Source organism: Peromyscus leucopus, chromosome 1 (genome assembly GCF_004664715.2).
Source record: "Peromyscus leucopus breed LL Stock chromosome 1, UCI_PerLeu_2.1, whole genome shotgun sequence".
Taxonomy (NCBI): Eukaryota; Metazoa; Chordata; class Mammalia; order Rodentia; family Cricetidae; genus Peromyscus; species Peromyscus leucopus.
The window spans coordinates 134,489,510-134,561,058 of NC_051063.1; the positions used below are offsets into that span (position 1 = coordinate 134,489,510).

Here is a 71,549-nt window from a genome sequence, read left to right on the forward strand (position 1 = left end):
AGGGTCACAAGAGACACCTCACTGAAGCAGAGATCCGTAAAGTCAATAGGCTTCATACCATAGATTTAGCAAAAATCAATTAAAGCAACAAGATACCACAGTGTGCCTATTTAAGTGACCAACATCTGGAACACTCGTAACACCATGTATTGGTGAGATGTGGAGCAGAAGCAGCCTGTTACTGGTAGAAATGCAGAATGTTACAGTTTGGAAGAAGCGTCGCAGTTTCCTACAAAACTAAACATATTCTTCCAGATTTCTTCTCTCCTTGCTGTGACATGTAACTGAGGAAAGCAACCTAAGGCAAGAAGAGTTGATCTTGGCTTATAGATTGAGGGGACAGTCCCTCATGGTGGCAGGAGTGTGAGGCAGTTGGTCACATTGCTTTTGCGGTCAGGAGACACGTGAGATGGATGTTGCTTATCAGGGAGCTTTCTTGTTTCTCTTCAGCCCAGGATCCCAGCCTGTGGGATAATGTTTTCCACACTCACAGTGGGTCTTCCCTACTCAGACATATCCGGAGGCATGCTTCCATGACGATTCTAAAATCCAGTCAAACTGACAAGCCTATATCCATCACACTTAGTGCATGATCCAGTTGTCATGTCCCCGAGTCCACACAGAGTCTATACACGTGTTTATAGCAGACTTAATACGCTGCTTAGCAAATGCACAAAGATCACAGCCCCAGAGCTTGGAGCAACGAGTCATTTTTTTACAGAAAGAAAATGTTTTTCAGAATGAAGTCCTGGCCAAGGCTATGGGAGTGTGGTGGGACACCACCCTATATAAAGAGAAAGATTCTTGGAGCACTCAGCTAGATTTGCCCCTGGATAGGGGAAAACATTGGTTTTACTGAGATTTTCTACACCCAGGAACCGATTTCTTCCAGACGGGCTGAGGCCACCTGGTGAACACTTAGGACCTAAAGCAATAACGGGGTGTGGGAATGGAAGCCCATGCCCATACCTTCTGAAGGGCAGGCAACACCAAACTACTTAGAGGGGAGTCCTGTGGCCTCCCTGTTTCAGGAAAGTCAACAACTCACCCTCATCCCTTATAGATTGATTTACCTCAGCACAACTCCTACAAGCTGCATTGGGTTGCTGCCTCTGTCAGCTTCTAGGAAAAGGCTGTCATGATGGACAGTACCGTGGGCTGCTGGGACTGATTTACGCTGGCACTCATCCCTGGGCAGGCAGCTTTTATCTGCACTATTGGAACACCCTGGGGAACACAAAGGAAAATTAAGTTCTTTCTTTTCTCTATAATCTAATTCAAAATTAGAATGATTGTGGTTATAAATCTCAGATTGAGTTGTCTGCTCATTATGGTTTTGCCATTTCATTTCATGTGATAACAATAGCATCACGCATTAGGCAGAATTATGGTCTTCCAAGTGTGTGCTGCTCGCTCCCCGCTCCTCCCTCTCTCTGCATATATTTGATTGTCACCAAAGCCCCACTGCACAGAAAGTGAAGGGTCGCCATTCCCTTTAGAGGGAAGAGAACCTATAAGACCAAGGAGAAAGGGCTCCCCAGGACCAAACGCCAGTTTCCACCACCAAACAATCTTGTGTGGAGATTGCGTCTTCCTTTTAAAGATGAGTTATTAGGGCTGGTGAGATGAACCTGCCACCAAGCCTGACGACCTGACCTGAGTTCCATCCCTGGGACCCACGTGGTGGAGGGAGAGAACTGGGAGTCCCACAAGCTGTCTTCTGACCTCTGCATGTATACCATGGCAAGTGCAACACACACACACACACACACACACACACACACACACACACGCGCGCGCGCGCACACACACACACACACACACGTGCGCGCACACACACACGCACACGCACACATAAATAAAAATAAATTGTTAAGCCTTTTGAAGATATTTAAAATACATAAAATAGGTGCTGAGACTGTGGCTCAATTGGAACAGGACTTATCTAGAAAGCATGGACTAGGTAGGGGACTCTAATCTCAGCACTTGAGAGACGCAGACAAGGAGGATCCAAAATCTAAGGTCATTCTTAGCCAGGTAATGAGTTCAGGACAGTCTTAAATAACTGAGACACTGTCTCAAAAGGAAAAAAAAAAGCAGAACCCAGCAAGGCACCTATCTACCATTCTTCTTTCCTTTATTTTCAGGGTCTAATCAAGGTTTGTCCATTTTGCCATCTTCTGGCCTGAGGATACCAGGCACACACATGGTGTGCAGACACGAACTCAGGCAAAAACACCTGGAGAGATAAACTTATATTATATTGCTTTAAATTAAATATTTTTTAAATAAAAAGGATTTGTTATATAAAAAAAAAATCCCCAAACAGCTTTCCAGCAAGCCAGGAAATGGTACGGAGTGGCTCATTCTCTGCCTGTTTTGGTGGACGTGATACGCTGAGGGGCCAGGGTTTGCCTCACATGGACAAGGGAAATTGCATTTGCTCAGGCACTGCTGCTAGTATGAGCATTTCCTTACAGTGAGTCCCACCAGTTACCACGGGGAGAAAACTGATCCCCAACAAGCTTTCAGACTTATTGCTTGCCTGAGGATCATATACATCTAAACATGACTCTGTCATGTTCTGGAATCACCAAGACCTGACTGAACACACGAAGGCAAAGCATGTCAAACAAAGAGAGAGTCATTTTGTTTTCAATACCGAGTGTAAGTACTGTTAGAGTTAATGGGCACCATGTTTTCCTATGAAGTTACATTTTCTTAACATTGAAGGGCATGGGGGAGAGGAACAAAGGCTCTTCCTACTCACTGTATGACTAAAAGCAATATGTTTATAAGAAAACATTTGACATCCTTACTGTTTCGTGTTCTTTTAAGCATACTATAGTGGTGTGTTTGTTTAACATATGTGTATAGGTATTTTTAATAATTATTTTTATAGTTTCCAAACAAATATATGTTTGTATAATTTATTATGATGACTTCTTCATATACATCATTAGGACAAAGTAGGGACATGTATCATGTTAACTGGTTTCTCCTTAAACACTTACCGTAATAATGTGACTTGAGCACAATAAAGTCTCCTGGTCATCCATATCTCAGTACAGAATGCAGCTTAGCTTCACTGATTTGGTTATAAAGCAAATCTTCCTCATAACTGGGAAGTAAAGAGACCCTTCTGAAATAAAATGTTATATTTTGGGGGAAAAAAGTTACAATCATTTATTTGGTTTTTCATTTTTGTTTGCTTGTTTGCTTGCTTTGTTTTCCAGAGACAGGATCTCTCTCTATAGCTCTAGTTGTCCTGGAACTCACTGTGTAGACCAGACTGGGCTCGAACTCACAGAGATCCACCTGCTCCTGCCTCCCAAGTGCTGGGATTAGATGCCACCACACTTGTTGTTACTTTTAAAGACTTGTTGACTGGATTCACACTTAGAAGTAGAAGGTCTCAGTGAAGACAGCCTACGTCTCTTGTTAATCTGTTTCCTCGAGATTTTCTGTGGCTTCCTTAATCCCCTAGGCCAACAGTTCAGCAAGCCCGGCAGCCTCCTTTTCTTATTGCATTATATCTTCAGAGCAATACATCAGTGTTTGTGTTGCAGGACACATGGAGAAGTCGCAAGATGCTGAATTTTGGGTGCTTTGGTCCTGGGCTTCTTAGCTTCTTTGTTTAAGGGTTTTCTGACAACATAGTGGCACACATCATCTTCTTTAGAGAGATTGAAAGGTTTTCAGATTCTGCAGCTCTTCTGGGTCCCAAATGCTGAGGCACAGTAGTATCTGTGAATCCAGGAAGATCCGTCTCTTTTTTTTTTTTTCTTCAATAACCAAGTTGAGAACACTGTGGCATTCACAACACATCCTCAAACAGACTTGCAATTCCTCTCCCCAGTTCTCTTTGGTCTATAACAAGAATCGCCCTTACTCAAAAGCACATGCGCTCTGCCGTGGGTCAAACACTTTGCTTTATGGGAAAACCTTGTTTGTCATTCCCTGCATTGGTTCAGATCGCATAACCCTGCCACTCTTCAGCCAGAGCATCAGCAGCGACTCCCGTGGCTCTTGCACTCCTCATGGAAAAAATCAAGCTGGGACTGGAGATGGCTCAGCCATTAAAGGCCAGGCTCACAACCAAAAATATAAGAAAATGCCAAGTTGGCATTGAACACATCATCCACTTCAGTGAGCTCCTGACAACTGGTGGCTGGGAGGCAGATGATCATTTTGATGCAGCAGATCACCTAGGATGTTCCAGGAAAACAACTCTACCTCTCTGTTCTGATGACTGTTAACACATTTGCTCCAGGTACTTTTAAACGTGAGAAAAAAGTATACAAGTATAGAGGCCTCCATCCCATTTTCTCTTTCTTGTCAGATAAAATGCTATCCTGAAGGTGATCCCTGTCTTGCTGTTCATGTTAGTAAAAAGTTATTACATTGGTACTTACCTAGAGTGGTTCACACTAATATTGTGTGCTTATTTATTTATTTATTTATTTATTTATTTATTTATTTATTTATTTATTTATTTAGAGACAGGATATGACTCTGTTTCCCAAGCTGGCCTGAAACTCTCAATCCTCCTGCCTCTGACTCCCCAGTGCTAGGATCACAGATATGTGCCTTCATACCTGGATTTGGCTTTACTTTTTATTTTAACATTACAGCTTTTGGCTTTCTGTCACTTGTTTTACTCACAGAAATATATCAGTGTGGTATTTCCTGTATGTCTAAATTAACTTCCACAGATCCATAAGTTCATTGATCACTCTATTTTTCCCCACTGAGAATTTTGTTGCCAAAGTAGAAATGTAAGTGTTTTCCATGTCTTATTGTTTATAAGCAGTACCACACTGGACACCTTGCTTCTAGAATGTTCCACAGAGGGAAACATTATTCCAGGTGTCAATGTTCATACATGAGCTTCATTAGTGTATGTACCAATAAGGAGAGCTGCAGGACTGAAGGGTATACACAGCTCCACATTAATTAGATGTTGCCACATGAGTCACCAGAGTAATGGTGAAAATTTATACTTCCAAGAACAACATCTAAAACATCCCACTACGTTTTCACAAACATTTGCAAGATCATTCCTGTTCATTTTTCAAAGTTGATGGGTGTAATTTGTTGTTTTTTATTTTTTATTTTATATACATAGGTGTTTTGCCTGAATGCATGCCTGTGTACCATTTGGTGTCCCTGATGCCCTTGGAGGTCAGAAGAAGTTGGATCACCTAGAGCTGGAGTTACTGACTGTTGTGAGCTGCTGTGTGGATACTGGGAATTGAACACACTGCTCTTAACTTCCCGGAAACACAGCCACAGTGTTGGTGATGGTGGAGTCAGAACCACATAGATCTCAGGTGCCATCACACAATGACTGAGCTCCTAGATGCTGTTGTAAATGTATGTTTGTGAACCAGGCATGGTGGTGCATGCCTGTGATCCCAGCACTTGGGAGATGGAGGCAGGAGGAGCAGGAATTCAAGGTCATCCTCAAGTATGGAGCAAATCTGAGGCCAGCCTGGGCTAATGATTCTCTCTCTCTCTCTCTCTCTTCTCTCTCTCTCTCTCTCTCTCTCTCTCTCTCTCTCTCTCCCTCCTCCTCCCTCCCTCCCTCCCTCCTCCTCCCTCCCTCCCTCCTCTCTCTCTCTCTCTCTCTCTCTCTCTCTCTCTCTCTCTGTGTGTGTGTGTGTCTGTCTGTCTGTCTGTCTCTGTCTCCCTCACACCCACACCCACACCCACAAAAAATCCCCATATGACAGAAAGAAAATGGATATTTATGAACAAAAACTCTTCCAAAGAGATTGGATGTGAAGGTCTAGTTAGCATGCTTTCTTCCTATATACAGCCCCATGTGGTTGTTTAGCAAGTTTTGAGAGAGATCTGTAGCTTTTCTTAGAGAAGTCAGCACCAGGTAGCCTGGACATCTATCTTCTCAATAGGATAAGACTTTTAAGTGGCTGAGTCATTTCCTAGAATGAGGATATTGCTCAGCAAACAAGGGTTTACCCAAGGCACCATCGAAGTTGGCTTTTCTGACTCTACTTGCTTTAAAGTTTTTTGATCAATTTCTCTTCTGCTGACTCTATCTTGGTTCATTCCTCCTTTATTTCAAAACAATTTTATATTTAAAGAATTATTGCAAGAATAGTATAAAGGCTGGGCGGTAGTGGTGCACACCTTTAATTCCAGCACTCGGGAGGCAGAGGCAGGCGGATCTCTGTGAGTTTGAGGCCAGCCTGGTCTACAGAGCGAGATCCAGGACAGGCACCAAAAGTACACAGAGAAACCCTGTCTTGAAAAAACAAACAAACAAACAAACAAAAACAAAAAACCAAAAAAAAACCCCAAAAAACCAAACCAAAACAAAACAAAAAGAATAGTATAAAGAATTAGTGTCTATTTCTCTTCCCAGATTGTCAACATAACCACATGTCAATATTCATGGCCAGAACCCTCTCACCATTTTTCCTCCTGTTCCATCTCTAGCCCATTTATTTATTCCATGATCTCACACTAGTCTCTAATCTATGGCAGTTCTTCCTTTCCTTATCTTCCAGCTGGAGTGCGAAGAAGAAAGGGCTGGTCAGTTATTTGTGCAGCATCTCTTAGTTTGAATTGATGTCCTCTCATTGACGAAGTTGGTGACAAATACTATCAGAAAGAGATGGTGTGTCCTACAGAAGATATCTGGGTCCTTCACAAGAGAAGAAATAGTGTGTCCTCCTCAGCCCATCATTTCAGAGACTCCATCATTTTGATGTCTTCTTAGTCTGGAGGGTGTTCACCTCGAACCCTTGGTTAAGGTGGCCCTTAAATGTTTCTTTGTTAGAAAATCATTGCCACCTTTGTGGTTGATAAATATCTTGGATAGATACTCTTAATTTTTTTGTTTATTTATTTGTTTGTTTGTGTGTGAGGGGTATATGTTTCCATGCTCTGGTGCATGTATGGAGTTCAGGAGACAATTTGCTGGGGTTGGTTCTCTCCTACCATGTGTATCTTGGGGTAGGGAATGGGGAAATGGAAGGAGAGATCAAACTTATGTAGTGGCAAGCACCTTCTAGCTGCTGAGCCATCTCACTGGCCCCTTGGAGAGATACTCTGAGGTTCTACTATCCTGCATTCTCGTCAGACTTCTGTCTCCTGATTTTAGCTACGCTATTGTCTATAAGACACGTCCTATAGGAGACATTTGAGTTCTTAAGGTTTTTTAATTTTTTAATTAATTAGTTTTTAAAATATAGGTACTGTATAAATATAATCTCAGGCTCAGTTTGCAGAGGACAACTGTGAAGTCCTTTTTACTCTTGCCATGCGGGGTCACTTCCAGCGTGGAGGTATCATCTGTTCAATGGTGTGGTTCCAGCATGATTTCTATATGTATCAGGAAGTCTCCATCCAGTTCCTCTTCCTCAGAGGTCACTTGTTCTCTCTGTAAACAGCAGAACACATTCTGTTATACAGGAATATGTATGGCACCTATAACCAGTGTTGATATTTTCCTTTTTATGGCACTGGTAGTATGGCTTACATCTAGTTCTATACCTTAATTTATGTTTTTGTATAAAGTACACCTTGGAAATCATTCTGTGTTAATAGGCGTGTTAATGGGGCATCTCCTCACGGAATCTAATGGTGGCAGAGCCTTTTCTAGTAAGGACCCCACTGGAACAGTTATTAGTTTCCTCTTGGGGGGTGTTCACTTAGCTTTCAATCTTTTGGTGTCAGTGGTGTGGTAATACATTACACAGATGTCCTGAGCTATGATAGATTACACATTCTGATAAAACCGTCTTTAAGTTGAAAATGTTATAGGTCAGAAAAGCACCTAAGACCACTTTTGCTCAGCAGAACAGCAAATAGGAGGACTCACTGTGGTTCCCTGTGCCTGACTGCATGTGGCTTCCTACAGCTTCTCAGCATCACAGGAGATTATCATATTTCATGTTACCAGCCTAGGGAGAGATCAAAATCTAAAACTCAGAGTATGATATCTTGGGACAAGGGTGAGCAGAATTTCACAAAGCTCAGGTTGGCCTCACCCTCATTGTGTAGCTGGGGATGACTTTGAACTTCTGAGCCTCCACCTCCCAGGAGCTGGGATTACTCACATGCATGACCACACCCAGGGGATTGAAGTGTGGTTTCTGTTGAATGGCTATCCTTCTTGTATCCTCCTAAAGGAAAACATTAGACACGTGACCATCATGGTAGATGGCAGTCTCTGTCTCATAGAAGTGCAAGTGCTCCTACCAATGAGAGTGTTATTTTGATGGCAGGTGATGGTGGCACATGCTTTTAATCCCAGCACTCAGGAGGCAAAGGTCAGAGGATCTCTGTGAGTTCGAGGCCAGTCTGGTCTACAGGTGAGTACCAAGACAGCCAGGGCTACACAGAGAAACCCTGTCCCAAAAAACAAACGGGAGAGAGAGAGAGAGAGAGAGAGAGAGAGAGAGAGAGAGAGAGAGAGAGAGAGAGAGAGATTATTATTTGGACACAGGGTCTCACTATTCCACCCAGGCTGCCTCCAAGTCATGACTCTCCTGCCCCAACTTCTTGAATGTACGGATTACAGGTGTGTGTGTGTGTGTGTGTGTGTGTGTGTGTGTGTGTGTATGCCTGGCTTACACATATTATTTTTGTGGTTAAATTCCTGGAGTTAGAAATGCTAATGTTAGGAAGATACAGCCCAGCACTGCCTGCAGCAGCCTGAACAGTTTTCCTGACCCTGATACCTTCAGTCAGACAACGCTGACCCTTCCCTACACTGCAGTAAAGAATTTCAGGACACAGGGCTGAGGAGATGCTCAGCCTCAGCCGTTAACAATGCCCGCTCCTCTTCCACAGAGCCCGAGTTTGGCTCCCAGCACCCACACTGGGCATCTCACAATTGCCTGTAACTCCAGTTCCAGGGGATTCAACACCCCCTTCTGGTCTCTAAGGGTACTTGTACACATACACACACACACACACACACACACACACACACACACACACACCACGAAGGAAAATTAATACAAAAAGACAGTGGAACTCTGAATGTGTTGCACACCCTGTAATCTTACATTTGAAGTTCAAGTCCAGTTAGAACTGCATGAACCTATCTTTAAAACGAAAGGAAAAAAAAGAAAGAAAGAACAAGAAAAGAAAAGACAGTGGAGCAGTGGGAGTCAATACCATCCAGAACTTTCTCGAACCTCTTAGTAGAGTAGAGACTCTTATTCAATCGCTGTTATCTAGGCTTTCTGGCCCTGTCACACTGACTCAAGAGTTTGTCTTTACTGTAGGATCATCAAGGTTGCCTGGCAACCACCAGCAGGTCTGGCTCTCACAAGGTTTCTTTAAAGAGTATGGCAAAGCTCTCCTTCCTGTTACAGTCCAAGAAGGGCCTAATTAGTGTGAACCAGAATCAATGTCAGGGGAGGGAGGGATGCAGGATCTCGACAAAGGTGTGAAGAGCACAGAAGAAGGTCCTGAGATGGGCACTTGGGAGCTGGCGTGATAATGGCCATGATTTTTTAAGGGTCTGTGCATGGAATCACCCACAGATAAAATCGCAATTCTCTTCATACTGCCTCCATGATAGAACTATCATAGTGCAGGGCCCCAGCAAGGGAGGGGTGATTTTGAGGCTCACGGCTGAACTACCATGAAAAGGATATAGGGTCTGTAACCTGGACAAGGCTCCTGGTGAGGTTGGGAGCCATGACTGGCTTCAAACGTTTAGAAGTTAAAAGCGCAACATGGAGAACTGGGGGGGTGGGGGGGGTGGCGGGGGGGGGGGGATGCAGGCTCAGAAGGAGAGATGGTGTTTTATTTTTACCAAAGGTTTCTTATCGGCCACGGCCATGATGGCCTTGGACTCCATATGCACTTGAGGATAACCTTGGACTTCTGAGCCTCCTGCCACCCCCTGAGCACTGGGATTATCAACATGTGTCATAACACTCAGTTTACGTGGTGCTGGAGATTGAACCCAGGGGCCTTGTGCGTACCAGGCAAGCGCTCAACCAAGTGAACTGCATCCCCAGCCCAGGGGTGTGTGGAAATGCAGATGGCTCCTAATGGAAGTGTCTGTCTTGGGGAGGTTATAGAGTCCACACAGCACAGGCCTATGTGCCTGAGAAGAGTGGGCGCTGATGGGCCTGATGCTTTTGATGCATCCATCAAGTGCAAGCAGGCTCTGGGATACCCCACTTCTGACGGGTCTCCATTCCTGAATGGGCATGAATAGGTCAGTGTGGGAGCACAGGATCTGCCCCATTCTCCCAGTCGCTTTGGGCAGCTGCGATAAAATATCCTGAAACTAGGTGGCTGAGCAACAGTAGAAACTTGTTTCTCACAGTTCTCCAGGCAGGGGAATCCATGATCCAAGCAAGGGCTGGCTGCCCTGGTGTCTGGGGAGATCTGCTTCCTAGTTCTTAGGCAGCTTCCTCATCACAGTATCCTTATATGGCAGAGGGGTCGAGTGAGCCAGCTCTGTCTGGCCTGGGACTGGGATGTAGCTTGATTGATAGGATGCTTGCCTTGCATGCTAGAAACCATGGATTCTGTCTGCAGCACCATGTAAAACTGTCCATGGTGGCACACACCCACAATCCCAGCACTTGAGAAGTAGAGGAAGGAGTTTCCCTACTTGGCTTATTTTTGGCTACCTAGCAAGTTTGAGGCCAGCCTAGGCTATGTATGACCCTATCTCAAAATGGGCAGGAGGTTCTTGAGCATATAGTTCAAATGACTGAGGATGTAGCTCAGTGGTAGAGTGCTTGCCTAACGCGTGTGAAGCCTATAGGTTCGATCCCCAGTACTGAAAAAATAAATAAATAAATTACATACAACATATAGTATAATGATGTTTGTAATGTTCTCAGCTGCTCACTGATGACTTGGCTGCCTGCTAAGCTCTCTACTCACAAATCTACAGAGCCATTATCTATGCTGGGATATGGCACATATACAGCAGACCCTCTGTTTTTTTGTAACACAAATCAGATCTTTACTGAAACAGCTAAAAGTATACATTAACGGCTCATGTGCAGCTGGACAGGACTTAACATGATTTGCTAACATAGGTGCCATGCTCTCTTCCTAAATGCTATGGTTTCCAGAGCCCAGAAGAGGGGATGTGGTGATTGTACCATAGATAAGCCTCAGAAGCCCAGCTTTCGAGATGATTAATGGTCCCTGGGCTGCTGCTCTGATTCGGTCCGATATGGAGAGAAGAAAGGGGAGTCTTGTTTAAACTATCCCTGTTCCAGCCTCACACTGTTATCTCAGCAAGGTCAGAATCAATCTACATTTAAACTATTGGGGGGGGGGGGCGGGGAGGGTGCCTTACAAAGGCTCTGCCCCAAGATGTCACAGCTAAGGACATGCATCTGACAAAGCAAAGTCATTCTAAAGTGTTACCTGGGGACCTAGAAGGTTGCCTTGCAAACTGGGGCTTAGAGAGGCGCCCCCTTTTTCCCCCAGCAGGTGTTTGAGGACCCCTGTAGCCCTGACCTTTGAGAAGTTGGGCAAAGGAGGCCCAGGGTAGTTTGTCTGCAGAATGGAAGTGCCAGATGGCCAGGCAGGTGTGCCTGCTGACATAACAATCTTATCAGATGCATTCGGGACCCAGCCCCCACACACAATCCTGATTTGTGAAGGGGGAAAGCATCCCCTCCTCCCTCCCCTCCTCCTGGCTCTTCAACCAGCTCAGTGCTGAGCAGGGGACCATCCAGGTGGTTCTCAGCTCTTCGCTGTCACTCTTTCCTCATCCCTCAACTCCAGTTGGTCCCTAGAACTTTGGTGGTCTCCTACACTCGCCACTCACAAACTGTCAGGAAAACGAGGCTGGGGAGAAATGACAGAATCCTGTTTGGGAGTGACTGATCTCATGAAGGTCACACTAGATGGCTTTAGCACCCTCAAACTTCTGTCCTTTCACTTCTCTGTTCTCGTGTGCCAGACCTGGCCTCTGACTTTTCGTTTGTCACTCGAAGGTGTTGAATGGGGTGGAAAGGAGAGCAATCGTAGGTGGCCTCACTTTTAGGAGGGGGACCGTGTTTCATGTCCAATTATTGTTGCTATTGGATACCTATCACAAATACTGGCTCTCTATGGTTCACACCTACCCAACAGTGTTGGGACAGAGCCCAGCTTCTTGGCGGACATACCAAAAATGATGTCTTTTTTTCACATATGCAGACATTCACCTGGATCCCAGGGTCGCAATCCTTTCCAGCACCCCAACTTCCACAAGCTAGTTAGGCAGCCTCCTGAACACACATGTTTTCCCCTTCCCCACTCCAGTCCTACTGTAAAGGGAGAAGGTAGATGTGGTGGGGTGGGGAGCGGGGAACAGGAAGAGAAGGCAGAAAGTACAGGGTGATATTGGGCAAAAGCAGCTGAGCACTGTGAATGCCGCACTGACAGTCTACTGAGGCCGTGGCTCAAAAGCTGCCCACGAGAAGCCATGGAAAACATGGAAAGGTCTTCCGTGTGCCCTGGCCTGGGGTGGGAGCTAGGACTTGGGCTGCTTATCTTTCCCTCATTTATTTATGTTTTTCTTTTGGGGCTGGAGTCACGTGTATACCAGGCTGCTCTTCAATTCAGTATGCAGCTGAGCATGATCCTCCTGCCTCCACCTCCTGAGTGCTGGGATTACAGGCATTTGCCACCATGCCTGATTTTATTCCGTGCTAGGTATCTAACCTGATGATTCATGCATGCTAAGCAGGTCCTTTACCACTGTGCTACAGTTCCAGCTGGGACTCAGTATTTTTTAAAATTCTTCCGTTGAGTCCTTTGGTCAGTCAAGATTGGGAAGTACCACCCTCGCACAAATTCTTCTTGCCAGCACCCAGGAATGGGATGAATCAGCCAGCTTCCTGCCTGCTGCCCTAAGGGAAGCCTCCTAGGTAATCACGGAGGTTGCTAGGATACCTCCCTCCCACCCCCAACCCCCCCACACACCTCCAACGTGGGCTAGGATGAAGGACACCCTTGGCTCCCTCCTCTCCATGAACAGTGCTGTCCCGAGGGAGAAGAAGTACCTGTACTGGATATTTTAGTGTTTCTCCAGGGATCCCGAATCTTCCCACCCTGCCGACACCCCACATTCTTCCGGAGGACCAGCTCTGATCCTGTCACTCAGGTCCCTTCACTGCCTGCAGTCCAAGTCCTAGCAAGGACAATCTTCCACCATTCTCACATGTTTTTATGACCAAATTCCCCTCCCTATCCTGTATGTCAGTTCAACTGGATGCGGGACCCTCTTGGTCGTGCAGTACCCCCTCCCCATCTCCACCTCTGTAATCATATCTAACCAGATGGCTCGGTGCTTAGCCTAGCACAGTGTTCCTGGATTGCAGAGTGAAAGCAAAGATCTGTCTTGCTGAGACACAAGAGTGTCCATGACTGGCATTGTCCTAAAGAGAAAAGAGGAAATATATGTGGAGACAGCTCAGGGTTTCTCCAAATATACAGCCTTTTCCTGTTTAAAAGCATTCTGTAATCATTTTACTGATTATTGAAATAAAACATGCTCATGTCTCCCCCTACCCCTGGCCCCAAGATATATATATATCTGGAGGTTGGAGAGATGGCTCCGTGATTAAGAGCACTTGCCATAGACGACTTGGGTTTGTTTTCCAGCATCCACATGGTGGCTCACAGCCATATGTAACTCCAGTTCCAGGGAATCCAGTGTTCTCTTTTGACCAACTTCCACAGGCACCAGGCACACACATATATTTCAGAGAAAAAAAAACTCATACACATAAAAATTAAATAAATACATGTAAATTTTTTTGATTAAATTATTTTTAATAAAGATTTATTTATTTATTACGCATAATATTCATTTGTTTTTTATTTGTTTATTCATCTATCTATCTATCTATCTATCTATCTATCTATCTATCTATCTATCTATTTATACAGTGTTCTGTCTGCATGTATGACTGCAGGCCAGAAGAGGGCACCAGATCTCGTTATAGATGGTTGTGACCCACCATGTGGTTGCTGAGAATTGAACTCAGGACCTCTGGAAGAGCAGTCAGTGCTCTTAACCTCCAGCCATCTCTCCAGCCCCCGATTTAATTATTTTTGAGACAGTGTCTATGTCAGCAATTCTTAACCTGTGGATTACAGCCCCCTTGGTTGTTGAACGACCCTTTCACAGGGGTCACATGTCAGATATCCTGTATTTCAGATATTTACATTATGATTTGTAATAGTAGCAAAATTGCAGTTATGAAGTAACAATGAAATAATTTTATGGTTGGGGAGGGTCACCACAACATGATAAACTATATTAAAAGGTCACAGCATTAGGAAGGTTGAGAATCATTGCTCTATATAGTCCTAGCTGTCCTAGAACTCACTCTGCAGGCCAGGCTGGCCTTGAACTCACAGAGATCTGCCTGCCTCTGCCTCCCAAGTGCTGGGATTAGAGATATGTGCCACCACACCCAGCTGATTCTCTTTCTTTCTTTCTTTCTTTCTTTCTTTCTTTCTTTCTTTCTTTCTTTCTTTCTTTCTTTCTTTCTTTCTCTTTCTTCCTTCCTTCCTTCCTTCCTTCCTTCCTTCCTTCCTTCCTCCCTTCTCTCTCTCTCTCTCTCTCTCTCTCTCTCTCTCTCTCTCTCTCTCTCTAAGACAGAGATATCTGCAATTAGGGAGATGGCTCAGTCAGCACATACTTGTCATGCAAGCATGATCCCCATAAGCCACACCAACACTGAGCATGGTGGCTCATGTTTACAATCCCAGTGCTGGGAAGGCAGAAGCAGGAAGATACCAAGGGCTCTCTGGCCGGCAAGCCTAGCCTAACCAGAGAGCTCCAGACCAGTGTGGGACTCTGCCTCAAAAAATAAGGAGGGTGGCTCCTGAGGAAGGACACCTGAGGCTGTCCACACAGGTACACGCATGTACCCTCCTCACAAACACACATGCATCTGTGCGCATGTGCACCTGAAAAGACAGAGCTATCTATCGAGTGAAAGTGACTCTCACTCCTCTCCCCACCAGTCATAACCAGTCAACAGACCTGTGTCTAGTCTAAACGTGCTGACATTTTATGACCCGTGTGCTGGGTAACAATATTTGTACGACCTCTCAACTCTATTTGCTTAGACCTTAATGTCCAATACACTGGTGGTTGGAGGTAATCAGGCCACAAATGTAGTGCCTGCAGGATCAGGGTCCTCCAATCCCCTCCCTGCCCTAGTGGTGTTAGGCCATAACTGATCATTTTCAGCTAAATGACTACACTTCCTAGCTTCCCTTGTGGACTACAGAAGTTATTCCTGCCCATTGGCTATCCACACACATGGGTGACAAAGATCTCCCTTTGCCGTGAATAAACATGATCCCACCTAAGGTCAGACCAAGCCTCTTTTTTTCCATCTTCTCTCTCTACAGTTAACTTTTAAAAAATAATGTAACAATAATCAGAAGGAGTATCTGTTAATCCCACCGATAGAGAATAGGACCACTACCACAGTTTAAAGCCAAATTTAAAGCAAACTTTAATTAAATACTGGCCAGCTGAATGGGCTCTGGCCAGGTCCATACCTAGGTTCTTGGGAAGTATCCCAGAATCAGTTTGCAATGGCTTAAGAAGGAAAATCCATAATTTATTGCATTTTCCATCAGGTCCAATTAGGGGCAAGCATACATCTGATATACCTCTAGCCTACATCCAATCAGGGGCAAGTGTACATCCTGACATATTTTCTGCCTGTTAACCTCCCGCCCACATTGATCAAGCACATCCGGTGCAGATGGGTCAAACAAACTTGTTTAGGGGAGTGAAAACATGTGACTTGTCATCTCCCATAAATAATTGCTTCCCGAATTTCAGGAACCATCTGTTCTTGGGCATGGGGCTTGCATGTCAGGGACAATGACAGAATCTCTAGTTAGTGGAAAAATACAGACCCCCATAAGACAGGGAACTAGATCATCTTACAGTCAGGTTGCCTAGCAACAGGACATTGAGTCAGAGCCCTTGACCTTACACCCTGTAAGCATCCTACATAAACATCCTATTAGCTTGCCCACCCTATGCAGATGACAGCTTCCTGCTCCCCCTACCCTGCAGGAACTATATAAACCCTCCTGGAGAAAAATAAAGTTGCACCTTGATCAGAATCTTGACTTGGTGTATTTCTTTGTGTCTCCTGTCCCTATCATTCTGTCCTTAGGGTGGTCGAGTTCCCTTTGAAGCCCTGCTGGCCGGGGCATTTGCAGATTAGAGGCATTTTTGTTTCATGAATCTTTTAGGCATAGTAATTAAAACTTAACATGTAACTTTGTCTCTCACAGGTCCCTACCACAAACAGGACCTTGGCCTTGATTTTGATTTCAGTCTTCATAGTCTCCAAAACTATGAGAAATAAGTTAAGTTAATAAACTATAAGAAATAAGTTTGAGAGGCTGGGGAGATGGTTCAGTGGTTAAAAGCATTGACTGATCTTCCAGAGGTCCTGAGTTCAATTCCCAGCAACCACATGATGGCTCACAACCATCTATAATGGGATCTGATGCCCTCTTCTAATGTTGTATACATAATAAATAAATAAATTGTTAAAAAGAATAAGTTTAAGCTACCTTGCCCATTTTATCTTGTAGAAAGTTCACTAAGACCTTCGACGGATTCTACCCCACACACTCCATGTACTGCTTTCTTCATTTGCCTTGGGATGTTTTCCTCTCATTGTCAACAAGGTTTAAAAACCCCGAGGAGACTGGCTGTTAGTCAACTGCCCACATTCCAGAACCAGGTGCTCCCCTACATTCCAGAACCAGGTGCTCCCCCACATTCCAGAACCAGGTGCTCCCCCACCCCACCTTCAATGATTCAGTGCCAGCGCTGACACCAATGCAACATGCATGGTTCCTCCGCATTCCCCCCCCCCGGCCTTCCCCCCCCGCATTGCCCCATTGCCCCCGCATTGCTCCATACCCCCTATACAGCCCATCATCACATCCTGCTCTGCCTGCTGTCTCCATCACCTCTCAGCGGCAGCCATTGTGTTCTCTCCCGCCCCAAATAAATCTCTTGCGTGAACCCTGCTGCATGGTAGATTTGTGTGGTATTCCTTAGCCCTAATTGCCAAGATACTCTTGTGCTACTGGTGAGGCGTGACTCTGGCTGTGTCTTTTCTGTTTTTTAGAGGGGGAAGACTCATCTTGAATGTGGGCAGCACCATTCTGAGGGCTAGAGGCCCAAAGAGAATAATAGCAGGAAAGGAGAAAGACTTCAGAGCGCCAACATTCCCTATTCACTGCTTCCACCACATCCAGTTACACTTTTAAATTAGTTTTCTTCTGTGAGAGCCAAAGTTACATTTTAAGTTTTAATTACTATGCCTAAGAGATCCATGAAACAAAAGTGCCTCAGATCTGCAAGCCACTTGCCCAAGGACAGATAGTTCCTGAAATCCTGGAGGCTACTGTTTATGGGAGATGACAAGCCACATGTTTTCACTCCCCTAAACAAGTTTGTTTGACCCATCTGCACCAGATGTGCTTGATCACATGTGGGCAGGAGGTACTTGGGCAGGAAATGCATCAGGATGTACCCTTGCCCCTGATTGGATGTAGGCAGGAGGTACGCAGGCAGGAAGTACATCAGGATGGATGCTTGTCCCTGATTGGACTTTGTAGGAAATGCAGTGAATTATTGGTTTTACCACCTTAAGGCCCTGCAAAACTTGATTTGGGGCCATTTTCTGGGAAACCAGAGATGGACCTGGCCAGAGAGTCCATCAACCTGGCCAATATTTTTAGTTAAAGCATGTTTCAAATTTGACTTTAAACTGTGGTAGTGGTCTTAATCCCAACTGGTAGGATTAACACTTCGTATACAACTTGGATATTATTGTTTTTACAGACAGGGTCTCATGTAGCCCAGACTGGCCTCCAATTTGCTATGTAGTCAAGGATGACCTTGAACTCCTGATCTTCCTGCTTCTGTATTCCCAGTGCTTGGATTATAGGCATATGCCACCATGACAGACCTTCCTATACATTTTTCTGTTAAAGCATTTTAGACCCAGTGTGTATACCATAAACACTTAAAATAAAATTCGGCGTCATTGGCTTTGCTGGGTCTTGAAGAGGCTTTGTGCCTCTTCCTGCTGTAAGACGTTTGGGTTATTCTCTAAATTTGGTACCCATAGTTCCACCCACCTAGAATCGAACCTGTGATCCTAGACAGTCGGTGATGCCTTTCCTCAAGCTGATTCAGTGTTGCTTCAGCAATGTCTTTCAAAATCTGCCCCTCAGAGTCTGCTACATTTTCTAGGTGTCTTGTGCTTTCCTGCCTAAGGGCCCCCTCGTTATCCCACACACAGTGCACATCAGACCCAACTAGAGACCCCTCTTCTTGAACACCTGCCACAGCTGAGGACCGCGTGGGTGGGCTGTCCCTGCTGCATGCTCACACTGCCCTGTGCTTCTTAACTGACGCTCTCTGTATTTCCATCTGTTTTATGGTGTCAGTTACTCACGACTATGTTCAGTAAGAGAAAAAGAAGACGAAAGGGGGATGGTGATGAGTGTTTTGCACCCCATAAGCCTCTCCGCCAACACAGCCATCCAAATCAGACCAGATCAGACCGAATCAGAAAAGCCCCGGTTTAATGGGTGAAGTGTTCCCAGGCAGTTCTCTGGCCCTACAGAGAGGAGACCTGAAAACCACGTGTCTGTTTTCTGGGATGCAGCTTATATACCCTGTGGGAGTGGCCTTGAGCCTTTCTGTGGGAGGAGCTGTGTTTGGCGGATTTTGAAGGGGTGGGTTTGGGGAAAGAGATGGGGGAGGGGAGTTGAGGTGGACCTTCCACCAGAACATTCCAGACTCTTTTTGTATAGGGATGCCAGGGTGCCAGGGCTTGAGGTGGAGCTCCCACCCAAACAGACAGATCAGGAGGAAATGTCCTGTCCTGCCAAGTCATAGTGTCTCCTGATTCCTCCCAGGGCCTCTGGTGTCCTGAAGCTTATAGATGGAAAGGATGTTAGTTCTAGCCTAGTCACTCTGGTTAGCCTCCTGCCCCCAAGGCAGGTCCAGGCTCTAGGGGCTCCTTGACCAGGCATGGGTGTGGAGGACCCCAAAATAGCTTGACCATACAGCAGCCATGACAGGCTTAGGGGCCTAGACACAGCTTCTGTGACAGGCTTACTGACAGGTAATCCAGGAAAAGCCTTAAACTGATACCACCCAGGGATCCACCCAGGGGTGAGGAAGTACCTGACATCCCAAACACTCCAACCATTAGATAAGCTGGCCAGATGTCCTTGAGCCTAGCACACACTTATTTTTGTTTTACAGATACCCCTAGACAACTGTCAGCCAATCAGGGTCCTGGACCCTAGAAATCCCCTCACCCCAACCTCTGCTATGACAAAAACTCTGCCCCACCTGAGCTCAGGGCTCTCTGCTCTCACCGCTGTGTTGGACAGACAGAGGGACCAAGCTCCGGAGCTTGAAATAAAGGTTCTTTGCTTTTGCATGAGGGATTCGGTCTCCATGGTGGTCTTTTGGGGGTCCCCGCGATCTGGGCATAACAATGGGGTAGTGGTTAGGAGGGAGTTTCATGTTTTGTGGGTGACCAGATCAGCGCCGCGCCCCGCCAGCCCCGGCTCTCGCAGTTGCCCCCAGTATAGGCAGCATTGATGTTGGTCCAGACGGGACTATGTGTTCAGTTCTCATGAGAGAGGTGATTACCAGTGCTGGGGGGGGGGGGCAGCTGCCCACTATCCAGCCACTCCTGGCTGCCCTCACCTCATAGCCTCTCTAGGGCTTATCAAATTTCAGCGTCTTACAATTACCCCTAATTTCATTGTGTAGAAGAGAGCTTTTCCCTGCAGCAAAGATTACTTTATGTTCCCTGCGCTTTGCCTCTTCAGTCCCCGCCTCTTCCTTTCACGCCACAAGCAACAGGAGCCATCCTTATCCTGGAGTTCTATCCCGCTCCCCCCATGCACGGCCTCTTAAACTCCAGCCATTGATCCTCATCCTGTCCCTGGGAGGGGAAGCCGAGGAAAGTCCTTAAAGTGCCCTGGGACCCCAGGTTTAAGGAAAACACTTCACGGGACTCTTCAGGGACCTAGGAACAGGTGAGCACCAGCCTTCAAATTGGCGTCATTGGTCCATCCATTGGACATACGCTTGCTAAGCTGTTTATTCCTTTATCATGACTTTTTGGGACAGGGTCTCATGGAAGCCAGGCTGGCCTCCAGGCTTGTAGCATCCCTCCAGCCTCTGCCTCCCTATGGCTGAGACTACAAGTGTGAGCCACCATGCTGGTGTCCTAGTTTAGCATTATCTGTCAACTTGACACTTCCTGGAGTCCCCTGAATAGGGAATCTCAATTGAGGGATTGCTCAGATCAGACTGGCCCACCGCCATGTCTATGGTGGTGGTGGGGCTGTCGTGACTATGAGTCCATCTAGGAGGCCCCAGCCCATGGTGGGTGGTCCCATTCTTTGAGCAGGTTCTCTTGAACTATATGAGGAAGCTGGCTGAGTGTGAGCCAGCAAGAAGTATTCATCCATGGGTCCTACTTCAAATTCCTGTTTGATTTTCTGCCTTGACTTTGCTCAAAGGTAAGTACTACCCAAAGCTGAAATCAACCTTTCCCCTAAATTGCATTTGATCATGGGACTTGTCTCTACAACGAAATGAAGTTAGAAGAATTGCCATACCTACCCCACTAATACACATTAGAGCCACCGGCCAATCAAAAACCATTTAGCACAAATCATTTTCAGCCCAGAGCCCAGGTAAGGCAAAGTCATAGCCTTAATTTTAAGACTCGTTCCCCACTCTGGAGAAGTTTCAAATGTCAGGGCGTGGAAACGGCAATAGTTTGTGGTCCAGCCCTGTCAGAGGCAACACCCCTGCTTGAGATGAGGAAGTGTTAAACCTGAGAACCTCGAGGAGAGAAGAACAGACCCACGGTTGTCCAATTAAAGCAAGCTCAGGACTGGCCAGCTGGTTGTCTCACCCTAAGTCGGGATTTGAGAGGGAGGTTCCTGCCGGCCTCTTGAAGTCCCTTTTATAGGAGGGAGAGAGAAACCGTTCACAGGGTAAGAGAGTTGGCTCTTATACATTGTTAGAGTCACAACAAAAGGGAAGGAACGAGACTAAGGATACACACCACGCGAATGGGGTTCAGCAAGCTCGGTGTAGTTGAAGGACGCGCTTTGCAGTTGACATCAGATCTAAGAAACAGGAACGTATTCTTAATTACAAATAGAAACCTTAACTCGCAAGGACTTCACAGAGGACGAGCAGGAACTTATTCTTTAACGGTACACAGAAACCTTAACCTGCAAGGGTAGGGTTGTTCCTGTTTGGGTCTCACAGAAGGCGAGCCCCCGAGTCCCGAGTCTTCTCTCACACCACTGCCCAGCTCACTTCCGGGAACACGGGTCTGTGCTTCCTTCTGAAGAACTCTCTTCTTCACACTTCACCTTTCGTCTCTGCTGTTCCCCCGGCTCCAGCCTCGGCGCCTCCAGTGTCTTCCTTTTCACACCCCTTGGTTAAGACAGGGCCCCCTGTATCCCAGGCTGACCCCAAGTTTGATACGTGCTGCCGAGGAGAACCCTAAACTTCTGATTCTCTCATTTCCATCCTGATGCGGGTGTGCACTGTGCACCTCCACATCCATTTTGCTTAGTGCTAAGGATGGAACCCAGGGTTTCACACCTACCAGGCAAGCAGTCTACAACCTGAGCCGTCCCTCAGCCTCCTTGGCATCTATTTTGGAGCATTAGAGTTAACATTCATCCGTCTACCTGCTTTGCTATAAATACCTCTGGTGGGTGTTTTCCTCCTGCTGATGGAAGGCGGATGTCTGCAAGTGTCCTTCCAAGCAGCCCTAAGGCGGGAAGTGTGGCCTTTTCGCCTCCTTTCTGCCACACCAGCCCAGCACAAAGCCTGGCTTCCAACCAAAGGGGGAAATCTTATCTGTTGTTAGGAACCATGGTGGTGCAGCATGCTGGAGTTAAGAAAAGGCTTCCTTCTGAGTGGATAGACTGCAAAGCAGGCTCTCTTGGGGGACCAGTGGGGAAAGGTCTGCCTCTCTCAGCTGACGTATCCCCAGGGCAGACTTTTCTTCTCCACCATATGATCAGGGACAATGAAAAAACTTTTGTTAGGTCCCTCAGGCTGTCCAAATATCCAGAAATGAGCTCAAGCTGGACTATAGGGGGGTTTCTGGTGGTTAGATGAAGACAGCTTCCTCAGGAACTTGTGGAACTGGTTCTCAACTGTCAAAAGGAGTCACTTCCCTTCCCTCTGGCAGAAGGGACATCGGGCTCCATTGATAAATACCTGCGGCTGCACATGAAGCCCATGCCAGCCTCCAGGCTCCTTCGGTCCCTAGTCACAAGGACCTGTTACACATTTCAAAGGCCACACTATCACCCTAGCCCTTCTCATCTCTCCTCTACCCTAAACTTCCTCCAGTTCCCTCCCACTACTCGCCCTTACTTCCTCTCTCCTGCCGCGTTCTATTCCCTGTCTCTTACTCTCTCGCTGTCTCCACTCATTGTCTCCCGCGTCCTCAGTTCTCTAGCCCTGGCTGTGTCCAGTCCGCTGGCCATGTTCAGTCTTCTTCTTTTTTTCCTCTCTGCTCTGGACTCTTCCAGATGCCTCTGGCTGTTCTCTCTCTTGTCTGCAGTGAAACCTTAACCATGTCACAGAGCAGTTATGTCTGCAGTTTCTTTGTTGTGCCCCCTCAAATACAAGCGTTTTCTAGAGAAGAGAAATGTGAGTGTGCGTGCACATGGCGCATGTGTGTGAGAGAGAGACAGAGAGAGACAAAGATAGAGAGACAGAGAGATAGTATCTAGGGCAAGCACTAATAAAGCAATGAATGTCCTAAACCACTGCTGCCATCTTCCCTTGGTCCTGCTCCAGATATTCTTCTCTCCACAGAACAAACAGAACAAAACTCATCCACTTTCCCTAGCACTGATAAATCGGAGGCAGTGGGATGACGGTATCTGCGAAAAACAGAAGTTTCAGGGTCACCAAGGATAAGGTAAAGCAATTCAAGGGTAGTGAGCATTGAGCAGAAAGCATGTCGGGAAGGAGAGTCTTCATAGAGCTGATAAGACTTTGTTTTGAAATTGGAAGGTGGAGCAATTGCAAGCAGAAACCTGACGTTTTCTGCAAATAGCAAAAAAGAGATGAGCCTTCCAGGAGGAACAGGACAGAGGAGCAAACAGGGTCAAGTGTCCAACACTTATAGAAAGTCAGACAGTTAAGAACCTCTTACCCACTGGTCCCATCTGTCCTTTTAGTACTAATGCTAATAGTGAGCAGGGTGGGGGTCAGGTCTTGGGGGGTCTCTTCTCCTCCCTGGGAGAGGGGACAATGGTGAGATGGAGAAGAAGCAGAGATTGGGACATCTGTGAGAGGAGGCCAGAGAGGTTGTGGTGGCTATTCTTGGTTGTCAACATGACTATATCTGGAATGAACTATAATCTGGAAATGGAGGGCACACTTGTGATCCGGATCTTGAGGCAAGAAGACAGCGTGCCTTTGATCCGGATCTTGAGGCTGGATGACAGGCTTTTGATCCGGATCTTGAGGCTGGATGACACATGCCTTTAATCCAGATCTTGAAGCTGGATGACACATGCCGTTAATCTGGGCCACACCTTCTGCTGGAAGGACAAGGGAAGAAGGAAGGGTTCATTCGTCCTTCATCTGCTTGCCTTCACCTTGTCAGCACATCCATTCCTTCCCTGGCATTGGAGCATGCTTCTTCAGGATTCCAGCAAATACAGAAGGCCAGCTGGGACACCCAGCCTCGTGGGGCTGAGCAACTACTGGGTTCTTGGACTTTCCATTCACAGCTAGCCATTGTTGGACTGCAGCCTGTAAGTCATTCCAATAAATTCCATATATATATATATATATATATATATATATATATATATATATATGAGAGAGAGAGAGAAAGAGAGAGATTCACCCCATAAGTTCTGTGACTCTAGAGAACCCTGACTAAGACAGAGGAGTTTCTGTAAAATGGGGATAACAGCACTCGCCTCGCCGAGTCATCCAGGGGATTAAATGTGGTAATGTGGGTAACTGCAGAGGATCTAGCACACTGAAAATACTTATTAAATGGTGATTGTAATTATTTGGACTCATAGGCTCCCAATGACTGTGGTGGCATCGTAATGCTAAGGGGAGAAGTATGGCGAGGCAAGAAGCACTCCGCAGCCTCCTCTAGAAGGCAGGAAGGACAAGGGCCTCTTAGCCTGCTGCTCCTGTCTGCTCTTTTCAAGGCTGAGGCAGGCAGCCCGCAGTTACTAAAAGCCTTGGCAGAAGAGCCCCGAGATGGGAGTGAGCATGAGGGAGGTTTGCATATTCCAGAAGGTAGCATCAAATTTAGCCCAAAGAGAATGCACTCTTCTTTTCTGAGTCAGAACACTCCTGGCCATCTAGCCAAGGACTGGAACATTCTTAACACCTTTCTTTCCTCTCACACTGTTTATCCAGTTCACTGTGAAGCCCTGCTGGCTCCATCTTCAGCTTATTAGAAATCTCACCACTTCTCACTCTTCTCACCCTAATCCAGGTCACCATCATCTCTTGGACTGTTCCAAGAGCCCCTTGGTTGTTTTTTTATGTTAGCCTGTTCTCTCAGGTCCTCTGTCCTGATGGTAGCGAGAGTGAATCTCCTAGAGCAGGTCCTTATGCTTCTTCCCTGCTCCAAGTACTCCCATGATTCCTTCTCTTGCTCCCAAATGAAGGCAAAATCTCTACAGTGACCTACACGGTTGCCTTGGACCCAGGTGCCTCTTTAGCCCCACTGTACTTGGACAGCAGTAACATCGGCCAGAATGAAGTGAATGAAACCCACTTCCCGGAAGAGGCAGGGAGTGAAGACCGGGTGGGCCTCCCTTCCTGCTAGCAGACTTCCAGGAAATGCAGCAGTGTGTCCTCGGCATACTAGGCCCTGAATTAAATGGCTAACAGCAAGACAGGCAATAAAAGGTCAGATGTTTTTAAAGACATAATTATAAACAAAGTTTAAAGATGAATATAAGCTTCACATAGAAAAATGTGCAATACTAACACATCTTAAGGTATAAATAGCTCCTACAAGCCAACAAAGAAAATAAAAAAAGGATGTGTAACAACAACAACAAAAAAAAGGAAGAAGGCAATGCAAAAAATAACATAGTAGAAAATTAAATGTCCTGTATGTATCTAGGGGAAAAAAGAGCTTATCTCATGAGGAATCAGGAAGTCACACATTTGAACAATATGATGCTTTCTTTTGCTAATGCAACTGGCAAAATAAGAAAGGTCTGGGATGTGGGGCCGGGGAGATGGCTCACTAGATAAAGGTGATTGCTGCCAAGCCCGATGACCTGAGTTCAATCCCTGGGACCTACACAGTAGAGAAACTTCTACTGCAAGTTGTTCTCTGACTTCCACACACTCACTGTGGCACAAAAACACACACAGATAGAAAGACAGACAGACAGACAGACAGACTACACAAATAAATGTAATACAGCTTTTAAAAAAGGAGAGCAAGCCAGAATGTACTGAAATGAGTGTGCAAATTGGCAATATTTTTTGTAATTAACACACTTGATTAAGGTGATTATCCTTCTCTGCTACAACTGTATCTCTGGGGAAGAATTTTGTGGTTTTCATTTAAGCACAAACAAAGTGTACATGTGAGCTGTCTATTCATTTTCTATGCTGTGCAGTCTAGTGTTGGAATCAGTGTTGATGGTCAGGTGGGCTGTTCTTTCCATGACGACTTTGTTTTCTGTGAGGGTTCTTGGAAGAAACAAGCACGATCACAAACACAGTAAGATCTGATGTGCAACCCGGGGCCCTTCCAGTTTCCTGGCGCTGTGGACCAGTAACTTCTGGAAGCCACTGAGCAGTGTGTACTTTTTGGTTCCTTATTGTTCCTGTAGCCAATGTTAGGGGTCAGGGTTTGGCTCCTGAATCTTCTCCATTTCCTGTTGTCAAAACCTCTGGCTTTCTGCCAATTTTTCTTAATTTTAACATATCTGATTTACTGGTAACAGATGCAAGTTTTGGTCTCTTTTTGGTGTTCTTGGATTTCACCAGAGGTCTGAGGACCGCCCTGATGCTGAGCAGGAGAGGGATACCACTTTCTCGGGCAGCAATGAGGAAGAGCGCTAAAGCTTTATTTAAATGTCTAATATTTAAATTGTATTTTATAGATATTGCAGACAGGTGTCCCGTGTTATGTACCTGAGAGCGACCTTGAACTTCTGACCCTCTTGCTTTTGTCTCTGGAGTTCTGGGAATAGAATGCACCATCTTGCCCTGTTTATTTGGCACTGGGGGTTAAACTGGGTTTGTGTGTGCTAGGCAAGCACTCTGCCAACTGAGCTACATCACCAGCCACAATTTCCTAAATTCTAGACCTAGTTAACTTTGTTAATAATTGTTTTTTTAACAGTGAAAACTAGAAAAAAAAAACTTTCTTTTCCCTTCCTTTCTTTTCTTTTCTCTCTCTTTCTCTCTCTCTCCCTCCCTCCCTCCTTCCCTCCCTCCTCCCTCCCTCCCTTCCTCCCTCCCTCCTTTCTTCCTTCCTTTCTTTTTTTGTGATAGGATCTTATGTAGTTCAGGTTGGCCTTTATTCTGTATTGGAGGATAATCTTGAACTTCTGGTTCTCCTGCCATGCTGTGCTAGAGATTGAACTCAGGGTTTTATACAAGCTAGGCAAGCTCTCTACCAAGTGAACTATCCTTGATCTTATGGAAGAAACTTTAATGATCATAGGAGTGTTTTTTGTAGATGTAACCAACCGTCTTATTAAATAAGAAACACAGAACCAATGCAAAGAAGAAAACCAAGAGATCAGAGCTAAGAGCCTTACCCGCCTGCTGCAGCTCGCCTCTTCAGCAAAGAGACCTCTCTGAAAGAGACCTACTTCCTGTCTGTCTTTATATAGACTTTTTGTTCTGCCTTCTCATTAGTTGTAAACCCAACCACATGACTGCCTCGTCACTACCTGTATGTAGTTTTTTTCTTCCTTCCTTCCTTCCTTCCTTCCTTCCTTCCTTCCTTCCTTCCTTCCTTTCTTTCTTTTTGTTTTTTTTTGAGACAGGGTTTCTCTGTGTAGTTTTGGTGCCTGTCCTGGATCTTGATCTATAGACCAGGCTGGCCTTGAACTCACAGAGATCCGCCTACCTCTGCCTCCCAAATGCTGGGATTAAAGGCATGTGCTACCACCACCTGGTGTTTTTTTTTTTTTTTTCTTTTTACGAAAAAAATTTTGCTTGTGTGTGGCAGGTGAAAGTGGGTGTTGGGCCTGTGCTTGCCAGGCATGTGTGTGAAAGTCAGATTGCAATTTTCAGGAAGTCCATTTTCTCCCTCAACCTTTAGTCCAGGTGACGAACTCAGGTCCTCAGGGCTGTGTGGCAAGTGCCTTTATCCACTGAGCCACAGGGAGTATTATTCAATCATGAGCATTGCTTAGATGGAGCAGAGTACTGGAGTGAAGTCTCTAGGTACCAGCATAGAACAATCTTAGGAACACATGGATAAATAAATGAAAAAGACTGCTTGCAAAACAACATCTATGTCAGAATCTTTTCATATTTAAGGACAAAAGTCAAATGAAACTATTAATAGAACTGTGTATGCTCATACAAGTGAATAATTTGTAGAAAGATCTGGAGAGATAGACAGTTCTAACTATAGTGGGAGGAGCAGGCTTGTCAGTGGAGGAGTGGTTTACCATCCATCCACTCTGTTTCTATACTACTTACACTTCACAAGAGTAATGTGCTTTTGTATTATTTGTGTAGCTAAAAATTTGGGTGGGAGCTAGGTATAGTGGTTCATGCCTGTGATCTTTTTTTTTTTTTTTGGTTTTGGTTTTTCAAGGCAGGGTTTCTCTGTGTAGCTTTGTGCCTTTCTTGGATCTTGCTCTGTAGACCAGGCTGGCCTCAAACTCACAAAGATCCGCCTGCCTCTGCCTCCCAAGTGCTGGGATTAAAGGTGTGCACCACCGCCTGGCACATTTCTGTAATCTTAGCACTTGGGAGATGGTTGAAGGGGAATCAGAAGTTGAAAGCCATCTGGGATCACAGTGAGTTGAGACCAGCCTGAGCCACATGAGATCCAGTCTCAAGAGAGAAAAACAAAACAAAAAACAAACAAAAAACAAAAACATTATGGGCTGGACCTATTGGCACAAACCCATAATCCCAGCTACTCAGGAGACTGAGGATCACAAATTCAAGAACTGCCAGGTCTACATAGTGAGTTCAATGCCAGCCTGGGTAACATTAGACTCTATCTCAAAATGGAAAGTAATATCACAGCCACTCAATATTCCCAAGTCACCTTTCTTTCTTGAGCTTTAATCCCTCACCCACCCCTACCCCCAGTAAAAGTCAGCCAATATTCCTTCCTCATGGTATTGTGTGCAGAGTCTTTTTTGGGAGTTGAGGCGGGGAGAGCAAGGCTCAGCCTGACCTCTAATTATATTCTATGCCTCATAAGAGCTGGGGATATAGGCATGGACCACCACTCATGGCTCACTGATAGACCCTTTATTGAGCTTCTATAAGATGCCTTGTTATAGGTGGTGCGGGAACAGAAAATAAGACAAAAACAGCTGTTCCCAGTTTATATTCTACCAAAGGGCAGAGAAGCAATACAAAGCAATGCCCAGTAACAAAAACAGATTAATGCAGTGATGAGTGAAGAAATAGTGATCGTGGTGACAAGGGAGCCTTAAGAGATGACATTTGGGGTTTGGTTTCCTGCCAAAACGTCAAAAAATAAACACACACACACACACACACACACACACACACACACACACACACACAGAGTCATATATGTAAAGACTTGAATGATCCAAAAGAGGCTGATGTGGGACATTTTGGGGTTAGACAGCCTAGGAGAATCCACAGGCTCATAGGAAAGAAATATCTTGTAAGTCACGTGTCAGTGAATGGCCAGTAAATGTTATGGGATTCATTTAGTACAGAAGATTTTTATTGCATGCTCCGTGCCCACGGAGAATGACACGGTGCATATAGAATCCTGCCTTCCACCATTACAGGAGAAGCAGGTGAAAACTTAGTTCCTATTCATGGTATGATGAATGTGTCTTGGATCACTGGGGCGCAGGTTTTTCATCCAGCCTCTACGACGTCGATCCCGCCTCCCGGCGCCAGGGTGCGCTGCGCCGTTGCTTAGCTGGATGGCGTCTCGCTCTTCCGTACTTCCCTTCTCGCTGCGCAGCGCTTCCGGTAGCGGGCGGAAGCAGGGGGCCGGTGGTTGCCAACGCCGGGGTCCGGAGGCATGGCGTGGGCGGGGCCGGGGGAGGTGTGCACCGAGCAGGCTAGGGCGACCCTTGCCCCGGCCCCATGAGCCAGGACCCGACAGGTGAGGACTCATCCTTTTCGGCCCGTGGGAGCTCCGCGGCGGGCTCCTCCCCGCATGATCGCCGGGCCCCACGAGCCCCGGCGCCAGGCTTTGCCCGGGGAGGCTCCGCCCTGGCCTTTTCTTTCCGGGGGCGCCCCTTGGGCATGTGTGGCTGCCTCTTGGCATCCTTTTCTTGTTTTGGAAGCCGAGTGAGGGGGCACGTGCACTTGCTCTAACGAGGAACAACAACAACAACAGCTTGCTTTCACACGTTGAGTGACCCGATTTAGCCAGGCTTTCTTTCGTTTCAGAACGCACCAAAGCGTCTACCATGTGCTAGCCCTTGGAGCTGGAGATAAAGAGTATACCGTGGTGACCGAAATAGACCGGGTTACCTCCAGTAGAAAGAGTCCAGTTCAGCGATGAGAATCAAACATTAAACACAACCATGCAGGCGAACGTGTAAATAAAACTTGTGACAGATTCTATAGAAAGAACAAGAAAAGGATGAGTCCTGATTTAGGTAGGGCGGTCAAAAAAAGACTTCCCCAAAGTTGACACTAAAGTTGCAACAGGAGAAGCTAATGGCAAGGACCAGGGAGAATGCATTTCGGAAAAGAAAGGTACCCCTGTGTTTTCCCGCGTTGGCCAAGAATATGGCCTGAGGTAGGCTCAGTGTTTCAAATGAGGAGCTTGCTATGTGTCAAGCACTGTGGTGGGTATCCAGAAGAGGTGTGTAGCTGACCCGGAGAGATCACCCTAAGCATATGCATAAGTAAAATACTGAGCGTAGCAGGGAAGGAGAGGCGTGGCTAGTGTGTTGGGCTGTCTCCTGAGGTGAAAGAAGGCCCTGGAAGACAAGATGATGAAGCTGATAACCACAGATCGTTCTCAAAGGTGAAGAATTTAGAATCTACAAAAGGCCAGATAGTATATTTAAGTCTCTGATCTGTTACAGACACTCAGGTCTTCTTTCCTAGGGCTAAAGTGGCCATAGGCGATATGTAAATGAGTTGAGTGTGGTTGTGTTCCAGGAAAACGTTCTTTCCTAAACCAACCAGAGCAGTAGTTGGGAGCCCGGATTCCCTCAGGTCTAGTCAGCATGCCTTTTAGATTCTTGTCCAGTGGATGTAGCTTCTTCATGGGTAAGCTTGAAACGAAAGGGTTGCAAAACAATGCCCTTCCTATATGTTGTAAGGTTTTTGTTTGTTTTTATGGCACTGGGGATCTGGGCTACTTGTTAGGAAAGCCTTTGCCAGAAACCCCCTCCCCCCACTCTTGATTCCTCTCTGATGATTATGGATGTACATACTTTCTTTGTTGGCCAATTGTATGTCTTTGGGGAAATGTCTTTCAAGAATTGGGGTTTGTGGCTCTTTGTTGCATTCTAGGAGTTCTTTAAATATGCTAAGTATTAACTCCTTATCAGATATTTGGCCAGCAAGTATTTATTTCTATTTATTCTGTAGGTTGCCCTTTCACTTTTGTTGGCTTGTTTTAGTTTTGTATTTTTGAGAGGGTTTCTCTGTGTAGCCCTGACTGTCCTGGCACTCACTCTGTAGACCAGGCTGGCCTCGAACTCGCAGAGCTCCTTGCTTCTGCCACCCCAGTGCTGGGATTAAAGGCGTGCGCCACCATCACCCAGCACCCTTTTACTTTCGAATTGTAACTTTTAGTGTACAGATGTTTTTATGTATTCACATTCAGCCATTTTTGGTTGTGTTACCCATGCTTTTGGTTTCACATCATAAGAAGACATCATTCGCTCCCTTTTCATTAAGTTTCTCCCTGTGGTTTCCTTTGGAAGTTTTATAGCTACAGGTCTTCCCACTTAGTGTTTAATTCATTCTGAGTTAATTTTTGTAAATGGTGCAAGATAAGGGTATAGTTTTATTTTCAAAATTCTTTTGCTTATGATATCCATTTGTCCAGAAGCCATACATTGGAGAAACTCCCCTTTCCTGTTGTGTGGCCTTGGCCTTACTGAACACCAAATGGTGTTTGTCCCTGTGTGTGAGCTTAGGCTTTGGCTCGCTATCTGGGAAAGCAGCTTCAAGAAGGGGAGCTTTGCTGTGTCCTAGTTTCAGAGGGCCCAGTCTGTCATTATGGGGAGGGTCTGGCAGACTAAGTAGAGAAAAGGGGGTACAGGAAAGGGCCAGAATAAGATTTAACCTCCAAAGTTAAGTGTCCATGTCCCTCTCCACCTGCTTCTTCCCCTCAGGCCTTCTGTCTACCCATTATCACCTCCCAGTAATGCTGCCATGAAGAATCCATGAGATAGGCGGGGCAGTGGTGGCACACACCTTTAATCCCAGCACTTGGGAGGCAGAGCCAGGCGGATCTCTGTGAGTTCGAGGCCAGCCTAGTCTACAGAGCGAGATCTAGGACAGGCACTAAAACTACACAGAGAAACCTTGTCTTGGAGGGAAAAAAAAAAAAGAATCCATGAGATACTAATCCATTGATTAGGTCTGAGCCTTCGTAATCTGCTAGTCTCTGGAACTATTTTACAGACACCCAGATGCGTGCTTCACTGATCTGGAGCAGGGGTTCTCAACATCCCTAACCTGTGACCCTTTAAAACAGTTCCTCGTGTGGTGGTGACCCACAACCATAACATTATTTTCCTTGCTACTTCCTAGCTGCAATACCTGTAATTTTGCTACTGTTATGAATCATAAATATCTGTGTTTTCTGGTAGTCTTAGGAGACTCCTGTGAAAAAGTTGTTCAGCCACCAAAGGGGTCATGACTCACAGGTTGAGAACCCAGAGGTTTCTGATTAAGTCATGTTGATAAGATTAATCATGATTTATTCTGAAACTATTCTTTTCCATTGACCTGGTTATGCAAGAGTTATACCTTTATTATTTTTATTATTGTGGCTTTGTAATAGGTTCTGAAATCAGGAAATATAAGCACTCTAATTGTGTTATTTTCCATATCATCTTAGCTGTTTGGTATTCTTTTAGGGTGAAATTTTATGTTTTCACAAAAATGCCATTGGGATTTTGAGAGATTGCTTTAATCTATAGATCATTTTAACATAACACCCCAGTAAGTGTATATATGTACATTCAATGTTACTTTTTTTTTTTTTTAAAGATGGGGTCTTGGGGCTGGGGAAAGTAGCAAAATTGATAGAGTGCTAGCCTAGCATGTGCATCCAGCACCCTGTAAACCTGGTATGGGTGCACAAGCCTGGAATCCCAACACTGGAAGGCTAGGGCGGAAGGAGCAGAAGTTGAAGGCCATCCATGACTGCGTAGCAGGTTTAAGGCCTGCCTGGGATATGTGAGATTCTATTTCAAGAATAGACAGACAAAGACAAGATTTCAGTCAGTATTCTGGTCTGGCCTTTGAACTTGAAGTGATATTCCTGCCTTGGCCTCCTGAGTGGTGGTGTGTGTGTGTGTGTGTGTGTGTGTGTGTGTGTGTGTGTGTGTGTGTGGCTGACCCCACTCACCCCCCCCCCCCCCCCCACGGAGTACTCTTGAACAGGGAGAAATGAGGACTATGTAGATAGAAATATAGAGGAGACAGACAGACAGAAACACAGAATAGCCTCGGGTCAAAACCCATCAGCTCCTTCTGTCTGTCTCTACTAAAGGGCTTTTTTTTTTTTTTTTTTTTTTTTTTGGTTTTTCCAGACAGGGTTTCTCTGTGTAGCTTTGCACCTTTTCCTGGAACTCCCTTTGTAGCACAGGCTGGCCTCAAACTCAGAGATCCACCTACCTCTGCCTGCCAAGTGCAGGGATTAAAGGCATGCGCCGCCGCCGCCGCCGCCGCCGCCGCCGCCGCCCGGCCCTAAAGGGCTTTTAAAAGAATGCCAAGGGGTAGAGCAAAAGACCACCCCCCAGCACAGCCATCCCAAAGTGTAAATGCAGCCCTGCTGTGTAAAGCAAGCTCAGATCTCACTAGGAAGCTTTTGGTGGTGGTGGTGGTGGTGTTTTTTCCTTGTGTACTACCATACCCTGGAAGTGTGATCTTTGTGCTGTTCACAATTGATGTACTTGTCGGCTTACTCTTTGAAAATTCCTGTTAGCTTGTACTTGGAAGGTAATCTTTGGGTAGTGTATCCTTCTTTCAGACCTTTAGATTTAGATATGTCAGGATCACTGTGCAACTCTAATTTTGGAAGGAGAAATGCTGGTCACTGTTGTCCTGGAAGATCCTGGGTTCAGTCAGAGTAAAAGTAATCTGTTTAATTTGCATGTACATATGTATTAGTAAGTTTTGTTCTGTTTTCTTCATTTCTGTTTTTTTTTTTTTTTTTCCTATTCAGAGATGTTATAATGGATCATCATGTTTCTACCATTAAACCTCGAAGAATCCAAAATCAGAATGTCATTCACCGCTTAGAACGCCGGCGTATCAGTTCAGGCAAGGCAGGTACCCACTGGCATCAGGTCCGAGTGTTCCACCAGAATGTCTTCCCTAACTTCACAGTCGTCAACGTTGAAAAGCCGCCTTGTTTCTTGCGTAAATTCTCACCCGATGGACGCTACTTTATTGCTTTTTCTTCTGACCAGACATCTCTTGAGATCTACGAGTACCAGGGCTGTCAGGCCGCAGAGGACCTCTTGCAAGGATATGAAGGGGAGATCTTATCCAACGGCAATGACCAGCGGTCAGTGAGCATCCGGGGCCGGCTCTTTGAGCGCTTTTTTGTCCTGTTGCACATTACCAACGTAGCGGCCAACGGCGAGCACTTGAACCGCGAGTGTAGCCTCTTCACTGATGACTGCCGCTGTGTCATCGTGGGTTCCGCCGCCTATCTCCCCGATGAGCCTCACCCCCCTTTCTATGAGGTCTATCGGAACAGTGAGTCAGTGACCCCCAACCCGAGATCCCCTCTAGAGGACTATTCCCTCCACATCATCGACCTTCACACTGGCCGTTTGTGTGACACACGCACATTCAAGTGTGACAAAGTGGTCCTGTCACACAACCAAGGGCTGTACTTGTACAAAAACATCCTGGCCATATTGTCTGTGCAGCAGCAGACCATTCACGTCTTCCAGGTGACTCCGGAAGGTACCTTTATCGACGTGCGGACCATTGGCCGCTTCTGCTACGAGGATGACCTGCTCACCGTGTCAGCTGTTTTCCCTGAGGTGCAGCGGGACAGTCAGACAGGCATGGCCAATCCCTTTAGGGACCCTTTCATCAACTCCCTCAAGCACCGCTTGCTGGTTTATCTCTGGCGCAGGGCGGAACAGGATGGCAGCGCCATGGCCAAGAGGCGTTTCTTCCAGTACTTTGACCAGCTGCGGCAGCTGCGCATGTGGAAGATGCAGCTTCTGGATGAAAACCATCTCTTCATCAAGTACACCAGCGAGGACGTGGTGACACTGCGGGTCACCGACCCGTCTCAGGTAGGGCTGAACTCTCGTGCCCGGGCCCTGCGCGTCTCCACCCCTCAGGAGCACACACCTTGATGTAGTGTCGACTTTGGCTGTGCTTGGGTTCAAGGTCAAAGTCGCTCTCCTTTTTGTCTGGCCTCACATGCAGATTGACAGTGGAGGGTGAATGTTAGAGCACTGCTGTGTGCGCAGCCAGCTCTGGCTGTGATCTCAGTCGTTCCTCAGGGCATTTTCAGTACCCGTCAGACTGGGCGCAAATGCTGTAGGGTCAGGCTTTGGGCCACATAGGTAGAATCTGCCTAGACTTTTATAAGGCTGCTTATTGAGCCAAACAGGTTCTGGCAGTGAGAATGAGCACTCCATGCAAAAACGGAAGTCCTTTGGGGCTCAGTGGTAGAGAGCTTGTCTAGGATATGAGGCTCTGGGTCCCCAGCACTGAAAAAAAAAGTTGAAAACTCTGACATTGCAGCCCAGTGTGATGGAACACTCCTATAATGCCAACAATCCCCGCGTTGGGAAGGTGATCTTGGGTTCAAGGGCAGTGAGTTCCAGACCAGTGTGGGCTCTGAGACCTTGACTCAGAAAACCAAAGGAGGATAAGAGGTGGTGAGAGGGAGTCGCACCGATGGTACTGAGACGGGAAGTCCAGGGGGCCCTGGATATTGGTCTGTGAAGAGCTCTCCACCTCGGTGTTGACCGAGTAAGAGCCTGCCTCTCTGTGCCTTTGGCTCCCGTTTGAAAGTCTCTGGTTTGGAAATAGAAGACAGCGAGGCCAGTAGTAAAGTAGGACGCCAGCCGGTTCTCCCTTTAAGAGATGCTATACACTGTTGGGGGATGGCTCGGTGGATAAAGCGTCTGGTTATAAACAGGAGCGAGTTTGGATTCCTGCAACCAGTGTAAATGCCAGGGGGGTGTGGTGGCCTGCTTGTACTTCTGGTGTTGAGAAGGTGGAGACAGTCTCGAGAGCAAGCCCCGGGTTCAACCACCAGACACTACCTTAATGAATAGGGTGGACAGGATTGAAGAAGGCCTCCAGCATCAACCTTAGGCCTGTGTGTCACAGACACACGAGTGCACCACATAGGCACGAGAAACAAATAAACACGAGAGATGCTATACAGGACACTGTTTCTAAGGCCTCACTCAACCTGTGGTGAAGTATCTTCCCACTCTCCAACTCCCACCCCCACAGAGAGTGTGCATTCCAGAGAGGCGAGGGGATTGGGTTAGATTTTGTTTTGAGAGTTCTTTTTCTTCCTTGTTAATGATGAGCGGTGTCACTGAGCCACCCCAGGTGAGCATCGGGTTCATAGTACGCGTCACGGAAGATGGGTGGTAAGAGTCCTCGACTTCTTTCCCCTCCTGTCCTTAATTTCCCGGTCTGCTGTAGAGGGGAAGCTGGCAAGTGTTTGTGTAATTGTATATTCACATAATTATGAAAGATCCTGCTAAAACCCTGATAGGATCAAAGCGGTGCCCTAGTCTATAGATGGGACATGAGTCAGTCTTTCATTCAGGTTTCAGCTATAATTACCTTCCTATTTTGGAAGGAAGAAGTTGTCCGTTATCACTGCACTGAGATTATCCTTTTTTCCCTTCGCTAAGAGGTGACCTGTTTTGTCTCTGGTAGTTGCAGTCAGTTACGGCTGGACCTGCTGCTGGGGCCGTGCCCTCGCTCATGGAGTCTGAAACTCGAAACCCAGCCTCTGGGCCCCAGTTGTCCTCTCCTCTCCTCCACTTTAATTTGATAAGTTCCAATAAGGTTAACGAGTGAAAACTGCATCCATAGACAAAGCCTTGGTAATATTATGGGTAGTATTCTCGGGTTGCCCTCCAGCCTCTTTAATTTGCAGCCAAATTTAATTTCCAGGTGACTGCAAAGTCATGTAAGAGGAGCTCTGGGAAGGACTAATTACTAGTGCGACAGGTGGGCCCCATGGCTCCAGAGATGGGTAGTAGAGATTTAGACCCAATCAGAGGAGGGTGAGACTCTAATCCTGGTGTCCTGACGACGTCTTTGAAGCCTGCTGGAAGCTTGCAGATTTGCTTCACACTGCTGTTTTCACCGTGACAAAAACTCAACAGCTTGCCTAACAAACCTGGAGCTTTCTGTTAGGCAAGGCAGAGCCCTGGAAGTGTCAGGGAAGAGGCCTAGTCACCCAGGGCCCCATTCAGAAAAGCCAGCCTGCCTGCCTGCGTGCCACCTATGGTATTTGAATGCTTTTCAGGTGCCCCCTTTATTCTTAATTGCCAGAAATCTCAAATGTATCTTACAAAAGCTCTTGGCTGAAAGAACATTTATGGAGAAAGAAATGAAAAATGCTTGTCTGATTTTTCATTTGTTCATCTGCAGTATCCTGCATGGCTGCAGCTTGCCTGGGCAGTTTTAGCACACAATGTACTTAAGGTGTCTCTCTGTGTGCTAGAAATATTAAGAGGGAAAAATAAATGCCCCTAAATTGAACTTTCAACTGTACACATAGAAGAGGAAATAATTTACCAACAGGCAGCCCTGGGCTGCAAATCACTTTCTCAGCAGGAAAGAAAATTAAATCTGGCATTTTAAAAACTTTTTTTTTTTTTTTAAATCTTAGGTTGGATTGGGAACAAGTAGGGAATAAACACTTGGAAGGAAAAATATTGAATTTGCACAGTGTGAAATGAAAATTGAAAGCCTCTTTATATCTACATGCTGGCTAGCTCAGTAATCCTCGCCACGCAGTGGCCGTGGGAAATCTGGTGGCATCAGGGCTCTCAGCTGATGGAGCCAGTGCCACTTCCTCCAGCTCCAGACCCTCTGGAGCCATGCTCCCTCTCCCGGGCCAAGGCTGAGGTCCCTGAGCGGATCGTCGTAGGGTGTGGACTTGAAGTCAAGTGGGACGTTTCCTAGGCATGGCTGTCCATGGCTGCCTCTCTCCTCTGCAGGCATCCTTCTTTGTGGTGTACAACATGGTGACGACGGAGGTGATCGCAGTGTTTGAGAATACGTCAGATGAGCTTCTGGAGCTCTTTGAGAACTTCTGTGACCTCTTCCGCAATGCGACCCTGCACAGTGAGGTCCAGTTTCCTTGTTCGGCTTCTAGCAACAATTTTGCACGGCAGATCCAGCGCCGGTAAGCTCTTCTGCCAGGCCTCCCCGGCTTCCCTTGAAAGGGTTGGCTTAGGCTGGTAGCCATGTGTTTCAGGAACTATGTGTTCTGTTTGTCCGCCTGGCCTTGGCAGGTCTGCCTAATGGAACTAACTCTCGTGTCATCCTCAAGTTTTCCCGTCTCTGAGGACCTATGTAATAATGTATGCATCGTCTGGGTCCTTCTTAGACCATATGTGAGCTGCAGAAAGATAGAAACTACATCTGTCTATTGCCATATTCTTAGTGGTGCACTGCCAAGCCCTTGCATATTTATGGAATGAGTGATGGAGATGATTTTAGAACTTCTGGTTAAATATGGCATGCTGAACACACCCATTTATCCCTGTTCCATAGTAAATCCCATTAAAAGTAAAGCGAAGGGATAGGGGGTGGACCATAAGAACAGAAGACAAACCAGAGTGGTTGATACGGTTTTGGAAGTAGAAAGTCCATGTTACCTAAGAACCATCTTAGTATATTAGCATGAAAGGATTGGTTCTTTTTTTTTTTTTTTTTTTAAAGATTTATTTATTTACTATGCATACAATGTTCTGCCTGCATGTCTACAGGCCAGAGGAGGCTACCAGATCTCATTACAGATGGTTGTAAGCCACCATGTGGTTGCTGGGAATTGAACTCAGGACCCCTGGAAGAACAGTCAGTGCTCTTAACCTCTGAGCCATCCCTCCAGCCCCAAAAGGATTGGTTCTTTTGGGCTAAGAGCCCATGCTAAATCTGGTATAGTCAGGCAAGGCCTCCTCAGCTTTCATACCTAAATTGCCCTAACCTTAACGAGGTATGGGAAATACCTGTTTTTGGTTCCCAAATAGGCCAGATCACATGGAGCAGATGAATCAGAGCCAGCATTGCTGCTTCTGGGAAAGATGAGCAAAAAGGTAGCTTAGTGCCGTGGCTGTGTGTGTCCAGGGACGGTTGTGAGTTAGACAGAGTCTGAGTCCTCCTTGCCTGTGCCTTTTCTAGTGCACTTACCTTCTGCCTTAGAAGCATGATTTTTTTCTTTTCAGTCTCACTGTGTAGCCTAGGCTGGTCGTGCACATGGTGACTCACTTCCTCAACTTTCCTAGTGCTGGGATTACAGGTGTAGAATACACTCCACTCCCTTTTTGGTGGCAGTGCTGGGAACTGAACCTGGGAATCTTCTTTCAAAATTAACTTTTAAGTTAATCATATCATTAACAAGTTATAGAAGGTAGGTGTTCTTGTTTCTTCTTGTTGCTTTGATAAACACCATGACCAGAAGCACCCTGGGAGGATGGGTTTATTTCAGCTTACACTTGTAGGTCACACTCCATCACTGAGGAAAATCAGGGCAGAGATTCAAGGCAGGAACCTGGAAGCAGGAACTGATGCAGAACCACAGAGGAATGCCACTTACACTCTCTCTATATATTACATATTACATATATTATGTATACAGTGTTCTACCTGCTTGTATGCCTACAGGCCAGCAGAGGGCATCATATCTCATTATAGATGGTTGTGAGCCACTGTGTGGTTGCTGGGAATTGAACTCAGGACCTCTGGAAGAGCAGCCAGTGTTCTTAACCTCTGAACCATCTCTCCAGTCCACCACTTACACTCTTGTTCCTGGCTCTTTCCTAGATAGCTTTTGATTTAGTCTGGGACCACCTTTCTACAGTGGGCTGGGCCCTCCTTCATTCATCAATGATTAAAACAGTTCACCACAGATGTGGCCACAGACCAGTACAATCTAGGCAATTCCTCAGTGTGGCAATTCTTCCAAACTAGTACAGTGGGTAGGCTCAGTCAAAACAGCAAAGAGGCAAGCTCCATGTGGTCAGGAATTTTGATTTCTCTTCACTGCCATGTCCACACCGAGCTCGGCTAGTGTCTGTCAGTAGAGAGGAGCAGAGAGATGCCTGTTGAATGGATGGAGTCATCGAGGAGTCAGGGACACTCTTCTGGCAAGTATGTCAGAACTCCTGTGGAATTAAGGAGCATCCCAGGCACCTTGTGAAGAGGCAGTAACAGTTGATGAGAAAAGTTGCATACTCATTCAGTGAGCCTGAAAATTTTGTTTCATGCCACCAAAGACTGAAAAGTTACAGATGCTCTTGTACATCTTGCCCACAAAATATATCTTGAGTAGATTTTGTTAAGTGCCCTATCGTAGTTTGCTTTAATGAATATATAATGTACATGTAAACTGAAATGATCTTTTTTATTTCTTGTAAATACTTGGCTCTTAATGGAAAATTGTGTGGTAAATGTTCTCTAATAGTCTTTATGTAAAAACAAAAAACACAAGTAGCTTATGGGTTAGCATAAAGCATGCAAACAAACAAAATGGACTCTTAAGTCTTGAATCATTTAAGAAGTGCCATTATCCTAAAAGAGACCAAAACAGACTAGGAGAGGGAGCGTCAGAATTGCAGTCATTGAAACAAGTGAAGGTGTAAATACAAGGGTATTCTAGAACACTGATGCTCTAGGAGACCTAAACTTTGTTAGATTTAGCTGAAGAACTCTCCAAGAGAAAAAGAAGGGGCCAGGGTAAGGAAATGGGAAGGAAAGAGTTTAGGAGTTAAAGTTGAGAGCATTTGCCCTAAAGTTCTATACCTGGCCAAAGAGCACTTTCTAACTCTGACGAATAGAATTGTCTAGATTGGCAGCACCATCCATGACTATTGGAGCCAACTGTTAAACTTTGAGGAATTTTTGCAAGCTGATTGTTAAACATAGCCATTACTACATTGTAATCACTTCCTTACTTTGGCATTATCCATCCCTTTGAGGTTGTCTTCACCAGGTTTCTGGAAGCTACATAGCGAAGTCCTATGGCTCATCTCCAACAGTGTTTGATGATGTCATGTTAGTACCTTGAGATTGGCCCCAGCAGGAAGCTTACACCACAGAAACTGGCAAATGCTACAAATCATGCCTACCCCCAAGAAAAATCACCCACCTTGCCAGCATTCTGCTCATTCAAGTACTTAGTGTAGTCAGAGAGAAAAGGCCCACGTGGAGGCATGCTATGAAGTTTTGAAACACTGGAGACAACGGTAAATCATAAAAGCTTTGAGCGAGAACACACATTTCACACGCAGAAACGGTGTCAGAATGGCGTCAGACGTGCCAGGGTCAGTGCTAAGGGCTTACACACGTGACAATCGTGCCTCCAAGATCTTGTGAAAGGAGTGACTTCAAGGGCTTGGGACTGTAGTTCAGTGAAAGAGTACTTCCTGCTACTCACAAAGTTCTGGGTTCAATCCTGCTCCCACCCCTGGTACCACCAAAAATGACTGTCTTCTTTTTCTTTTCTTTGTTTTTTTGAGACAAGAACAGTCCAGGCTGGCCTTGAACTTGGGTTCCTGAGTGCTGGGATTACATATGTTTGCCACTGTGCCTGGTGAAAAGGATTTCTCATTTAGAATCCTACATTCAAATAGAGTAGAACAAAGATATTTTCAGAGCTGTGGGACTCAAAAATGAAATCATTTTTATGTGTCTTTCTGAGGAAGCCTTTGGAAAACACATGTCATCAGTAAGCCCCAAAGAGATGGTTTGTAGGCAACAGAGTCAGAGTTCTGAGGGTGCTAAAAGGGAAGCTGCAGGGTCACAGTTCACAGGTCAGGCCGGAGGGGCACAAGAGAGTGAAGGATCCAGGAAGGAAGGGTTTCAGGGAAAGGCAGAGCTGGGGCATTATCTGGTGGGTCTGAGTGTATCTTCACTGCTGTTCTGTAGATCATCAATGGTATGTGAGCAGAGGTGTTGAAGGAGACCAGGAGCAACCCGTGATTAATCAGGAATCAGATAACATCCAGCGGAGGCAATAGCAAGGCCAAGGGCTGTGGTATTTCTGAAGCCTTTGAAAGACACCAAGGAGGGCAGATGGCTGGATTGAGGCCTTTGAAGGACACCAAGGAGGGCAGATGGCTGGATTGGAGTGAGCAAAGTATTTGGTGATGGTACCACTTCAGATGTGATCAGAGTAGTGGCAAATGGTGTTGATTTCTTTCTCCCTCTCTGCCTCTGCCCACTGAGATTTGACTCTAGAGGCCTCTGGTATGCTAGGCAATGCTGTGTCACCGAGCTATATCCCAGTCATCTTTCTACATTGCTTATTTTAAGCAGTCTCACCAAGTTGCCCAGACTGGTCTTGAACTTTCATTCCTGCTTCAGTGTCCCAAATAGCTGGAATTACATAACTCTGTCACTAACCAGATGGTTTACCTTCTTTTAAACTGAGAAGTAAAAAGGACAAGTTTGTGTGTTGATGGGACTGATCCTGTAGAGAAAGAACCTGCCTAGTATGTGAGAGGAAATGAGATCTCCTGTCCCAAAAGAGAGATTGGTATGCCATGCAAGGACGAAGGTCCTCTTCTGCTTCCCTGTGTTCATCAGTAACAAACCAGGGGGAGATGAGGTAGCCGTGGAGAGAGTAGGAGATGGCTGGACTGTGGAAGTGCAGAGGAGTATCCCTCCACATTGAAGGCCTGTGCAGGGTTCATGGCCAGAGGTTGAAGTGAGCATTTCTGTTTTCTTTTCTCCAGCCATAGGGAACTGAGCAGGCACAAGCATAGAGTCAGAAGAGCTGAACTTCACTAGAGCCCTACTTGAAAGCATAGTTCAAGGGTTAGAGCATGCGGTGGAGCTGTTTCATGATTAACTGTGGATTGTAAGATGCCCAAGAAAAGAGAGATGACGTACTGGGTGTGTGAGATGGGAGGACATGGTGGTGGAGTCAGTGGGTGTTGGAGGGTTGTTGAAGTTGGGATGTAGAAGGCTGGAGCTGGGGAGACAGAGGATGGCTGGAACATGGGGTGGCCACCTGGGGTTGCAGTGGCTGCGTGGTGAGAGTGAGGCTGTAGGAATGAATGTAGGGATGCAGCTGAGAAGGCGGGGCTGGGAGGCCATGCTGTTGGAAGGATGGTTACTGAGAACTTTAAAGTCCCCTAGAGTTAAGAGATGTTAGTTGGACAGAGTGACCCAGCCCAGAGCTAAGTGCTGCAGATAGCAGAGGGATGGCTTCTTCATATTTCAGGCAGTGGGGAGCTGGGAGAGCGGGGCTGTGGTGTTCGTTGTTGAAGAATAGGAACTGCTTCAATGTACAGATCCCGAGGCCGTCCTGGAGGCTCTGGGCCTCACAGAGCCATGAGACAGCTCCCGTCATGCTACTGTCAGTGGTGACAGGACAGAGACACAGCTCCATGGTGCCTCCTTCAGTAGCCTGAGGAGTTCCCTATCCTTTGGGGACCTTCACCGGAGTAAAACCAGATCCATGGCATGGCAGCAGAAAAGAATCTCAGGATGAGCCAGGGTGTGGCAGAATCGGAAGTTATTAGAAGACATTTTGAACAGATTGAAGGACAGGGTGAAGAACAAGGTTAATAGAGAGGCGCTCAGGAAAGGGTGAGACACACCCACGCGGTACGTATGGTGCTCACGTGGGAGTTGTGGTAAAATGTCTTTACAGTAGCGTGTGTACTCGGTTTGGTGGCTTCTTGGTTATATCTAAAAGGGTTGCTAAGGAACTTTTTCTTGCCTGGTGAATGAGGTTTAGGATGGTTTCAGAGATACATTGACTGATGTACAGCTGATGAAGGCCCTGGTTCACAAGCTGCAGGGGAAGTTAAGATTTAAATTTTTTAAAAACGTTACTGTAACATGAATCTTAAAGGGATTCATGTTACAGTAACAAAAAACACGGGAGCCAGATATTGGGGTGAACACTGAAAGATCAGAGACAGAACAAGCCACAGCTAACCTCACCTCAGTTCCTCAGCTGATCCTGTTTCCTCAAACTGGAAGCCTCTGAGTCCTCATCCGGAATGAATCTCAGCTGAACTGCTGCTAAAAGCCTAAAAGTTTAACAAGCCTAGTTCCTGGTTCTCCCGCCTTATATAGCTTTCTGCTTCCTGCCATCACTTCCTGAGATTAAAGGTGTGTGTCACCATGCCTGGCAGTTTCCAGTGTGGCTTTGAACTCACAGAGGTCTGGGTGGATCTCTGCCTCCCAAGTGATAGGATTAAAGGCGTGTGTACCACCATTTTCTGGCTTCTATGTCTGTCTAGTGGCTGTTCTGTTTTCTGACCCCAGATAAGTTTATTAGGGTGCACAATATATTGGGGGACACAATGTCACTGCACGTTACTGTATGTGTATAGTATGAGTGCATGTGCCATGGCACACATAGGCTGTCAGAGGACGGTTTTGGGGAGTCGGTTATCTCCTTCCACTGTGGGGTCTGGTGACTGAACTCAGGTCAGGTCTTCTTCAGGCTTGTGTGGCACTTTTCACCTGCTGAGCTGTCTCTGGATTTTAAACATGTGCACGTGACTTTTAAACTGAGGCAGCTGCTGAGAAAGCCTTCCTTACTGGTGCTTTGTTCTAGGTTCAAAGATACGATTATAAATGCCAAGTATGGAGGGCACACGGAGGCTGTGCGCCGGCTGCTAGGCCAGCTCCCCATCAGTGCCCAGTCTTACAGTGGGAGCCCCTACCTGGATTTGTCTCTCTTCAGCTACGATGACAAGTGGGTGTCAGTCATGGAGCGACCCAAGACTTGTGGAGATCACCCGATCAGGTATTTTGTCACCCCCACAGCTCCATACTGCTTGAGGCGAAGGGCACCGCGCTTCCTCTCTTCCTCGTCTGTGACATGGGTCAGTGACTGGTAGTCTCTTCTTGTGCTGAAAGGAAAGGGCAGGCCATTTCTACTGAGTGGTGAGGGCCTGGATCACTTAGGTATTATTCTCAGAAGTTAGCTACTGCTGCTCTTGGCTTCCCATGAAAACGTTTTATTCGGGTAAATGCTGTCTGCTATTAAAAGTATCCAAGGAAGCCGGGTGGTGATTGACGCATGCCTTTAATTCCAGCATCTGGGAGTCAGAAACAGGGTGGATCTCTGAGTTTGAGTCTAGCCTGTTCTACAGAGCAAGTTCTAGGACAGCCAGGGCTACACAGAGAAACCCTGTCTTGAAAACAAAATAAAACAAAAAAAATAAAAGCATCCAAGGAAAGGAACTTTATTTCCCATTTTTAATAACCCGATGGCATTCCATAACAGATTTTGTATTCACTATATTTTACTGAAATTATTTTATCAATGTTACTAAGTAGAAAAAGCAAAGATAATTTTTTACTTTTGGAATCTTTTTGTTTGTTTAAGATTATTTTATGTGTATGAGTGTTTTGCCTACATGTGTATGTACACCACGTGTGTGTCTGGTGCCCACAGAGGTCAGGAGAGGGTGTCAGATCCCCTGACCTGGAGTTATGGTTGGTTGTGAGCCACCATTCTGGGAATTACAGGTGTTATGAGACCCTGTGGATGCTGGAAATTGAACGCAGGCTCTCTGTAGAGCAGCCAGTACTCTTAACCACCGAGTTATCTGTCTTCCCAGCTTCTACTGCTGGGACCTTAAACTTAGCCCCTTGTTGGCCTCCTCCTCTCTCCTAAAGCCACACCTGTTCCTCTACATCTGAGCCTCTGCTGGGATGGATGCTGTGAGGTGGACCGGGCTCTGTCTCCAGTGGGCTTGACTGGCCGGGAGGGCTCGGAGCCCTAAGCTGTAGCTTGGAAGGTCTTTTCACACAGAGACAGTAGCACGCAGAATTTATAGTTTTGTTCATTTCTTTCCTCCCTCTTTCTCCCTCCCTTGCTCCCTCTCTTCCTCCTTTCCTTCTTCTCTAGGCTGGCTTTGAACTTAATGTACAGCCAAGGATGATCTTGAACTCCTCACCCCACCCCACCCTTGTTTTATAGGTAATGCCTTATCACACCTACCTGTAGTAAGTCCGTTTGTCATCAGCATCATTATGTATATGTGTTAAATGGATCTTTGTAACATATTCTGTAGAGTTAATCACTATTCATAGTATTTCTCTTGGGAAATTGCAGTCAAGTTCCTAAAATTAATTTTTTTTTATTTTATCATGGCAAATTTTATATCTGTGATGACCCTCTGTATCTCCTAGCTTCAGGGGTGTCAGCTTCTGACCAGCTGAGCTGCTTCCTCACCCCACCTCCCTGCCGCTCTGGATTCCTTTTCAGTAAACCGCTGTTTCCCTTGAATTTTACCCACAAACATTTCAGTGTGGATTTCTAAAAGTTAACAAGCTTTAACAAACACCCAAAGCCTTGATACCACCCTGTCTAAACCAAATTCACAATTTATGAATGGGGCTGGAAATGTAGCTCAGTAGGTAGACCGCTTACTTGGCCTGCGCCGAGCCCAGCTTCAGTCCCCAGCCCCACATAACCCTGGAGTGGTGATGCTGCACACCTGGTGGTGCACGTGGGTGATGGAGGCGGGGGTGGGGGTGGTGTGGGGTGGGGGTGGTGGTGTCAGGAGTTCAAGATCATCTTCAGCTACACAGCAGGTTTGAGGCCAGCCTGGGCTACAGAGACCCTGCCTCAGAACAAACAGTCCTTTGTTAATGTCCCCAAGCATCTGATTAGTTCCCCTGTATTGCCTGTGAGTACTCTTTGCACAGTTCCTTTGTTTGACTCATGTTCATATGCATGTGGCTCTACCCTTCAAATTGTAGTCTGTAGGTTTACTTCTCTCTCTCTTTTTCTTGCAATGACATCATTGTTCATCCCCAACTTGTTCATCCTGTAGTCTTCCTCACATCTGGGCTCTGTTCATCACATGCTGGGAATAGAAATATTTACTACATTTCTCATTCCCCCTGCTTGCCTACAAATGGGTGGTTGGATTTAGAAGCCCCAACAACTCACTTTAAACCCTGTATGTGTTGGCAACTATGTGGGTAGGTTAGTGTGCTTTTTATGCATAAAAGCACATAATGGGCCTCGTTTGATATAGTCAAGTAGATACATTTCTGTCCTTGCTGATTTCCCTGCTTTTTCAGTTTGAAAAGATGAGCCCAAGGAACACCCTGCAATGCCATTGCTGGACTGAGGAGGCTTCTCTTGTAACTCCTTCATGTTTTTACTCCAGATGAGAACTGGAAGATATTGCAGGCTTCTGAAGAGGCTGTCCTGTCAGTTCCTTCGCCGTCTCCTCCATTCTGGTCTTTGTCAATGTGTGTGTGTGTGTGTGTGTGTGTGTGTGTGTGTGTGTGTGTGTGTGTGTTCATGTTTGCATTTGCAGCTTTAATCACAACAGGCATCATGGGTGTCGACTGCTTTAACTTTAGGGGTGTTTGTCCGTTGTGTTACACGGTCCTCACACTGATTCACTGTTCTATCAAGTAGACATGTCATCATTTATCCAGCCTTCTGACCATCTTTTTTATGCATTTTTATATTAGAGCAACTCTGATAATGCCATCGTTAATCATTTAAATTAAATTCTGAGGATATGAATTCTTGATGATGGGATTATTTTATCAAAAAGTCTGATTATCCTTGAGCTCAGGGGTGGCACATTTCCCATGTATGTGCTGCAAGGCACTGGATTTGAGCCTCAGCTCTGCAAAATAATAAAATAATAGTTATAATAAAAGTATGAGTATCCAAAAAAGAAAATCAGAACTCTCCATTTGGTTCAGAACTCTCCATTTTCTGGAATTCTCCAGCCTGTTCATCATCTCTAGTTTCCCAAACCACAAGTTATTCAGAAACATCTTTTGTCTAATTGTGTTAGGTGGAAAATCCTAACCCAAATCACTCGTCATTTTGTTTGTAGGCAAGTGCCCTACTGCTGAGCTGCATCCCTAGCATGTGATTTTATTTCTGTGTGTGAAAAATGACAGCCTTCAGAGAGAATTTATTTTTATTTTTATTTTTTTTATCATTTATTGAGGTGCTCTCATGTAGCCCAGGCAAGCCTCAAACTTGCTATATAGCCAAGGCTGGCCTTGGACTTCTGATCCTCCTACCTCTGCCCTCCAGAGTGCTGGGATTACAGACATGTGCCACTATACCTGGTGCAAGAATTTGTTCTTAAATCTGAAAATCTTAAAGATTAGCCCAGAATGGCACTGGTCTATGCAGGAGCCGCTAGCCACTTACAGCTCTCGAGCACCTAATGTGAGCCGCGGCCAAGCGGAGATGTGTGTAGGTGTCAAGTACGTTTCAGATTTCAAAGATGTAGTGAAAGGAAGAGTGTATGGTATCCCAGGGTTTGTTTGTTTGTTTTGCATGACTGTGGGTTGTAATGGTAATATTTTGGATATATTGGATTACATTAAATATATTACAAAATAAATTCCACTTTTTTGTTTTACTTTTTTAAAATATGGCTATTCAAAGATTTAAAGTTAGCCGGGCGGTGGTGGCGCACGCCTTTAATCCCAGCACTCGGGAGGCAGAGCCAGGCGGATCTCTGTGAGTTCGAGGCCAGCCTGGGCTACCAAGTGAGTTCCAGGAAAGGCGCAAAGCTACACAGAGAAACCCTGTCTCGAAAAAAAACCAAAAAAAAAAAAAAAAGATTTAAAGTTACACATGAAGCTTAGATTTGCTGTTTGCATTTCATTTTTAATGCCAGCTTAAACAGTCCTCAGGCAGGAGCTTCTGGAAGCAGGGAGGTTCTGATTTAGTCTAGTTCTGGGTCGTAGTGAGAAGAGGTGATCACAGACTCAGGACAGGAGTTAACTTTACAGTCCCTCTGCCTCTCAGCCGAGCTGATCAGATAAGGTGGCTTCCTGCTTCTGCTATCAGATGAACTACTGAGGGTCTGCCTCCCCTGCTGTCCGGATTTCAAGATGGCAGTGATACAGCACCGTGTCTTTTCTCTGTTTAGGTTCTACGCCCGGGACTCTGGCTTGCTGAAGTTTGAGATCCAGGCAGGCTTGCTGGGCCGCCCCATCAACCACACGGTGCGTCGCCTCGTCGCCTTCACCTTCCACCCCTTTGAGCCGTTCGCCATTTCGGTGCAGAGGACTAACGCAGAGTACGTTGTCAACTTCCACGTGCGGCACCGCTGCACCTCGGCGCCTCACCACAGCCGCGCTGGCCAGGACTTCGCCCCTGCTTGACTCCGTGGACTCCAGAGCAGAAGCCTCTGGTTGCCAGCTTTGGGGATTCCAGACTGGAACCTCCCCCCACCTAAGACAGGGCCTTCGAGGAGTGGGATTGGTGTTCCTGTTACCCAGCTGATGTTTTGTAAAGTTGTCTGGCTTTTCCCTGTGGGAACACCTAGCATTAAGTCCATTTTATTTTGTTTACTTAGCATTTTATGGCTGTGAAAATAGAAGCATTACACCTTTCCTCCTGGCTGCACCTCTTTGGCATTCAGGTCTGAAGCCTGCAGCAGGTAAATCATGTTTACTCCTGAGAATTATGTACTTCTTTCCATTTCTCCAACAAGCAGGGCTCTTTATAAGAGAGAATAAAGCCTTGGTATTTTCTTATGAAACTCTCTCTCTCGCTTGATGTTCCCTTACACCGATCCTTTTTGGATGCTTAGGTTGAAAGAAGGGCTGTGAGAGAAACGAAAGGCCCTGAACGCAGCAGCGGCTGTTCCTGGGTGTGCTAAGTGGCCAGTGCCCGCATGAGAGGCAGTCATTTGCCGGCACTGTTTCCTCCCCAGGGGTTTTCTGCTGGTAATTGTTAGCACCAGAGAAGTGGGGTAATCACACATCCTCATGTGGAAGCATGCTCACATCTGCTGCCCATGTCATGCTGGCGAGAGAGCATGCGGCCCTGGGAGTCTTGGCAGAAACAAACCATGGGTAGCACGTACTGTCCTTGAGTGGCAGGAGCTGGAAAGCTCCAGGTGTCCCTAAACAGATCAAACCGGTTGTCCCTGGGTGGCTGAGCTCTCATAGCTCTCCGATCCACCCCTGCTGGCCCTAGACTGCACCCTTCTGTCACCTTGTCAACCAGTCTCCTCCAGAGGGCTTGTCAGCCTGTTTACATTTCATTTGCATAATGTTTCCCCCCAGTAATGATGTAGTCCGCTTGTTTAGAAACATCTGTCTCAGAAGGTACCTTTCAAATGTTTTGTACCAAAACAATCTGTGGAAGGAGCCATGGATGCAAGCAGCTGGGTCCTATATTCCTTCTGCCAGCCAGACTTCTGGGGAGCCTAAGAACGGTGATAGGAGATCCTGAGCCGCACCCAAGCCAGTTCTATTAATGTCATCGTCTTCAGTATTGAATAGCTAAATTTATTCGCTGCCTGCAAGCTTTGAGCACCTACTGTGAATCAGGGTGATTAGTGTACCAAGAGTGAGGAGAGTTGGAAAGATGTGGCTGTTCATTCAACAAGAAAAATCATTTACAGAGTTTCCCTGAGGACAATGGAGGGAGGTGAAGGAGACGCAAGGAATCCTGGGGAAGAGCTACTGGATTACTGAGTGTGTTCTGTGATCCAGAATGGTGCCACCCACCTTTAAGATGGGTTTTCCCCCGCTTCCATAAATTTTATCTTGAAATTCTGTCACAGACATGCCCACAGCTTTGTCTCCCAAATTATTCTAGTTCCTGTCAAGTTGAAAGGATTAGCTACCACACCCTTCCCTTTATTACTTTTCTTGTCACTATGACCAAATTACCCGACTGAGGCAACTTAGGGCAACAAGGGTTGGTTTTACTTAGTTCGCAGTTATCGGGTGAAGAAGCCATGACGATGTTCATGGGGATGGAGGAGAGTCTTAATTTACTCTCATCTTGGCTGCAAATGCAGAACGAAACACCTTAGGTAGGAAATGGCCCGCTATAACCCATCTCCATGGCCCACATCTGCCAGTGAAGTCTTAGATGCAGAAGGTTCCACGACCTCCGAAACTGGCATCACCAATCTGGGGAAAAACACTCAAACGTAGACACCTGTGAGGGACATTGTGTACTCAAACTGTTCACATCCCCGCCTCTGATCAGGCAGGTGTTTCGTCAGTGAGCGGTTCTGCCACACAGCTCTTCCAGGACCCAGAAGTCTTGCCTCTGGTCTCTGTCCCCTGTGTCATCATCCTGCATTGAGTTAGGGCAAGGGCGAAGAGTGTGGAGACGGCTCTTCTTGGTCATAGGCCCCTGTCCGTGAGTGGTAGACATCCCTTGTACAGACATCCCGTTGTAGTGAACCTAGCCAAATGTACACATATTAGCAAGAGTGAGGCCTGCCTGTCATGTGCCTGGCTAGCCGTTTGCTGGTTTTTCTTGTATTCAAAAGGAAGGAGACTGAGTTTTGATAGACAACTAGTCATTGCTGGGGGCATATGAGCTTCCTCACTAGCTGTCACCTACCCTCAGGGTCCTCTCTTTTCTAATTCAGCCCAGGTGACTTGGTGTAATATAGACACTGTCTTGCCAGGGCCCTTGCCTTTTTTGTTTGTTTGTTTATTTTCTGTTCTTCCTTCATGCTGTATTAGAACCTCAACTCTGTCTACTTTGAGTGGCTGAAAACTATGTTTGCTCTTGAGTTCACGATCACTCTCAGCATTGAAAGTGGACTCTCAGCATTGCAGAGTCAGCCTTCTACATTCTCCTTGTCTCATTTCCCACTTCTGGAGCCTGCTAGTTTTCACCTTTGCCTGCCTCTGTCTGTCTTCAGAATTCCTTCTATATTTCTCAGCTGGCCACCTTGCTCCTCATGTCAAGACAGAAACCATCAGGTGGGGATTTCTCCTGCTTTCCTTTACCATGTCAATCAGAAGACATGTCTGTACTTGTTCCTTGCAGGAACTTGATGTAGTAGCATCCACAATTCAGAGCAGAGAGAACAAATGTATGCATGTTTATTGTTAAACTCTTTTTTTCTATTCTTAAATGGTCCAGGGCCAAGGGATGGTACCACCCACGGAGGGCAGGTTCTCCTGCATCAGTTAACGCAATTACTGTAATTCCCCTTCACACAGGCCAACCTGATCCAGACAGTCCTTCACTGAGACTCTCTTCCCAGGTGATTCTAGACTGTTCCAGGGTGACAATTAGAGCTGACCCCTCATCTATGGTATGATGATAAGAATTAACTGTAGCCCGGTGGTGGTGGCACACACCTTTAATCCCAGCACTCAGGAGGCAGAGGCAGGCGGATCTCTGTGAGTTCGAGGTCAGCCTGGTCTCCAAAGCGAGTTCCAGGAAAGGCACAAAGCTACACAGAGAAACCCTGTCTCGGAAAACCAAAAAAAAAAAAAAAAAAAAAAAAAAAAGAATTAACTGCTATAAAAGACCCCCTACACAATGGCACAGTCCCTTCACTGGGAACTTGCCCACTGCTTTCATGCAGTGCAGTTCAATAAATTCTCTCTCTGTCTTTTCGCATCTTGATAAATTTGTCTACTCCCCACATCACAGCACTGCCTTCTGTATACCATCTGAGGACACCTAGTGCGTCAGTAGAGAAACACTTGGTTCTGGTTTCTAGGACAGCATGTTTCTAGTTCTCCTGCCTTCGTGATTGCTTTCTTGTCCCTTTCCTGGCTCCTCTGAGCCTGCCTTTAGATGTTGGAACGCTCTAGCACTGGACCTTGGATTCTTACTTCTTTTTTCCCTCTTTCTTTAGTAGATTTCTCTTTCTTCCTATGGTTTTAAGTTCTAGTGATAGGCCGATGGCCCTCAAAGTTATAACTCTACTTGAGCTCCTAATTCATATAGCCCATGACTTACATAACGTCTTCATTTGGATATTAGTAGGCTTTTCAAAACTAGAACATCCCTAACACCATTCTTGTCCTACCTCCAATCTATTTTTCATTCCAAGATTCCCTATATGGAGCCAGCTGTAATGGCACATGCCTGTAATCCAGCACTTGGGAGGCAGAGGCAGGAAGATCAGGAGTTCAAGGCCAATCTCAGCTTGTAGTGAGTTTGTGGACAGCCTGGGTTAAATGAGACCCTGTTTCAAAAAACTTAACCAACCAACCAACCAAACAAAATGATTTCCCATATGGCTTCAAAATCTATACCCATTGACTGGAGCTCGAATAACAGGACATGCCTCTCTAATCTGCTTCCTACCCCCATACCTGACTTCATTCTAGGGGATTGCCATGTGCAGTCTAAACCAGTTTTGGCAGCCCCTTTTTTCATTGCTACTGACTAGAACAGGAGTCTAGACCAAAACCTGCTAGCCTAAGGGGTTACTTTAAAGACAGCGTGCGACTTAATCCAGGTCAATGGCATGCTGAGGTACAGGCTTCTGAGTAGTATTTCCCTATTGATAGTGGCAGTGAGAGACCATGGAAGCCTACTTTCCCATGGTCCAAGGCTCACGTCCAAATTCAAAAGAATCAGCCTTAGGATAAAATTGACCTGGTGTAAAACAGAGCGGGAACAAGCCCTGCTTACTGATGACGTGGCTAGTTGGCCTCAAAAGCAAATACGTCTGCATTTCTAGTTCTATGAGACAATGTCCTTATTGCTCAAAGCTCTTTGAATTAGGTGGTCTGTTTCTCGCAATTGAGAGCAAATGTATGGATGTAAAGAGAAAGGTTCTTGTGGAAGGTTCAGCCGTCATCCCTTCTTTCTTTTTTCCTTCCCTTTTCTTTCTTTTTTTTTTTTTGAGACAGGCCAGTGTGTTGCTATGTTCCTCAGGCTGGCCTTGATCCCCTGAGTCCAGCAGATCTTCTTGCCTTGACCCTGGGAGTAGCTAACAGCTCCAGAGTTTATCAGAGTGTACAGTTCCACATGCCTGTGGTAGATTCATGGAATTGAGGAGGCTGGAGCTTAATGGAGCCGGTGATGGTCTCCATGAAGTCAGCTGCCAGGGTTCCTGCTCTCGGGGCTCCGTGACAGTTTCTGGTGTTCCCCTGGCTTCCCTGCAGCCATCCTTGGGTTTCTCTGTGTGTTTCTAATAACTAAGAGAGGATTTAACTAAAACTGGAGATAAAGCATTCCGCCTGTTGAGTACCTGCCGATATTAAGTTCTCAATCTGTGTGCATTGTTTATATTGGCTTTGCTCCTAAAGGATTTAAGGTGGCACTCGGTAAATTCTAGTAAATGTCCAAGGAGTCTCAAGACTCTTTGGAGAAACAAATTCTTTGAAATTCATATGTTTGAGGAAAGAGGGAGTGGACCTCAGGGAATGTCTTTTAGATCTAAGTCTTCCCTGAGCTTCCTCCCTCGCCCCCCTCCCCCTGGCAGAGCTGGCAGGCTGGCCTCCGAGCTGCTGCTCTGGACCTTAGAGAATGCTACCATTTAATTTAGCACTGCCTGTTTCATTTGCAGCCCTTGCAGAGAGGCATAAGTGAGTGAAAAGCCTAAATTAGATAATTTTTAAAAGGACAGTAGCTTCATTATTTTCGAGTACACAGAGTAACTTAAACTCGGCAATGAAGTGTTCTGTTGTAGCAGCTCTTAGGGACATTTCTTAATGAGTAGATTATAATTATTGCTAATCAGCATAACAGTTCACCGAAACACGTGCTTTGAAAGCAATTGAGCATATTAGCTGACTTGGATGTTCCAAGGGGCAATTTTGTTTACAGCATTAACTTGCTGCCTACATAGCCTTGATCGCTGTAAACCTCTTTTGTTTCAGAGAAAACATTTTAGAGGTTTTCTGCATCAGACAACATTTGATTATGCATGTAGGGAGCTGAGAGATGCATTCTAGGACTGGACTAGGGGTGCATAGTAAGACCAAGATTCTTTATCCATGGTGCCCTTATCCAGTTGTGGGATCAGCTCTGGCTGGCATGGATGCCTAGTACCAGCCTTGGCTCTATCACCTACTAGCTGGGCAACCCTAGGCTTGATCGTCAGAGCTGTACTAAGTATCAATTTTCCTGCTATAAAATGGGGGTACTTCTACTCCACAGGACAGATGCCAGCACACAGTGGGTGTCAGTTAAAGGTCTTACTCTACTAAGGACTCATTAAATATCTACTGCCTTCTCTCTTCCCTTTAGACATTTTGGCCAGAAGGGGAGTTTCTTGTTTCTTCAGCACCTCAGAGACTGCTCCCAGCCCTGGTGTGTAGTTGGGAGTTATCTCTGGTCCTGCCCAGCAGCCACTCAGACTCAAATAAACACAGAGACGCTTATATTATTTAAACTGTTTGGCCTAATGGCTCAGGCTTCTTGTTAGCTGTTTTTATATCTTAAATTAACCCATTTCTATACATCTATACCTTGCCACATGGCTTGTGGCTTACTAGTACTTTACATCTTGCTCTCCATGGCGGTGGCTGGCATTATCTCTCTGCCTCAGCCTTCCACTTCCCAGAACTCTCCTCTCTCCTTGTCCCACCTACACTATCCTTCCTGCCTGGCTACTGGCCAATCAGCGTTTTGTTTATTAATCAACCATAGCAACATGTATTCACAGCACACAGGACATCCCAAAGCCCTGGTGACTGAGATCAACTTGACCCTGGCCACTGAATGAAAACTGGCGGCATCTCAAGGGGTGTCCTTCTGCTGCCGCAGCCTCTGTTTCCAGAATACCTGTGTCTGAGAGGACCCGAGCATCCCTGTGCTCTTTGCAGAGCTTGTTGATTAAAGGGAGTTTGGTCTCCTGAGGCTTGTTTCTGTTGGGCTGCTGATTATCATTGTCAAGAGCCAGAAGCTGCATTAAGTGCCTTACATGGGAAGGCATGGAATCCATGCCATCAATTCTGTAATATATATTGCTAAGCATTCTTAAAAATGGGAGGTTGTCGAGCCGGGCAGTAGTGGAGCACACCTTTAATCCCAGCACCTGGGAGGCAGAGCCAGGCGGATCTCTGTGAGTTCGAGGCCAGCCTGGTCTACAGAGCGAGATCCAGGACAGGCACCAAAACTACACAGAGAAACCCTGTCTGGGGGTGGGGGGGAAGGGAGTTTGTCTTACGACTGGCTCCTTGTCAGCGTCTGGCATGCAGCTGTCGTGATGTGACTGCTGTCATCACCTGTGCACGTGCAAACTGGCCGTGTTTGTCCCTGTTGTCATCACTTTGGTCACGTGCACCGTTAGTGTCACGGGTTTTCCACAGAAGCGCTTTGTAAGGTACTGTCAAAAAGCCCTCAATGATGGGGTCCCCTAATGCAAGGCTGTTGTACTTGGCGCAGATGCAGAGTCATGGGGGTAGCCTTCACATCGGTGAAGCGCAGGGTTGTCAGCAAGCCAAGGCTTTTAGCAGAGCAGAAGGTACCACCAGGAAATGACAGTTTACTGACATGAGGAATTGGTGCAGTATCACCTGCCACATCAAGAAGTCATGTGGATGAAGGAGAGATCAGCTCACCCCTTGAAATCGACGGAAGAAGCTTTAATAGGACCAGAGCCTAGCAGGACCAAAGCATGCGAAAGCACAGGGCTAATCGTTAAGGTGGGAATAGATCTGTCAGAGGCTCCCTGCTGACTTTGAACAGGAGCTGATTAGCTCCTAAGGATAGGTGATCCAATAGACGAAGACCTGAAACGAGTCTAAATTGAATCCGGAACACTGGTGAAATGAGATGTTTTTCAACATGTCTTGAACACCACCCCCACACAAAACCGCAAACTTCACTTAAAACCCGAAGTTGTCCTCTATTGCATGGTGCTCCTTATGAGTATGGACTCTGTAAACAGTGATGTATGTCGCTGTGTCAAAAGGCTGGGTGTGCCCGGTGGTGAGTTCAAACTCAGGCTCCTCCTCAGCCTAGTCCTTGAAAGGTTTTGTTGCAGAGTCTGAGGTTTGGAATCTGTCCTCAAGAGGAATGTCTTACAAACAATTATTGCATCTACCTTGTTCCCTTGAGGTCACAGTTTGTTTTTCTGCTGTCGTTTTGGATAAAAAAAAAAATTTTTTTTTTTGATAAAGTGTATCTGAGAAGTGATTTTCAAATTAGGGTAGGTTACAGGTAAGATTGAGGTAGTGGGCATATGAGGCTCTTGAGGGCAGCTAAAAAGGGAGGAAAAACCCAATCAGTATCATTTTGAGGAGGAATGAAAAATTCGTAAATTTTCATGTTAGAAACTTAAGGGTTTGAGAAAGCAATTTCCTGACGAGGTCATTCAGAGGGCACAGTAATTAGTAGTTGGAACACATCCTTTCAACGTCTTGGAAGGACATGAGATTTTTCCTGGTTATCCTGCTGGTAGTAGTGGCGGGGAGGGGGGACACACGTTTTAGAAGGTTGAGAAATGTATTAGGAAAATGCAGTTCCTGAATGCTCGAACTTGCCTGTCATCCCAGCCCCCAAACAGCAGTGCCACTGACAGTATCATAGGTTGCAGCCTGGCTGATCTCTGACTGGTAACCAGAAGGACCACTACGCAAAATCAGCGTTCCTCAGAAACATTATAAAGTGAGTTTCTGTTAGCCAGGAAACCCTATTACTTTCTTATCTGCCACCTACAGCCCCCCACCCCCCAACTTCTGGACAGGGCTGCTAGTTTTTCACTAACTCAAACAAGCCTTCAACAGATCAAAGTCCTGGGCTAGTTCCTTCCCAGGCTGTTCCAGCTAACTCGCCCTCCTCCCACGGCAACAGAACCCCATATAACTGGCAAGATTCTTCCATCATTTTTGCTGTTCTCTGTGCCCCGAAGAGATAGCCATGGCAGTTTTGAACTCACCAGAATGGACCTTTCTTCACACTTGGTAGTTTCAATGTGCCCTTGTTTACACCAGCTGTTCAGGAAGCTGCAGCTGGAGGGTCACACATTTGAGGGCAATGTGAGCTCTGTAGGCAGATCCCCTTTTGGAAAAGAAAAGAAAAGACAGGCAAAGGAAAAAGAAAAACACCAATTTTCCTGGTGGGAGGAGGGGCAGAGCTGGAACAGGGCTGAGAATGTTCCCTGAGATTCAGGAAGAGACAATTAGGAGAGACAAGCCCGTGTCGTGGTGGTCAGAGGGAGCCAGGTCTACAGATTGGACCTGACTAGCCAAGACTCCATTTGTAATTTTACAGTGAGAAAGGACCTATGAGACTGAATGCCTATGACAGAAAATATGTGTCTGCTGAAACATACCAGAGCAAAGTCAAATGAGATACCTTTATCAAAGGACTGACTTCTTTAGTAACAACGTTCTATAAAATCTAAAATTGAAAATATGATGCTATTATCAGTAGGGTGTTTGTAGGAAAAAATTAGCACACAGTAAGCAGCTACATTAAAAACAACAACAAAAATGCTTGTAGTATTTATTTCTATCTAGTAGATTGGCAAAGGTTAAAAACATTTGCTGGACCTGTATTGACAAGGGCTTAGCCTGCCCTTAGCAACAGTGATGGTAGGAGAATAGATTGATTCAGATTTCCTTTAAGACAAAGAAGTACTCTAGTAAATACACATACATTTTAACCAGGTAAATTCTAACTCTAACATGCATCATGGGAAAATATTTGTGTGTGTGAACAAGATGTATGTTCACTGCAGCTTTTTTCATTATAAAAACTGGAAGCTATTAAGTGTGTGCTGATAGAAGGCAGGCTAAATTGTGCGACATCCATGAAATGATGAAATCCGATAGAGCTGTGAGAGAGAACAGGCAGATCTGTGTATATTGAAAGCTCTCCCAGACACACACTAACTGAAGAACTGTTGTTCAGTGTGGTGCTAGGTTTTTGGTTTTTGGTGTTTTTTTTTTTTTTTTTTTTTTTTGCAAAAGGAAAAAACAAACCAATAACTAAGGTCTAAGCTCTGTAGTGCATTTGAAGTCAATATAGATATAAATAGGTGCATGCTTGTTGAGCCAGGGAAGGATTTTGAGAGGACACGGGCTACTGTGAGCACCTGGAAGGTGGGTGTGGGTGGAGGCAGACATTTACTATTTTGCTTACTCCTTTAATCTTGGTGATTTGCTTTATGATGAACTCAAATTTCTTGTTTTTGCTTAGTTTGGTTTTGATTTTGAGGTTTTGAATTCATTATATAGCTCAGGCTGGCCTTGAGCTCACTGTGTAGCCAAGGCTGGCCTTGGAGCTAGCAGGGATCCTTCTTCCTTGGGCTCCTGAGCACTAGGATTATAGGTGTGCTCCACCAAGCCCAGCTCTAAACATTTCCTTTTCTCCCTCTCTCCCTCCTTCCCTCTGTCCCCTCTTTCTTCATCCCAAAGACTGAAATTTTCTTTTCTCTTTTTCTTTTGATACAGGATCCAGAACTCACTATGTAGACCAGGCTGGCCTCAAACTGGCAGCAATCCTCCTGTCTCTGCCTCTTGAGCGCTAGACTTACATAAACTACCATGGCCAGCTGAACAGATGTTTCTTAAAAACAACAATAAAACCTTTTACAACATCCAGGAAGTGCAAAGAATGTAGGAGCTGGAGGAGGGGAGGAGCTGTAAAAAGCTGGCTTCTGGGGAGGACATGGCTTTTGCTTTTGGGAACGAATGCACAGCCGCTGTGGTTGTCTTCCCAAGGATGTGTACAAGATCAAGACAGCTAAAATCCCAGTATAGATGGGTCAGATGACTTCCAGGCCCCACCTCTTACTGAGAAGCTACTGGTAGTTGACAGGGGCTGGGGAGAGAATTTCATTCTTTCCTGGGGGTATGGCCTCTGGTAGGTTTGACATGTTCCAGTGGATGGCTCCCCACTTGTGCATGTATGGGCACCACTAACCAGATTTGGTGGGTTATCAAAAAAAAATTAAAAAGATGAAGCTGGAAGCAAGGTGGGGTGGGGGAATGTGGGTGGGGGTAAATGGTGTAAATATGATCATATATGTATGAAATTCTCAAAAATAAAATGAAAAAAATTATAGGGTTAGTGTATATTTTACTGGTGGAGAACTTATTTTTTTTTTAATTTGTGGAGCTCTGGGTTCAATCCCCAGTACCACCAACATAATTTAATAAAAAACAAAGCTTGTCATCTGAACTAAGTATACACAGAGTTCAGCAGTAATAAGTATATTGATTTTTTTTTTTTTTTTTTGAGGCAGGGCCTCATGTATCCCAGGCTAGCCGAAAACTCAATATGTAGCTGAGGGTGACCTTGAACTTCTGGTCCTTCTGTTCTCACCTAGCTGGGATTATGGGTGTACACTAGCATTACCTGGTTTATGTGGTGCTGGGGATGGAAGCCAGGGCTTCCCGAATGCTAAACAAGTACTCTAACCAGCTGAGTCGCATCTTCACATTATTATATGTCTCTTTTATGACCAGTCTCTAGAACTTTTTTTTTTTCAGGGCTAGGAAGTGCTGAGCCTCTGTTCTATCACTGAACCCAGCCCCTGCCAATAGCATCTTGTAAAACTGAGACTGTGTTTTTCATTAAATAGTAACTGCCCTTTTTCCTCTTCCCAAGTCCCCGGAGAGCACCTCACATCTTCATTCTGTGAATTTGCTTACTCTAGACATCTCCTATGAATAGAATCCTACGGTGTTTGTCCAGGCTTGTGTCAGCACCGTGTGTATAAGGTTCATTCATATTTTAGAATTCTCTTCCCTTTTAAGGCTGAACGACATTGAATACATCGTGCATCTGTTTACCTACTCATTCACCGATGAACACTTGGGTTGTGAACTCTTGGCTGAATCACAGTGCTGCCTGCTATGAATTATGGGAGTACAAATATCTCTTGGAAATCTGCTTTCCGTTATTCTAGATCTATATCCAGATACGGAGCTTAACGGGACTGCTAAGAAGTAGTTATCCCGTGAGTTCATCTGTGTTGGTGGTGCAGGTATCAGGGAGATACTCTGAGTGAGTTGAACCAAGTATTCTGAGGCCAGAACTTTCTTTACCAGCTTCCTGGGGAGGGTTAGCGACTTCATTGTAGCCCCCCCCCCACTCCCCAGAGCCTTTGTACAGAGGCAGGAGGAGGCTTAGCTTGTTTGCGAGCCCAGCTACTCCCGTCTGCATTAATTCGGCACATTTCTATGGCTCCCTGAAGGAAGAGAGGCTGTGGCAGCATTTAATTAGCAGCCAGGGACATGCTTTGCCAAGGACAGGACTGATTTTCCAGCCAGCTGTTACCAGTTGCTTCCTAGCAACATACCGCCTGTACAGCAGATTGCTCTAAGGCACTCTCTGTCCATGGCCGTCCACCTGCTGTCATGTCTGGTGGGGGGGAGGGAGCCCTGGGTCCCGGGCTAATTTTCCAGAGGTGTGAGTGAGCTGAACCTGTTATTTCTGCCAGCTATGGTGCTAAGCCCCCTGACTCTTGAATGACCTACTCCCAGTGGGTCAGGTGCTTTACTAACCCCCTCCTTCCAAGTTCATGATCAAAGCAGACAGAAAGAACATTGCAGCTGTGGAATAGTCACCGCCACAGAAAGTCCCCTGAGTGACAGCAGGGTGGCTCAGAGGGTAAAGGTACATGCTGGATCCACAGAAGAAGACCCACATGGTAGAAGGAGAGAGCTGACTCCAAGTTATTGTCTGCTCTCCATACATGTGCCGCAGCACGAGTGTATGCATATGCATATATACATACGCGTACCTATATATACACATACAAATGTATATACATATGGACATGTGCATTCACACACACACAATAAGTACATGTTAACAAATTAAGGTCACTGGGATTCCAAAGAGCAGCTAAAATGAGTGACTTGGAGAGGAAAGAGCATCCCAGCCTCCGGTGGGTGAGCGTAGCTTTCGGGAGGTAATGAGGGCTATTTTAGGCGCCTGAGGCACACCATCTGTGAGGCGCTAACAGGGATGCCTCATATTGGATGCCCAGCTAGCTGCTTCGGGTTTGTAGGGCTTGGAAAGAGGGAGTAGGGGGGCAGCAGCCATTACTCGGAGGCTGAACTTGCCTATCCTCGGTGCCTGAGAAATGCGCTCCAAGGCCGAGCTGTGGTTGGTCCCTCTCAGAGCTAGAGGCTTTGAGCTAAGACGATGCCTGCTGCTAGGCTTCATTTACCATGCCTGGTCTTTTTCCAACTTAATATCCTGCCTTTTTATGTTGCCGTCAGGGGGCCTCCAGTCCAGCACGCCAATCATTTGGGGCCGTCTAGATGGGGCTTGTGCGCTCCTGAGTCAATCCTGTGTGAGTATGTAACTTACTCTGCTCCTTGGAGACCACCATCATGGCATGGCTGCCTCTGCGGAGGTTGTCTTGGATTCTCTCTTCCACTCCTCACTGTGTGAATATTTACTAAGTTGTCTTTGAGTATCCGATCTTGAGCCAGTAACTTGGCTGAGAAATCCAACAAGGTATAGTTCTTGCACTCTATAAACTTATGGGCCGGAATGGGAGATGGAGATGTAAACAGGCAGTGGACATGAACTGTCTTTAGGAAGTATACGAGTACCCCAGAGGAGTGCAGAAACCTCTAATATATGACCCAAACTGACGGAGATGGCATAGGAAAGTCAGTGATGATGTTACCCGAGCTGAAAATTCTGCGAGATGAGTGAAATTCACCTGGTGACAAAGGAGGAAAGGTAGGGGGGTAGGACAAGAAGGATGGGGTGCAGAGGAGAGCTGGCATATGCAGGGGCCAGCAAACAAGACCTTCAGGAGCCTAATGCTAAGTGCTCCCGTGGAAGCAGATAGGCAGCCGGTGGGGTGGGGTGGGGTGGGGTGGGGAGGGCAGGGAGTGTGGGAGCCAGCCCCAGTGTGAGGAGCCTTGCTGTCTTGCTGAGGCTGTGTGCTTACAGAGCCCTCGAGTTTAATTTGGGAAGTCACTTGTCAAATTTATGTTCACAAAATTAGTTCAACTAATGATTGGAAATATCATGAAGCCCATTGATATGCATGACTATTATGCATTAATACTATTTTGAAAGGACAAATATGTTGGGTTTTGGGGGGAATGAAAGGGTAAAATATAAAAAGAAAAAGAAAGATAGCACTGTCTACAGAATGGATTTGTTGAGTGAATAACAGTCAGGGAGCAGGGAGGTGAGAAAAGAGGCCATTACAGCATTCAAGAAAAAGAATAACCAAGACTCGGGGCTCTCCTGATTCCTTCCCACCTATTAGGCAGCTGAACCCACAGCAGCGAGGAGCAGATTTGCTTTCAGAGGATCAAAAACTGTGCACTGTGTCCAACTGCACTTTTGCAACTGCTTGTATTAGTTAGGGTTCTCTAGAATAACAGAATTTATAGAATGAATCTGTCTGTCTATCTATCTATCTATCTATCTATCTATCTATCTATCTATCTATCTATCTATCATCTATCTATCTATCTATCTATCTATCTATCTATCTATCTATCTATCTATCTATCTATCTATAGTACTTATTGGAATGACTCACAGGCTGCAGTCCAACCAAGGCTAGCTGTGAATGGAAAGTCCAAGAATCCAGCAGTTGCTCAGACCTCAAGGCTGGATGTCTCAGCTGGTCTTCATTACATGCCGGAATCCCAAAGAAGTAGGCTCTAACCCCAGTGAAGGAATGGTCATGCTAGCAAGACAAAGGCAAACAGGCAAAGAGCAAAAGTTTACTTCTTCTTTGTCCTTGTATAGGCTTCCAGCAGAAGGTATGGTCCAGATTAAAGATGTGTCTTCCTGCCTCAAGATTTGGATCAAAGGCATATGTCTTCTCACCTCAAGATCCAGAATAGAAGTGGACTCACCCACTTCAAACCAAGCAAAAAACAAAAAACAAAAAAACAATTCTGAGTGAGGTAACCCAAACCCAGAAAGACAGTCATGGTATGTACTCACTCGTAAGTGGATTCTAGATATAAAATAAAGAACAATCAGACCACAACCCATAGAACCATGAAGGCTATCTATCTATCTATCTATCTATCTATCTATCTATCTATCTATCTATCTATATATCATGGAGGTCCCTAGGACAACTGTGGCTTATAATAAATTTCGGTTTTACTCAATTATTGAAAAAAAAATAGCCAAATGAATGGAAAACACATGAACTATGAACCAAAGGCTGAGGGGCCCCCAGCTGGATCAGGCCCTCTGAATAGGTGAGACAGTTGATTGGCTTGATCAGTTTGGGAGGCAACTAGGCAGTGGGACCAAGTCCTGTGCTCATTGAATGAGTTGGCTGTTTGAAACCTGGAGCTTATGCAGGGACACTTGGCTCAATCTGGGAGGAAGGGACTGGACCTGCCTGGACTGAGTCTACAGTCCTCGGGGGAGGATTTGCCCTGGAGGAGGTGGGAATGGGGGGTGGGCTGGGGGTAAGGGGAGGGGGTGGGAGGGGGAAGAATAGGGGAACCCGTGGCTGATATGTAGAACTGAATGGTATTGTAAAATAAAATAAATAAAATTAAAAACAAAAACAAAAACAACAAAAAACCAACCAACCAACCAAAAACAACAGCAACAAAAAACTTTCACAGGTGTGCCCTCCGTTTCTGGATGGTAGTTCATTCCAGATGTAGTCAAGTTGACAACCCATAATAGCCATTGCACTGCCCTGTCCACTTTGACCCACCTTCTCCCACCCTTGATTTGATGCTCAGGACAGGTGTCAGGCTAGAACGTCAGTGGAGGCTCCCGGAGTCAGCATCAATCAGTGACGGCTCTCACCAGGATACTCACCTGGTCACCTTCTCCCTGATGGTCATCTCAGTGCTGGACACTCACACGTGGCCCAGGGCATTGCCCCTCCAACCGCTTACCAGACTTCAGTGCCTTGTGGCCTGGATGGGATGGATGTGTGCATCCATGGGCTGGCAGCGGCTGAGAGCTGGAGAGGATGGGAGGATGGACGGCTGTAGAGCAGGAAGCAGCCACGTGTGGAGACGGAGGGAAGGATAGAGTGAGGGATGAGTTAGGCCCCCCGGGAGGGGAAGGTACCAGATACAAGTGGCTGGCCATGCTCGAGACATCAGGGTGGCACGAACCTAGAGGGACAGAGCTTTCTTTAGACTGGAGGTCACTGAGGAGTCAGAGGCAAAGCATGTGCTGACCTCTAGGAGCCGGTGATAGGGCTTACCCAGGAGAGTGTTTTGTTTGAGAAGAAAATAGTAATATCTAAGTTTATTCACCTTTATTAATTCCTAAGTCCTATAACTACCTTGTGATGATGAATTCTTATCTCAAGCTGACTGATTTGGAATTGCTCAGGAATGCTGCAGAGAAGGCTCAGTAGTTGAGAGCACTGGCTGCTCTTGCAGAGGACCCGGGTTCAATTCCCAGCAGCCACTCGATGGCTCACAATCAATCATTCTGGCCTCTGTGGGTACCAGGCACACTCAAGGTGCATAAACAGGCATATAAAATATTCACATACATAAAAATAACTAGAATCACTTGGGAAATTGAAGTATACCTCTGAGCATGTCTATGAGGACACTTCCAGAGAGGATTAACTGAAGGAGGGGGAACTCATCTTTGAATGTGGGTGGCCCCGTGCCATGGACTGGGGGCCTGGGTGGAATAAGAGGAGACGAAGAAGAATGGCAGCCGAGTGCCATGGTGTTCTGCTTCTCTGCTTGCCGTAGATATGAAAGGGTCTGCTCTCCCATCTCCTCTCTGCCATGACGGCCTGAGCTCTCAGAAACAATGAGCCCCAATAAATCTTCTCCCTGAATCTGTTTCTGGCAGGTGTGTTCGGCACAGCTATGACAATGTAACTAATACAAACCCAGTGAGGCAGAAACTGTGAGCTGTCACTTCAAAGATGACCAAGTGGGGATTAGAAGATGTTTCTAGCCCCTCAGCTTCTGGAGTTGGTTATGAGTAGAAGAGTCTGCATTGAAAGCAAGTGGTCTGTCTCCCGAGCTTATATGGAGACCTGTCACGGGCCTCCATTGTTGCGTCTCTGAGCTCCTGTCCTAGAGGGTTCTCAGTCAGGTATAGCAGTCATGAGGGCTCTGTGAGGGAGTTGACACTATTTCTGTTTTTTTTAGGTGGGAACAATGTACTGGATAACACACATTGGACAAAACATTCAGGATTTGAATCTAGCTCTGCCTAATTCAGATGTCAAGCTGTTTGCACAAATGCTCTGTCTTTAGGTCCAGCCTAGACAGTGAAGGTTGGGAAGACCCCATGCAGATCTGCATCCAAAGGGCTGGGTGACCAGAAGGCTCTCTTGGTTAGGGCTATTGTTGCCATGATGAAACACCATGACCAAAAGCCACTTGGGGAGAAAAGGGTTTATTTGGCTTGCATGTCCTTGCATGTCCACTGAGGGAAGCCAAAGCAAGATCTTAAACTAGGCAGGAAGCTGGAGGCAGGAGCTGATGCAGGGGCCATGGAGGAACACTGCTTATCGGCTTGCTCCTCATAGCTTGCTCAGCTAGATTCCTTATAGAACTCAGGACCACCCGCCCAGGGGTATCCCCCCCTCATTGGCTGGGCCCTTCCATATCAATCACTAATTAAGAAAATGCCCTCAAGCTGAGTAGTGATGGCACAAGTCTTTAATCCCAGCACTTGGGAGGCAGAGGCAGGTGGATCTCTGAATTCGAGGCCAGCCTGGTCTACACAGTGAGTTCTAGGACAGCCGGGGCTACACAGAGAAACCCTGTCTTGAAAAGCAAAAACAAAAACAACAAGGAAAAAGAAAATGCCCTTCAGGCTTGTCTGTCTAAAACTTAGTCTCAATTGAGGTTCCCTCCTCTCAGATGACACTAGCTTATGTCAAGTTCACATGAAACTTGTCAGCTGAGGGTCCAACGATGCATGTGCGGGCTAATTTTATGTCAACTTGACACAAGCTGGAGTTATGGAAAGGAGGGAACCTCGAGTGAGAAAATGCCTCCGTGAGATCTGGCTGTAGGGCATTTTCTTATTAGTGATTGATGGGGGACAGCCCAGCCCATTGTGGGTGGTGCCATCCCTGGGCTGGTGGCCCTGGGTTCTATAAGAAAGCAGGCTGAGCAAGCCATGGAAAGCAAACCAGTAAGCAGCTCCCCTCCATGACCTTTGCATCATCTCGCACCTCCAGGTTCCTGCCCTGTTTGAGTTCCTGCTCTGACTTCTTCCAAGGATGGATGACAAAGTGGAAGTGGAAGCCAAATAAACCCTTTCCTCTCCAAGTGGCTTTTGATCACGTGTTTCATTGCAGCAATGGTAACCCTGACTAGGACAACGCACACAGAAGGGTGAAGAAGAGGGAAGAAAACTAACTAAACTGAATTAGTCAGTTTTCCGGTGCTGTGACAAAATGCCCGAGGACATCAACTGAAAGGGGCTGAGATTTATTTGGCTCCCAGCCTCAGAGGCTCGGTTGACGGCTCCCTTGTGTTGGGGATGGTGGTGAGGCACAGCATCAGGGTAGGGGCCACGTGGGGGAGTAAAGCTGCACCAGGCGGCAGAGAAGGAAGGAGAGGGTAGGGCTAACATCGTGCATGCTCTCCAAGGGAACGCCCCGCCAACCTGCTTTCGCCAACTGCCAAAGCTCTGCCTTCTAAAGGTTTCCCCAGCCTTGAAATTCTCTAGCTGAGGACCAAACTTTCCACTCTTGAGCTGTGAGGGAACATTTGAGAGGCAAACTACAAGAGGAGCACAAGGGTCCATCGGATTCACTGAGGGAGGGCAGGCTGCGTGAATGACTGCAGTTTCGGCCCCCGACTCCCTGCACTCTATTGCGTCTCCTCTGAGCCTTTATTTAATTTATAACTAGACAACCACACTGACTTCCCGTGGTTGAGTGTGTATGAAATAAGAGACTGTCTGGTTGGGACACACCGTCAGTTCTCAGCACGTAGAAGAAAGCACTTGTTGGAAAGACAGGATGGCTCAGTGGGTAAAGGCACTTGCCTCCTAACTGTTTACCCCCCAGAACCCACATAAAGGGAAAAGGAGAGAATTGGCTCCAGAAAGTTGTCCTCTGACCTCCAAAGATATGTAGTGGCAGGTCCCCCCCATCATCCACACACATACAAACACAATAATAATTAATAATAATAGGAAGTACTTGCCAAGCCCCGGTGATCTGCGCTCCCCTCTAGAGAGCCAGCAGCCTCTTACTGGGCTAAGGTGGGAGCAAGGGAGTATTTGAAGGGTTAACCTGGCAGGCTCCAGTCCCTCCACCCATGGCGAGAAAAGACAAGGGTTTTTCCATTTCTAGAGAGGCCACGGGAGATGACAACCCTGGTTCTGCCTTCCCTTCCAGCTGCTTTCCTATTGACGAAGTGAAAATAGGAAGCCACCACCTCGCCGTCCCCCACTGTGCAGGCAAGGCCGGCCTGTCCCAGCCTGTAGGGACCTTGGAGGTGTGTGCATCTTGTATCGTGAAGCACAGAACACTAGGAAGCCTGGCCTGAGGGCCTGAGGAGTCCACAAGAAGACCAGGGGAGGCTGCTCCCTCCTCACCCTGCCCTGGCGACTACAGAAGAGCGGCTGGGCTCTGCCCTCAGTGTCAAGGAGCGGAAGTCCTGTCCTGCACTCTGACAGTGAGGCAGAGCCAGAAAAGGGGGCAGAGGTCACCTCATTCAGAACCCCTAGGGCCTCAAGTTCAAGGCCTCTGTTCATCATAGTGGTCTCACCTTCACAGTTCTACTCACAACTTGTGAGTGACGCTATCACACGTCAGTTTTATATCCCAGTGAGTCACTTCCTGGTTTGTGTGAGCCAAGACCAGATTTCCCAACAGGCCCTCCCATGGTGGACTTCTGGAATCGGCTGTGTGTGTGTGTGTGTGGTTAAGTGGGGAGCTCCCTGGCTATGGCAGTGGACCCCTTATAGTAAGACTATATCTTAGTGTCAAAGTAGCATTTTTCAGCTCATATCTGGAAACAGCAAGCAAGCGTGTTGAGACTCTAGGCTGGAATAACCATATCAGGCAAAGTGACTCTCATCCTCCAGCGTGGGAAAAGCAAAGAGGACGAGGTCGCCAGAGAGAAGGGAGGGAACGTGGCTCGCACACAGGCCTCTCTATCATTTGACAGGTTTTCCCATAGGTTCATCGAGTCCACTTGTTCCGGGCCACCTTCTGAAGAGGCTTCTTAGAACTGCTGTTAAGCCGATGGAACAGAAGTCCTGGTGGAGGTCAAGGGTTTCCTGGGGCTGTGGTTACAAGTCCCCAGGGAATTACTGGGGCGCCAAGAAGAGTGATCATTTCCTGGGCACTTAAAGCAGACGTAGTGCTAAGATTGTGTGTGTGTGTGTGTGTGTGTGTGTGTGTGTGTGTGTGTGTGTACTAACTTAATCTGAGGTGCCTTGTGGAGTGGGTTTCATCTTCTGGATGAGGAACTCAGGCAGAGAGAGGTTAAATAAGTCACAGGGGCAGAATTCTAACTCAGACACTAGAGTCTGCCTTCCAGCTACCCTCTTACCTGACAGGTGGTGAGGGGCATTAGCGAAGGGCTTGGATGGAGGGAGGCAATTGGCATATCTGGGCTCATGTTGCATGTAGAAGTCTAGCCATGTGGGAAAGATGCAAATTTCCACGTGACCCCTTGATCCAAGGCAGGTGGAAGAGAACAATATGCTCTTAGGACAGGGGCTGTCTTAGGGACACCTGTGACTCTCTGGCCTGGAAGAGTGGTGGCAGATGGGCAGCCATGGAACTGAGCTGGGACCAGCTGCTGTTTGCAGGAAAAGGCCCTGGCGGCAAGTGCTGGGTGACTTGTGGGATTAGGTGTACCCTGCAGCCTCCCTCAGCGACTATTGGAGAATGAGGCACTATGGCCCTTCTGGATGCCCTTTCCCGCAACTCCAAATCCTGGGTGCATACTGCTTGCTAATCTCTGTCCCCGTGACAGCAGAAGATGCCAGAGCCATCCCTAAGACACTCAAATCTCCTACTTCTCAAGGGCCAAACTGTTCACCCAGCAAATGTCCCCTAGCTGGAAGAGATAAGAGATGGACAGATCTCCAGATCACCCCCTAGAGTGCCTCCCCATCACTTCCCTTCCAGTGTGTGCCTTCTGTCTTAGCTGGGGGGCAGTGGATTTCTATCCAGTCCTCTCAAGTCTACTTTTTTATTTTTTTTTGAGACAGGATCTCATGTTGGGCTCAAACTTGATACGTAGTTGAGGATGATTTGAACTCCTCATCCTGTTTCTGACTCCCAAGTGCTAGGATTACAGATACACTACCAGAAATACAGAGAATTATTATGGGCCAAGAAAGTTCCAGAAGCATTAAAATATGTCTGGATTCTACATTGCACTAAGTGAGAAGTGTTAACTGATTGTCTTTCCCTTTCTTAAAGATTTTATTTATTTTTATTTTATATGTATTAATGTCCTACCTGTATGTGTGGGAACCATATTCATGCAGTGCCCACAGTGGTCAGAAGACAGCTTCAGATCCCCCAGAACTGGAGTCACAGACAGTTGAGAGTTGTCATGTGGGTGCTGGGAAGGAAATCCAGTTTTCTTATAAGAACAGCCAGTGCTTTTAACTCCTGGGCCATCTGTCCAGCCATTGTCTCTTGTTTTTTTGTTTTTTTTTTTTTATGTATATACTGTAATTATGTCGGTGATTTTTAAACAGTAATAGAGCATGTAGATTTTTGCAGCTTAAAAGAAGTCTGAGAGGGCAGTGAGCTCGCTCAGTAGGTGAAGTTCTGACCGCTTGAGTTCTATCCCTGGGCCCCACACAGTGGAAGAGAACCCACGCCTCTGGCCTCTGTGTGGATTCACAAGCACACGCACGTGTGGATGTGAAACAAACAACTATATTTTTTAAAAAGAAAGCTGATTTCAGTCTTTCAAGAGTGGTTTCTTCTTGGAAAAAAAAGTTACCAGTTAACTTGTTTTGAGATATATAGGAAACATATAGGAATTCTTTGAGTCATAAAATTGTGATGCAGATTTGTGACTTTGCATTCATGGGAGAAATATGACTTCATAAGTCATCTAGAAAACAGAAAAATGTGTATATATACATAGAAGTAAGTCATTTTTATTACATTTGTTAATTTGTGTGACATGCACATGGCACGGTGCATTTGTGGAGGCCAGAGCACAGCTTCTCGGAGTCTGTTCTCTCCTTCTGTCACGTGGGTAGCAAGATCTAAGTCGGGCTGCCCAGCTTGGCAGCGAGACCTTTACCCACTGAGCCATCTTGCTGACTGTAAGTAATCTTTTCGAGTACTTCTTCCTGTTATTATCATTTTGGGTTTTTTTTGAGACAGGGGTCTCTGTGTAGCCCTGACTGTCCTGGAACTCACTTTGTAGACCATGCTGGCCTCGAACTCATAGAGATCCACCTGCCTCTGCCTCCCGAGTGCTGGAATTAAAGGTGTGCTCCACCCCTGCCCAGCACCTATCGTTATTACTATTATTATTACTACTACTATTATACATGTGTGCGTGTGTGTTTGCTGTGTGTTTGTTTATGTGGTGTATGTGTGTGTATGTGGTGAGTGTGTATATGTGGTGTGAGTGTGTGTGTATGTGGTGTGTGTGGTGAGTGTGTATATGTGGTGTGAGTGTATTGTGTGTGTGGTGTGTGTGTGGTGAGTGTGTATATATGGTATGAGTGTGAGTGTATGTGTGTGTATGTGGTGTGTGTGGTGAGTGTGTATATGTGGTGTGAGTGTATGTATGTGATGTGTATGTGTGTGTTGTGTGTGTGGTGAGTGTGTATATGTGGTGTGAGTGTATGTGTGTGATGTGTATGTGTGTGTTGTGTGTGTGGTGAGTGTGTATATGTGGTGTGAGTGTGTGTGTGTGTTGTGTGTGTGGTGAGTGTGTATATGTGGTGTGTGTGTATGTGTGTTGCATTATTTTATGTTGCATTTGTTTAACTCTGTGAATCTGAGTTACTTTGCTTGTCTAAAACATCTGATTGGTCTAATAAAGAGCTGAATGGCCAATAGCTAGGCAGGAGAAAGGGTAGGTGGGGCTGGCAGGCAGACAGGATAAATAGGAGGAAGAAGGAGAAGAGGGAGGAGCAAGAAAAAAAGGAGAGGAGGACGCCAGGGACCAGCCACCCAGCCACATAGCCAGCCGTGGAGTAAGAAGTAAAGAAAGACACATAAACTAGAGAAAGATAAAAGCCCAGAGGCAAAAGATAGATGGAATAATTTAAGTTAAGAAAATCTGGCTAGAAATAAGCCAAGCTAAGGCTGGGCATTCATAACTA

At 46.2% G+C, this 71,549-nt stretch overlaps 1 protein-coding gene across 3 annotated transcripts; it reads left to right on the forward strand.

The window, feature by feature from the left end:
• Positions 1-29,252: 29,252 nt before the first annotated feature.
• Positions 29,253-49,179, forward strand: Det1 (DET1 partner of COP1 E3 ubiquitin ligase). 3 transcript variants are annotated; one of them, XM_028879209.2, is made up of 5 exons: positions 29,253-29,393; positions 33,657-34,749; positions 37,663-37,850; positions 44,244-44,435; positions 48,565-49,179. In XM_028879209.2, the coding sequence occupies exons 2-5, from the start codon at positions 33,667-33,669 to the stop codon at positions 48,797-48,799; spliced, it is 1,698 nt and encodes a 565-aa protein (XP_028735042.1). In that variant the 5' UTR covers positions 29,253-29,393; positions 33,657-33,666; the 3' UTR covers positions 48,800-49,179. The 3 variants fall into 3 exon arrangements, with proteins under 3 accessions (XP_028735042.1, XP_037054416.1, XP_028735041.1); XM_028879208.2 differs by lacking the exon at positions 29,253-29,393 and adding an exon at positions 29,455-30,269; XM_037198521.1 differs by lacking the exons at positions 29,253-29,393; positions 44,244-44,435 and adding an exon at positions 29,446-30,269.
• The last annotated feature ends 22,370 nt before the right edge of the window (positions 49,180-71,549 follow it).

Coding starts and splice junctions, on each gene's coding strand:
- Det1 (XM_028879208.2), top strand. CDS start 30,235: ATGATGAAGCTGATAACCACAGATCGTTCTCAAAG. Junction 30,270..33,656: donor ACCACAGATCGTTCTCAAAG/GTGAAGAATTTA, acceptor TTTCCTATTCAG/AGATGTTATAATGGATCATC. Junction 44,436..48,564: donor TGTGGAGATCACCCGATCAG/GTATTTTGTCAC, acceptor TTCTCTGTTTAG/GTTCTACGCCCGGGACTCTG.